Source organism: Lagopus muta, chromosome 10 (assembly GCF_023343835.1).
Source record: "Lagopus muta isolate bLagMut1 chromosome 10, bLagMut1 primary, whole genome shotgun sequence".
Lineage (NCBI taxonomy): Eukaryota > Metazoa > Chordata > Aves > Galliformes > Phasianidae > Lagopus > Lagopus muta.
This window is the reverse complement of record NC_064442.1, coordinates 851,969-921,873: the sequence shown is the minus strand read 5'-3', so window position 1 is coordinate 921,873 and position 69,905 is coordinate 851,969. Positions and strand designations below refer to the sequence as shown.

Sequence of the window (69,905 nt, the reverse complement as noted above, 5' to 3'; positions counted from 1 at the left end):
GGAGGCACATTGTCTGCGCGTCGCTCCCAGCTGTGCTTCAGTGGGACTGGGGGTGGAAGAAAGGACCCAAAGGGACCCAAAGCCCTCAAACCACCACGCTGCCTTGGGCTGCTGTGTCCTCTCCATTTCAGGGTCGCCCGCGGGTCCCAGGTTTGCCATCGGGATGGAGGGGGGGACCGTGGTTCCAAAGCGGCTGCGATGTCTGTGATAACTTATGCTGCTCTGGTCCCTAAGAGGATTGGGCAGATTAAATGAAATCATGAGACACGCTATGCAAATTACATCCCAAATCAGATTGTCTGTCGGGGATTAGGGTTAAAATATTGGAAGCTGCAAACTTTTTCCTTGCCTGGTCCAAAGGGTGCACCTACCAGATGAGGTGGGGGACACTGGATCTCCTTGGCACTTTCAGGGCTGATGTCTGACCATACAGAATGCACCCCTCTGATGCTTCAGCTGGACATTGTGGTTTCTGCACCTTTGCCACTTCTTGCTGATTTTCCCTAAATTTCCTGGGTAATCTCTAGCTTGTAGCTCCCACTCTGCTCGGGCTCTTAGCAGCTCCTCACACTTGGGACCAGGATGGAAATCTGTTCAGTCTCCAAAGCACTGCACCTGGAAATGGGTGCAGCAAAGCAAAGGGAAAGGAACGTGGCTTTGTTACGGAGCTGACAGAATCACAGAACGGTTGAGGTTGGAAGGGACCATTTGAGGTCATCCAGTCCAACCCCCACAGGGGCTGGAAAGGATATGGGGCAGCCCTGTGGGTGCTCACTGTGCAGAGAATGGTTCCCGTTTTGGAGCAGCCACTTCATCTGCGATTCAGGGCTGTTCCCATGAGGACTCCAGTAACAGAAATGCTGAGTCACATCCTGAAGCAGTGATGGAGCACCTGGTGGGAAGGCAGGACCAACCCAGAGCAGCTCAGGTGCATCCAATTCACCTGGGTGACAAGAAGGGGTGGAGCCAGGATCCACCCCTTCCCAGCCCTCATTTAAGTGTTGGCAGTGGAGGTGAGGGTGTTGTGCTGGAGATTCCTGCTTGTCTGAGGCCTTCTAAAGGTAAGACAACTTTTTTCCTTTGTTTTTGCATCTGCGGTTGCTTTGTTTGGGCTTGTTCTCATTTGGGACTTTGTCACCCTGTTGTTATTGCTGTGTTTTCCATCACATTACAGTATTGTATTATTGCTTCTTGGTGCATGCCCCAAAGCACCACTTGCTCCCCAGCACTGATGCTCTACCCTGTCAGCTCCCCACATCAGCCCCATCTGATGGGATTCTTTGAAGGCAGAGGGCATAGTAGGACATGGTAGGACACAGCAGGGTGGAGTGGGGCAGCCAGGGCATCCCCGCCACAGCCAGTGTCACAAGGCACTGCATGCAGTATGGGCTGCACCAGGCTCGGCCCCTTGGCTCAGCACTCAGTGTTTTCTTTTCAACTTTTCCAGCCTGCTTCAATTTGTTTTCTGTTAAAATCAGCTCTGGTGCCTGCGCAGTTTGTTGATCAAAGCGGAACGTGTTGGCTGATATTGAAATGCTTCCAAAAGCTGGGGGGAGGGGGTACACCGCTTCCCTGTAAACCCATTGGAAAAATGACCCGAGTGGGGGCTGGCTGGAGCTGGGCTGGAGGTGCTGCCCCTTGCTGAGACCCAGAGCCATCATCATCACAACCAATTAAATCTCTGCTGAGGCGTGCGTGCGCTCTGAGCTCGCCCCTTCTGTGCATTTCAGCCCTGTGTGCCTTCAATGCTGCATGAAGAAAGGAGGTTTGAAGGGGTGAGGAGACCGCATCTGAGCGGCTCAGCCATGGGATTAGGCAATGTTTGTGGCCACAGCTGAAGGCCTCTGAAGGCAGATGTAGGAGCTGGCACCACCTCGCTGCTTTATTTGGGTTTTTGATCCATTCCTGGAATGTAAATTAAAGCAGACGGAAAACATATGGGGTCAAATCCTGCTGCTGGGTTGGTGGGTGTCCATCCTCCTGGCTCTGGCTTCAAGGGGGGGTTGTGTGAGGTGGGGAGTGGGGCCAAGAGACCCCCAGTGAGCCCTCTAAGAGAGCAGGATCCTCCGTGTCCAGTGGTGCCAGAAGAGCTGGCTGGGCTTGGGATGAAATAGTGCAGGAATCGGGGCAGGGAGCTGCTTTGAACTCTGGAAAGCAAAGTCCTTGGCCCCTGTGGCCTCATAGGATCCAGGCTGTGACCTTTGCATCCTAAGAAACCTCAGCTGGATCCATGGAGGAGGAGGCTGTTGGGGCGGCCTTCCATAGCTGTAGTGACTTGGGCTGAGCAGAGTGGAACCAGAGAGCTGAGCTGTCTCTCCCCATTAGCACAGCTGCAGCATCCCGAGGGTGTGACATAAGAGATTGAAGTTGTCAGGAGAGCCACACACCTCCAGCATCCTCCAGAGCGTGTGTATGGAGCTGCCACTCAGTAAATAATACAGGATTGAGATGCAGGGAAGCGCTGTGCTCAGGTACTGAAGCGTGGTGCTCAGCAGCACCTGGCAGTCCTCCCAGATTTTCTGTGATGTCTGCAATCCAATCATCCCTCAGCCATGGGCTATTAATGCTTAGGAGGAGAAAATGTCTTTCTTTTTCCTCCCCAAACGGAGTGCTGGAGACCCAGATTGCTGCCCAATATCCTGGGCCAGGGAGGGGAAAGCATCTCTGGGACAGAGGAGCCCAGACTGGTGTTAATCTTTGGCAGAAGAGTCCCTGCACCACTTCCTTGCTTGGACCAAGCAGCAGCGTTGGGCTGGGGGTTACATTCAGTGCTCTGTGTTCCCCACTGCCAGGCTGTGATCTGCTGATGCTCTGTGTGGTAATTAATGCACTGCTAATGGGATTTCCAGGGCCTGGAGCTGAGGGGCAGTGGCTGCAGCATGGGAAGAGATGTGGGCTTTGCCCATGTTCCCCCAGCATTGCTCTGCACCCGATGCCATGATGCTGATAGCGATGGGCACCGCTTTTCCCCTTCTCCAAAACCCCACTGCCCCTCTACATGAATGCCTTCCCTCCTTTTTGGTCACCTAATTCAGCAGAGGGGATTAAAGCATAACTCCCTGAATGCAGGGACTGCAGCAAGCCATGGTTTCCCCCACGTTCCTGCTGGAGCACAGCATCTCTCCAGCCCCTCTCCCAATTACTCCCAGGGGCAGATCATGGCTTCTGGTACATCTTGCAGACTGAAGGGGGAAGGTTGAGAAGAATTTTTATTTTATTATCATGGATTAATCATCGTAAGGAGAGCACAAAGGGTAGGTCATAGTGACGGAGGTTTGAATTGAACTTCTAAACTTCGAGCCCCTAAACCTAATGAGATTAGAGTGTGTGTAGCTCAGTGCCAGGTTAAAAGGTCACAGTGGCTGCTGCCCCTATGGGAGCACCTGGTGCTGCCTTCCTGAGAGCTCCCAGGGGGATTGCAGAGGAGTGTGAGGTGCAGCTCAGAGCAGGCCCTGCTCCTACCTCGGTGTGGGGCTGTCATGGTGTTTGGCTCATGGCAGTGTTCTCAGAGCAGGGCTGGATGCAGGGGGGCCCCGTAGGAGGCAGAAAGTTTCTTTGGGGTGAAACGCATTGCAGCACAGGGCTGAGCTTTGGGTGAAGTCCTCTGTGTCCATCCAGCCCTCCCTGCATTGATGTTTAGGGTGCTTTACCGCCCCGATGAGCAGCACGGATGGAGACAGCAGCTCCGTCCAACTGTGTGTGCCCAACGCCTCCCAAAAAGCCCCCGACGACTCCATCTCTTCATTCGTTTCCATCATTCAGTGTGAAATCCTATCGCTTCCATCAGACAGAGCTGTGAAGAAGGAATTCTCATTCACCCGAGTGCCCAGCACCCCTGCCTTGCACAACCACACTGCTTGCCTGGAGGGTCGATGCCACCCTTCCTCCTAACACACAGGAAATGGGGCTCCTTTTCATTTCTCCTTTCCATTTTCGCTTTTCCTTTCCAAGGATGCACGCTGCTCCACCTACCCCCTGCAACCCGGGCTGCCCTGGGGGATTTACAGCCTCCATCCAGTTTTATTGTTGATACAGATCTTTATCTGCCCCGGGCTTATAGCTGACATTTAAATTACACTGCAAACAATGAATCAATATTTATGGATTACCAGTCCAATACATTCACCCGACGAGTTGTTATGGGATTTGGTCTCCCAGCAAACAGGACAATGAGGTCAAGGTCAAGGCTTTGTCTGATGAGAAATAGGCACAGACAGGAGCTGCCAGCCCGATATTGACTGCCTAATAGGAATGCATTTATGTTGGTCATTTAGCTGCACGTATTGAGCTCTTTGTTAATTTTCCCATTCTTGTCATTTTCCTGCTGATAATTGTTCATAATTTAAAGCCCTGAGCCCGGAGTGCTTCTCCTGCCCATAGCAACACAGGAGCAGTGGTGCCCATGAGGAGCAGTGTGCACGCTCATACTTGTGCTCACACTCTTGTGTAATCCTGGTGCATGTGACACTTGGTTTATCTGCTGCCTTGGAGCAGAAATGATGCTATTTGCTATCCTGTTTGCACTTCTGTGCCACTTGGCAACTTATAAACACTGATTTATGACATTTTGCGTGGCCATTGGAAAGCAGAGGGAGATTATTGCTTTGATGAGAGGGCTTCAATTTGCTAAACCCCAGCTCCTGGCTTTCCAGGGCTGCACAGCACTGCCAGCTGAGCACAAACAAGGTCAGTGAGCACTCACTGTTCCCACGCAGCGCCTCCAGACGTGTGCATGAGGAGGTGAGCAGCCAAGGTCATGAGGCAGGAAAATAAGAGCAGCTCCACTGGCTGGGAGCTGCTTCTGCATGCCACGGGGCTGCTCCCTGTGTTTTGTGTCTCAAGGCTGCTCCTCACGTGCCATGGTGCTGCTCCCTGCACTGTGCACCACGGGGTTGCTCCATGCATTGTGCATCTTGGGGCTGCTGCCTGCATGCTACGGGGCTGCTCCTCGCGTGCACTGCAGTGCTGCTCCCTGTGTTTTGCACCATAGGGTTGCTCCTTGCATAGTGCATCTTTCTGGGGCTCCTCCTTGCATCGTGCACCATGGAGTCACTCCCTGCTTTGTGCATCTTAAGAGGGCCGCTCCTTGCCTGCCACGGAGCTGCAGCCGGCAGCATGCATGCCGTGGGGGGTTGCATCAGTTCAGGGGGCACAAAGCTGCAGCAGAAGATCGGTTCCCCATGATATTAAATCAAAGCAGAGTGGCACAGTGTGACGTGCCGGCTTTGCCCCCTGGACCCCCCTCCTCCCCCCACGGTTGTGGGGCCGTGGCAATGCAGGAAGGGGGCTGTGCTGCTCGGGGCACGGCTTTTAAAGGCTGTGTCTTTTAAAGGCTGTTTATCCCTCTCGTTCGCCACCGGATGAGAAGTTGAAGGCCTAAATGAGTTTTGTCCTCTCCCATTCGTTTATTTACATTATAATAATCCCGCGTCTGCGAACTGTGTCCATTATTCTTTCCTTTTGGCAAGCCGAGGGCCCTTTGTTCCTCGCTAGTGCACAGAAGCGCAATATAGGTGAGGTGGAGGACCTTCTTAATCCTCCGACCTAACGAGCGCTCCCCGCAGACAGCGCAGTGCTGCGGGAGCAGCTCAGGGTCCGGGGCGTCCCTTCTGTCCCTCCGAGGGTCCTCATCTGACAACGACAGGCCAAAGGACTCGAAAGGACCCGAAAGGACCGCCGGGTCCCAGGGAGCGGCACCGGGAGAGGTCGGAGACTGAGGCCGCAGTGGGGAAAAAAGCCCTTCGAAGGGCTGCTATGAGCCCCAAATGAGGATGGAACTCAAACGACACGAAGGAATAATCCTTCGCTCGGCCCTGAAAGGATTATTCTAATTACTTTGATTATTAAAGATCAGACAGATTTGTTTTATTTTTTTTTCCTCTCCCCCCTCTTTCCCGGCGTGAGTAAAGCGACCCAGCAGCACAAATCCGCGCTGGGAACTGCGGAACGCCTTAAGTAAACAGCGGGAACAAACGGGGCAGTGTGACGGGCCGGGGGGGGGGGGGGGGTTGGGGGCGGCTCTTTGTGCCGCTCCGTGCGGGAACTGCGCCCTGAAATCAGAGCTCCGCGCTGCGCGGAGTCGGGGGGGGGGAGCGGGGGGGGCCGCGGCTGCGCTCCTTTCACATGCAAATGGAGTGGTTGTCTCCTTTATCTCGCGGCAGGATGGCGGTGTCAAGCTGGGCCCGGCTGAATAAAGCGGAGAATTTATGCTTTATTGAGATCTATTTTGTTCGCTCGGCCCAGCTCCGCGTGCGGGGGGAGCACAGATGGTCCCTCCCGACCGCTATTTATCAGCCCGGCAAAAGCTCCCTCCGCGTCATGCTCCGCAGCAATTCATTGAAGGGCTCTGTTTGTTTCTGCTGATGAGGACTGTTAATTTGCGCAGCAGTCTCATTAGGCCTAAACCACCAATTAATTTCTTTTGTTCTCATTAAATGCCTGATTCCGAAACATTGCAGCTCGGCGGCGGGTGCAGGGATGCAGCCGCTGAGGGCGGCCGTGCAGTGACTGCAGCAGGGCGGGTCCTTGCATGCAGGGCAGCTTGTTGCATAAAGCAAGTTGTTGCATGCAGAGCAGGCTGTTGCATGCATGTGCATGCCATTGCACGCGTGCAGGCAGCTGCGTGCTGTCCAGAGCATTGGATGTGTGCAAGGCCTTGCATTCTTGCAGCTCACTGTGTGCAGACCAAACCATTGCATCTGTTTCAGGTCGTTGCATGCATGCAGGTCATTTCATGAAGTCCAGGCCGTTGCATGTTTGCAGCTCACTGCATGCAGTCCAGGCCGTTGCAGGTATGCAAGCTGTTCAGTGCAGATCAGGCTACAGCACGTGTGCAAGTCCTTGCATGTGTACAAGCCATTGCATGCATGCAGACCAGGCCATTGCAGGTGTGCAGGTAGTTGCACACACAGCAGGTCATTAATTGCATGCACCCCACCAGCAGCTCTCTGCTCTGCCATTACCAACATGGGTGCCACACGGGGCTGCACTGCACGCTCTCCAAGCAGGCTGGCCCGAACAAAGCCCTCTGCAATCATTTCAGCATGTCACAAATGAGAGGTTGGTGTCTGTGCTCCATTATGGTTTTATCTGATGATGGGTGTGTGCGGGCCAAGAATATCTTGTGGCTTGTGTTGTGCTGCACAGCCACACAATGTGCAGCCGCTCTGAAGAGCCCTTGACTGTCTCTCAGCAATTTATGCCAGAAAGTGCAGCTTTTGTCTGTGGGCGCTGCAAGGGCAGCTCCTTCCCCTTGTCTGACATTTCTCCATTCAGGCTTGCTTTGGAGAATAAAGCACCCAAGTGGGGAGGAAGGGGGGGGGGGGGGAGGTTGAACAAAATGGTCTTTTCACAAAATAAAGAAAGAAAAAAACTGAAGAAAAAAATGGCACAAGGATGAGTTCCCCAAATGCCTGCTGCAATCACACTGCTTTGCTGCCGGAATTCCTTTCCTCTTGGTCCATAGGTACGTGTTTGGGCATCACTGCTCCTTCCAGGTGGGATCTAGAGGGTTGCAGCAGTGCTGAGCTCACCCTTCGCCTTCCCCTCCTTTCTCCCAGCGGCACTGACTGCACTTTGCTGCATAAATACTTTCTTCCCTTTCCAGCACTCACTTCTGTTCTTTTCCCGGCAGCTGGAAGAGCTGATGTGCAGAGATAAAACAGGAGAGGGGGGAACACAGCACTGCCCTGTCAGCCCATGAGCCCAGCAGTTGCCCTTTGTCTCACTGTGGCTGCAGACACTGATTTTACCCCTCATCCTCAGCCCTGCACTGGTTTACTGGATGCTGTTGCCACCAGCTTGGTGCCATCCTTAGGGGGGTGTGGAGGGTGGGATGGGGCTCTGGCCCAGCCTGCTGCCAGGGAAGGTCAGGTGATGGTTCAAAAGCATCCAGCCCCAGTTCAGCACTGTGTTTGTGGGGTTGGCCGGGACGTATGGTGTCAGCACAGCTGGGTAGTGAGCAAATAGGTGCTGGGGGAATCCAGCTGGGCTGGGGTGAGCAGTGCTGCAGCTCAGCACCCATCCCAGCACAACACCCATCACCGCTCAGCACCCGTTGCATCTCAGCACCCACTGATACATCTCAGCATTGCAGCACATTGCAACACAGTGACCATTGCATCCCAGCACCCAGCACAGCACACCGAGGATAGCACAGTGCCCATCACAGCTCAGCAATGGTGAGGCTGAAAGAAGGCTTTTTGCAGCAGGACAACCTTGGCTCGTACTGATCCTGAGCTCTTGCTAAAGCCAGGTGTTTGCAAATCAGCAGGTCTGGCTCAGGAAGTCCTAAAGCAGTCGGTGAAGGAGAACGGTTGGGCCGTTAATGTTGATTTTCAATAAGTCTTCAAACACCGAGGTGGTTCCAAAGGGCTGGGAGAAAGCTAATGTTGTGCTGGTATTTCCAAAGGGCAACCAAGATGACCCAGGTAATTACAGGGCTGTCAGCCTGACATCGATCCCGGGAGAAATAATGGAGCGGCTGATACGGGACTCAATTAATAGAGAGTTGGAGGAGTACAGTGCAATTGATGCCAATCAGAGTGGATTTACGGAAAGCAGCCCTTGTTCAGCTCCTGTGGTATCTCTGTGGTGAGATCACCAGTTCGATGCCACCAAATGCTTGTGCACGAGGCCCCAGCTCTGCACGATGCAAAATGTTGCACGGAGATGCAGGGCTGCTCCCACAGGGACAGCAGGGTCCCAGCCAGGTGCTTGGGTGCTGGCAGATGGAACACAGCCATCAGGGACCTGCAGGAGTGATGGACATCTTTGCTGGTGGCAGTGGGTGATACACAGGTGAAAGGGACGATGCACAAGGGCAGGGTGAGCCGTGGCTGCTGCTGGCATATAGAACATGGGGGGGGGATTTGGAAATGGGGATTTGGTGTATCGTCCTGGCAGTGGCCAGCATGTACTGCTGGGGAACCTTCATGTCGGGTCTGAAGCAGGTTATGAGGATGTCACCAATGATCTGAACTGTCCCTAAAAATTTACAGTCGGGACAAAATGCAAAGGGGGGGCGGGGGGGGGGGGGGGGGGGGGGTGGAAGGGGAATCTGTGAGTTTTCAGCTGAGCCTCTCCATCAATTAAAGAGATTTGCTTCTGAGGTTGGTCCGCAAAGCTGCACGCTGGAATTGTGTGCTCACAAAGGGAGGATCACAGGGATGTGTGTTGGGAGAGGAGTAGAGACAACGGTGTGTTGTGGGCAGCAGTGTGCAAAGCAGACCCAGGCAGCATGGCCAAACCCATGTTTGCTAAACCCAAAGCCTCACATCGGGCAGTAACTCCTTGAATGCACCACCGAAACCCAACGCTGCTGTTGCTTTCTGCCTGACTTGCATCAATGAGCAATGCCCACAGCGCTCTGCGTGCAGCCCATGCACTGCAGGGGAGGGAAGGCAGCCCTGCTCCTCCTTGCACCTTTCCATGTTTAATAACACACCTGCAGAGGTCAGACCCATAGCTCACATCATCCCAGCACCAGAGTGTTCCAAGGACGCATCCCCGCTGTGCTCTGCTCTAATTGGTGCCCATAAACACTGCATCCATCAGTGCTGTGAGCTCCCCCAGATAGGCTGCGCCGGGGGATAATATATTTATCTGCAAGGAAGGTATAAGGCCACAAGTCCAAAGCTACAAATCCTCACAAGTGAGTATTAATGGATTATGCCTCTGCAATCCATCGCTTGTTCTGGTTATACAACAAAAATTGGGATAATAAAACAGCTCTTAGTGTCAAAATGTAATTAAACCGCTTCGGCGTGCCTCGAGAACAGTGCAGCTGCTTTGTGCTGCCGTAAAGCGCTGTGAAACTGCAGGGCTGTTTGCTTGGGTGCCTCGCTGAGAGCTTCTGGATGTGGCAGGGGCTCACGTGGAGGGAAACTGCTCATAGATCTGCCCCAATGTGCCTGCAGTGGGAATGGGCTCCGGTGCAGCACTGAGGGATGCTCGTGAGGCGTCCATGCAGCGGGGCTGGGGACGCCCTGCCCATGGTAGGGATGCAGTCAGTGGGCAAAGGGGGGGGGGGACACAACTTGGTGGTGTTGGAGGTTTGGCCAACCTTCATGCTCCCATGATTCTAAGCCAATGGGGTGATGGCACTGTGTGGCTGCTGCAGGGCATTCAGTGCAGAATTTGGTAAAGGCCACAGCATCCTCAGGTGTGTGTGTGTGCATGTGTGTGCATATGTATGTGTGTGTGTGTGCACGTGCAGCCCAGCACACCCCAGCTTTATCACCCACCCATCTCCTCCCCCCGGCTGTTAGGGGCTTGGCTTTTATGTGTGACAATAAAAACGTTCATTGTGGCAAAACATCGGCCGGTCAAAAATGAGGCTGGTTAATTCCAGAGGATTGTTTCATCTCAGCTCAACAGTAATAATGAATCTCTTTTACAAGATGAATTGGTGAACAGCCAGCTTCCTCCAGGGCAATTCCTGTGTAGTGTTGATCCCGCTGGAATTTACCTTGGAAAGGAAAAAAAAAAGAAGAAGAAGAAAGAAAAGGTTTAAAACTATGAAATGCTCCTATTGCTAACAATGTGTTATTTAGCTCAGCCATCTACTGACTGTGTGCCGATGGGGCCAAGTCTTTTACAAAAGTGCTCACACAACACTTTTCTCCGAAGCCAGCAGCAGCCTACAAGAAATACGAGGTGCTCGCGAGCGAGTTATTATCCTCTTAGAGCCAAGAACACGATGGGCGCTCTCAGAATGCACTGAAAAATTAATGTGCTCTTGGCCTCTACCTCGGAAATGAAAAGGTCCCCACCGGAGCGCTGTGCAGTTGCTGTGCTCACTGCTCCGTGCCTGCTGAGTGTGGCTCCAACCCCCACGCTGCCTTTCCCACCACTGCCAACCAGTGCCAACCATTGCCAACCAGTCGCAATTAGTGTCAGCTAGTGCCAACCAGTGCCACTCAATGCCAACCAGTGCCAACTATTGCCAACCAGTGCCAACCATTGCCAACCAGTGCCACTCAATGCCAACCAGTACCAACCATTGCCAACCAGTTGCAATTAGTGTCAGCTAGTGCCAACCAGTGCCGCTCAATGCCAACCAGTGCCGCTCAATGCCAACCAGTGCCACTCAATGCCAACCAGTGCTGCTCAATGCCAACCAGTGCCACTCAATGCCAACCAGTGCCAACTATTGCCAACCAGTGCCACCCAATGCCAACCAGTACCAACCATTGCCAACCAGTTGCAATTAGTGTCAGCTAGTGCCAACCAGTGCCACTCAATGCCAACCAGTGCCGCTCAATGCCAACCAGTGCCACTCAGTGCCACTCAGTGCCAGCCAGTGCCGGCCAGTGCCAATTAGTGCCAACCAGTTGGCTTCCCATTGGGCCAAAGCTCTGCAGGGCTTTGTGTTGTGGTGGCGGTTTGTGTTGTTGTTGTCGTTGCCTTTTTTCATTGTTTTTCTTTCCACGAGGGATTAAAGCCAAATGAGTTTTTATCTCTTTCTGCCGTTTTCCACCGGGATTCAGTGAAGCGCCGGCGCCTGAGAACAGAAAACCGATAAACATCACAACGCAGCCACTCTGAGCGCTGCTTTATCTGTGCCATTTGAAGTGATGACACCCTTCAACCAGATAAACAAAGCAACGAGGAGGGGCATGTTGTTAGATGGAGTGTGTAACGAACAGAATACTCCCTGCCACATTACAGACAATGGTAATGCACAATCATTCATTATAACTCAATTACAGTAATTAAAACTGGTGGGATGTAGAGGCAGAACAGACGAAGGGAGTAGTGCCAACAGAATTTACACTCCGTGTCATCAGCTAGCGATAACAACAGCTGATGGTGTCCCAGAGCCTCCTCCTGCCATCTGTTCCCAGAGTCGGCAGTGGGGGATGGCGAGTGCCACAGCAATGCGGTGTGTGGGGGCACGTTGGGGTCCTGCTGGCTGCAATGTGTGCTCACCACGGGCACCCCAGCCTGTCCCCAGGGAGAGAGAAAGGGGCACCCCATCAAGAGGGCAGCACGGTGCAGATGGCACAGGCACCATCGTAGGGAGCACAGCCTGCAGTGGGCTGTTTGCACCTGGGGGGGGGGCATGGCACGGCACTGTGTGGCATGGTAGCACAGAGCACAGCTTGACATGGCACAGCATGGCATGGAACAGCCCTGGAAGGCACAATATGGCACAGTGTGGTTCATTACTGCATGAGACAGCGTAGCACGGCATGGCATGAGAAGGGCCCAGCATGGCACAGCACAGCACAGCACAGCACAGCACAGCACAGCACAGCACAGGAAAAGAGCGTGGCATGGCATGGCTCATCACAGCATGGGGTGGCACAGCACTGCACAGCATGGCATGGAACAGCCCTGAAAGGCACAGTATGGCACAGCATGACACAACTCCTCATGGCATGGGATAGCAGGCTATGATACGGCACGGTTTGTAATATGGCACCGCATGGAATGGAATGGAACAGCATGGGATGGCATGGAATGAGATAGGATGAAAGAGGATGGCGTGGTGTGGCACAGCACGGTTCATCATAGCGTGGGATGGCACTGCACGGCATTGAATAGGATGGGATAAAATGACATGGTATGGCACAGCACAGTGGAGGAAAACATGCTCGGCGTGGCACAGTTTGTCACAGCATGGGGTGGCACAGCACAGCATCACATTGCACAGGAAGGCACAACGCGGCATGGCACAACAACACAACTCATCCTGGCATGGGATAGCACAGGGTGGCACAGCTTGGAATGGGATGGAACAGCGTGGGATGGGCCAGCATGGCACGGCGTGGCACAGCTTGCCACAGAACAGCTTTGCTACACCTGCAGCAACACCCACTGCTGCCCTTCAGGGTCAACACACAGCATAGCAAGAGCCACGTTCCCATGGGGTGGCCGTTCCCAGCCACCTCCAGCCCCCCCAGGACAGGGCACACATGGGCACTCATCTGCACAGGGCTGTGACGCAGCGGGTGCCAGCCAGGGGTGCGGCTGGGCGGCAGCTGAGAGCCACCCCGCTTATTTCCTTCATTGTATTTTTGAAGGCAAGCTAACAACCTCTGCCCCAGCGCCAGGCCCTAAACACTGCAATTTGCTAATTATTGGTTACTCAAAGGGTAATTTCGCCTGACGGCTGCCCCAGAAAGCCAGGTTGGGGAGGAGGAGGAGCACCCAGACACACAGCCTGCGGGAAAAGCCGATCCCAGCAAATGCACGGAGGCTGGAGGGACCCACGGGACATGGGGCAGGGGACCAGCTCAGTGTGATGCTCTGCACGGAGCCACTCCTTGTGCATAGGAGCACTGCTCACAAAAGCAGGGAAAGCAGAGGCAACCCAAAAGGTGCTGCGTGCTGGGGCCTTGAGCATCCCACAGTGCCCACTGCACTGGCCTGGCACGTGGATCTGCCTGTAGGCAGAAGTCAGAGCAGCATCAGCAGTCAAGCACCAAAATATATAGATAAAGAGTCCTTATGAATTTATAATACTAAAAAAAAATTAGCGTGCGAGGCTGGAGATGCTTTAATTACAACATATGCACATCCAGCGCCTTGCTGATAACGCAAATGGAAATTGGAGAGGCCGCGCGTGGCTCCAGCACCTCCTCCATCAGCACTCTGGGAAGGTTGTAGTCAAACCCAATTAATTGCAAAGGGCAGCAGTGGGCTGGGATTGCTGCGAGCAGCGCTGGGTGCTGCCGGGCCGGGCAAAAGCCTCCAGCTCTGTGCGCTCCCAAATCTTACAACAAAAGATTTCTTGCAATTTTCATCTTTTAATGGTCCCCCGTGCCAGCCCCTCATTCCGCCCAGCTTCAAATCAGATTTAAATGCACTCATAACCATTTACTGCCGTACATTATCGAGAAGCCGAGCAGTTAGAGTGCAGCTCCGGCTTTTTATTTCTCCCTCGCAGCAGACTCTGTCATGTTCAATCCATCACAGGGAGAGCCCCGCAGGACGCTGCATATGTCCTGGTTCACAGGATGTGCTGGGGCTGTCGGGCACCGTGTTGGGAGGCAGAGGAACGTGCGATGTCGGCGCTGGGTGGGTTCAGAGTGCAGCGGTGGCACCGTCCCCAAGCATCACCTGGCAGTGGCACCACACCGATGTGTCACCCAACAGCAGAAGACAAAGCCCACGGTGGTGATTACATGGCGATGGCTCCAGGCTTGCTCGAGAAGGAAACAGCCAAGTTGGGGTCGCGGCTTCACTCAGCTCCCAGCAAAGCAGGCAATGCCACGCTGCGTCCTCAGGGAACGGCAGCGACCAAATCATCCAGCATGGGGACAACAGATGAGTTGACTGCTGGGGTCTGCATTCCACTGCACGGTTCGTTCTCCAGCAGAAATCCACGGGGCGGTGGGATCATCCTGCAGCACCCAGAGGCTGTGTCCTGGGGATGGGTCTGCCCAGAAGGGCCCCACACCCCACGCCCCCCATGCAGGATGGCTTCTTGCTACGCTCGTTGCTTTTACTAACAAGAAAGATGGTTTATAGACACTGTGCCTCCATTTGAGCTTCGTTACATTGACTTTTTATTCTTTTTTTTTTTCTCTCTCTCTCTCCTTTTGTACAAAAGCCAGTTGTAGTTATTAACAGCTGTACAGGTTCTGCTACATACTTTGGTGTCAAGTGGAGAGGTCCAACTCAGCGCCCCGCCGCCAGCTCTGCTACGCACAGTTCCTCAGGGGGGGTTAGAGGAAAACAAAGCACAAATGCAGGCAAAGCCTGGCCTGGAGGCACAGCCCAGGGGTGCTCCGAGCCCTTCCAGTGCCACACAGGGCAGAGGATGCTCTATAGGACTGCGAGTGCAGCCCAGCACAGCATGCAGAGCTGCAGGATAGGGCTGTGCAGTCCTTTAGCTCAGCCCGACCCCCCCTTCAAACCATTCCTCTGATGCAGTTTCAAAAAGCATTTTGCCCCTTTCCTCATTGGCTGATGAGCGCACAGATCGATCCCAGCTCCTTAATCTGGGCTCACACCGAGCAGCCACGCAGGGCAGCCACCCATCAGCCTGGGTTTCTTCCCTTGGGTTTTGCACAGAAAAAGGCAAAAAAGCTCAGAAGCACCAGGTTGAAGGGGAAAGGCCATTTCCCAGCACAGCTCCTCTCTCTGCCCCAGCACATCTCCCCAGCAGCCACAGCGGTGCCCACATCACCATCACCCTCCTCAGTCCTCCACTGGGTTACAACAGCGGGAGGGGGGAAAAAAAAAAAACAATTAAAAAATAATCCATAAAAAACGTAGTATCAAAATCCTCTTCCGTACGCTACAATACAGGGTGAGCGCTTCTGCTACACAAATACTTTTATTTCCCATTTTCTTGTTGTTTTTTTTTTTAAACCCTTTAGTACAAAATGCTGCAATGCAGGCCTGTGCGGGGATGGGTGTTGCTTCTTGGGGAACCTCCAGACCAGCAGACACGAGCCCATACAGCCACAGGACCCTGCCCAAGCCCCTTCCCCCCACCACACACAAACCCTACTTGTTAGTCAACTTTGCTTTAAAAAAACTGTATTTTAAAGGTTATCAATTCTAATTCTTTACTTTCATTTGAATACAAAACACATTAAGTTGCTATTATCTTTCGTGGCTCCCTGAGCTGAATTTTAACTATGCTTTCTTTGAAATCACTCCTCGTTGCTTTTATGTCCGAAGACCAAGAAGGGCTCGAGCGGATGATTCCCGGATCGTGGGCTTCCCCTTTTTCTTCAAACATACGAGCACAAAAAAAGGAAAAAAAAAATAAAAGAAAAATCCATATAAAAAACGTGATTGTGTCGCCGACGTCCGGCAGCAGCCAGGGATCCGGCCGAGCTGAGCACAGCCCCGACAGCGTCCGCACACACAACACCGAACAACGCACGGGGACCACAGGAGGAACGACTTCACCAGAGGACACTTTGCTCAGTCCGGTTACGCGCTGCACGTCCGGGTCGCATCCCAAATGGATGCAATGGGGAGGAGGAGGAGGAAGGGAAGGGGAGGAAAAAAAAAAAAATAATAATAATAAAAATTGCCACCACCAAAACCATCAGTGGAATACAATTACAGCAGACGAAAATACACACCTAGTGTACCGGGAGGGTCCCCCACCCTTCCCATGCTATGTACTAGTCCGGTATTTACAATTTTCACAAGTCTTAATGCGGGATGCACCAAAAGAAAAAAAAAATGTCACGTTAAAAAATAAGTCCTTTATAGTGCCACCAAAGCACAGATGGAAAGAACCAGGAAACCAAAAAAAAAAAAAAAAGATCAAAAAAATGGAAAAAAAAAATAAAAATAGCCCAAAACCCTAAAACCAAACCAAAAATTCGTTCAGGGCTTCGATGTGTGTGCCATGTTTGCAGACCTCCAAATAAATCCGTGTGGGTGCCGGGCGGGCACAGAGGTGCAGCTCCAGCCAGCGATCCCATCCCAGTGCTGCCCCGAGCGCTGCTCCAGCGCCGAGCCTGCGGCACCGCCACTGCGTCCCCTTAGTAGATGACCTCGTAGACTGTGGCCTTCTTGTCCCCAGAGCCCGTGACGATGTATTTGTCATCTGCTGAAATGTCGCAGCTTAAGACCGACGAGGATTCCTTGGACTGAAGGCAGAGGAATGGGGAGAAGAGATGGAAACAGGGAGGAAAAATGAGAGAAATAAAAAGGCAATGGATCAGTGTGGTTTCTTGATGGTGCTGTAAGAACCAGGCGGCCCCTGCGCCCCCAGCAAAGCAGCCCCTACCTGGAAGATGCTTGCCCCATAGGGCGTCCTCCATGCGTTGAGCAGGTTGTCCTTCCCCGTGCTCACAAACCATTTGCCTGCAGACGTGGGAACGGCATCAGCACCCAACACAGCCAGCAGAGCCAGGTGGCCAGACAGCTCCCTGCCCCAAGCTCACATCGCACACAGTTTGGGCATTTTTGGAGAATTGGAGCCATTGGAAAAGCAGGAGGTTTTCTGGAGGTACCCGGCCCTTTGCACACCCCTCACCCCACGTGGTTCCCACAGGCAGGCAGAGCAGCACTGCTGCACAGCAGTAACGCCGTGGCACTGCCACCACTCACCGCAGTAGGCGAACTTGAGGGAGAGGACGCAGCTCTCGTGCAGGTGCAGCTGGTACTTGTCAGGCTTGGTGTGGTGCAGCACTTCCACGTTGCTGCTCTCCATGCCCACTGCCAGCCACTCGCCCGTGGGGCAGTACCCCAGCGAAAAGATCTGGGGGCACAGAACAGGTTGGCACCTGCAAGCACGCATGGCCCCGCAGCATCCCAAGCCCTGACACCAGGATTTGACAGTGGGAGAGCCCAGCTGGGCAGGGGAGAAGAGGTGAGCGTCCACTGCCAGCTCTTCCTTCACCTCGGTGCAATTATACACAAAGCTGCACCTGGGCATGGACTCCAGCACAAACCCAGAGCCTGCAGCCCTCTGCTTGGTTTTAATGGGACAGCTGTGCCCACAGAGCTGACAGCAAGGTCAGTGAGTCTGAGAAGCAGCAGCCTGGCAGGCTGGAAAGGACGTGGCCCTGTCCTCCTAAACATCCCCTTGCCATTTCTGATGCTGAAACATGGGGAGCCAAGAGAAGGCAGCACAGCTGGCACATCCAGAATAGGAAACCTCAGGGAAGACAGCAAGGCTGACAGAGCTCCAAGTTGTGGCTGCTATGGGCTGGAAACCACAAGGACATCCAGCTTTGCGATGCCACGTGGTGCCCTATGCAAGCATTGCTTTCCTAGTAGCAGCCCAATCTTGCACCAAGCTTTGTTGAAAAAGCAACAAAAGTGGGGCTAAATCCAGAACCAGAGAGCCTTACTGCCTCAAACACTCCTGCATTGCACCCAAGGCACCTGGAACATGCACACACACAGCCAGGCAGCGGCGTGCAGGGCACCCATCCAGCAAGAAGAGCTCTATCACCACACTGAGCTCCTGCAACCTGGCCCACCGATGGACAGCCCCTCCATAAGGGCTGCACGAGGCCAGGACCTTCCTGAGGGCCCTGTGCCCACCTGGGAGGTGAAGTCGTGCTGCTGCAGCTGCCGCCCTTCCCGCAGGTCCCAGGAGCGCACGGTGTTGTCCAGTCCCCCTGTCCACAGCTTCGTACCATCGTGTGAGATGTCTATGCAGCTGGCACCGTCTGTGTGGCCTTGGAATTGCCTTCAAAGAAAAAAAGATAAAAAACAGAATAATAATTCACATCTAGAATGGCAAAACACATGGCGCACCCCACACAGGTAGCACCGGGGATGGATGCTACGAACACACTGCGCTCGGTGTTTGTCTGCTCATGGTTCTGCTCTGCTGCAGCATCACCACATGCACCAACACCCAGGTGGCCCCTCTGTGGCATTCCCCACCCCAAGCACGCTGGGAACCCCCCACTCACCTGACCAGGGTCTGGTTGTGCAGGTCCCACACGGCGATGTTGCCGTCGCTGCAGCAGGAGAAGCAGACTTTGGCGTCGGGGCTGATGGCCAATGCGTAGCAGGCGGGCGCCGAGGAGGTGAGCTCAGCCTTGATGCGGGGTGTGGGGGAGGCCAGGTCCCAAATGGTGAGCGTGCTGGCCTCCCCCCCAACGATCAGCGTGCGGCCGTCGGGAAGCAGCTTGCAGGAGCGGATGTAGTTATCCCTGTTCTGCAGCAGGAAGAGAGGTGGAGATGCTGTTAGTGCAAAGGGGGCCGGCGGAGAAAGCATGGGGATGGCTTGTGTCAAATACAGGGTGGCCAGCAGGACCAGGGAGGAACCTGGGGTTAGTCAGCCTAGAGAAGACTCAAGGGAGAGCTTACTGCTCCTTATAACAACCTCGAAGGAGGCTGCAGCGAGGCAGATTGGCCTCCTCTCTCTTCTCCCAAGCCAGAGAACAAGAGGACATGCCCTCAAGTTGCACCAGGGGAGGCTTAGTTTGGATATAAGGGAGAATTTCTTCATGACAATGGTCACAAAGGCTTAGAACTGGCTGCACAGAGAGGCAGCTGAGTCCCCATTCCTGGAGGCATTTAAACAGCACACAGACGTTGCACATAAGGGCCTGGTTTAGTGGTAGACCTGGTGGAGGTGGAACAGCCGTTCGACATGACAACATTAGGGCTTTTCCAACCCAGACAGAAGAAGGCTTGCTACAACAGCCTTACAAAGGCTCTCCATCACTCCTGGGGACCAGCAGCGACACAGCACAGCTCACACGCGCTGCAGGTCCTCCCACCCCGCGCCTTACCAGGCAGTCCAGCTGAGAGATGGGGCTCTTGCTGCCCGGCTGGCTGATGTCCCAGATCTTCACACAGCCCTTGCCACCTGTGTACACGTGCCGGGTGGGGTTGCTGATGGTGACGGCACAAACCACCTCGCCATGGCTCAGCGTGTTGATCTGCCGTGCGTGCCGGGGGATGCCGGGGCCAGCCAGGGCGTCGTGGGGAAAGGGGACTGGCTGCATCTGCCCGTCAGCGCTGACGTGAAACGAGTAAGCTCTGTCAAAGAGGAGGAAAAACACAGAGGTGAGCCCCTAAAACAGCCCTGCTGCAAACGCAGCGTGCAGCTGGCACTGAAGCCACCGTTGCTTGGCCAACCCCCAGCGGTGTGGGCAGTCCCCTCCCAGGTGAAACCCCACAGAAAACCAAGTGGTGCTTACGGCTTCCCTCCGGGGATGGATGCCAGGCTGGTGGGCAGGCCAGGGGCCCGCATGGGCGGGTGTGGGTCAAAGCCAACCTGTTGAAAGATGTGAGGACGAGATGGGCACGGCAACTGTCAGCATCCCATCCACGAGCCCCGCAACCCCACAACCCCCCATTTGTCCTCAATATTGCTGCTTAATAGCTTAAAACGATTCCCCCTCCTCCCACACACACACACACACACACACCAGAAAGGGGATGGATTTGGAAATGAAACCCCATTTTGGGCCTGCAAGAGTCAGCACCGGACTTGCTCACCCTCCCACATCACTCCCACATCCCTGGGACAGGCAGCCTGCGCCCCAGTGCAACTAAAATCCCAATCTCTGTATTAATTTCAAGCAGTTTAATTCCCATTTTGATCATTTTTTTTTTTCAATCTTGAGGTATACAAATAAGGACTTATCAGTATCAGTACTCAGGGGAAGGTGGTCATGCAGGGAGTTATGGGCAGAGCATAAGATATCCATCAACACCACGGGGCACACAGCATCCCAACAGCGTGCACCCCAACTTCTGCAACCCGCAACCTGAGCCAACCCAAACCATGGGGAGAGGAGTCCATTTCAACCCCAACACCAAGCAGTCTCTCCCCCCCCTTCCCCCCAAGCCCTCCCCGCGCCCACCGTAAGCGAGAAAAGGAGCTAAAAGTGCTACGTACAGCTCCAAAGCTCACCATTGGCGACCGGCCATAGGCAGCGGCGGCGGCGGCTGCAGCACTCATCTGCGGGGGGATGTTGTGCAGGCCAGCATAGGCACCAGGGCTGGTCAGAGAGCCGTTCATCTCGTGGTGCCCCATCATGGCAAACGGGGCTGCGTAGGAACCCGCGATGGAGATGGGTGTCCGCAGGGCTGAGGCTGTGGGAGGGTGAGGGATGCGGTCAGGGGATGTGGGTGATGGGTGCGCCACCCCGTTCATCCTATCCCCAGCACCCTGAGCGGGGTGAGGTCCCAGGAACCCCCCAGGAAGCTGTGGTACCCACCCAGAGGGTCCATGCCACTCGGCTTGCCGGGCATCGGCCTCAGCCCTGGGGTGCTGCTTGTCCCTGGGGTTGGGGCATCATTCCTCGGTGTGGGAGTGTTGGACTTGAGTCCAGGCGTTGACGATTTGTCATTCTGGATGCAGAAAAAAAAAAATCCAAAAAGAATAAAACATAAAGGATGAAGTTCAGCTGCCAGGGGGTTTCTGGAGAGCCTTGAGGCAGGGCACAGCATGGCACATACGTGGCCCAAGTCTTTAGTCTTGGAGGAAGGAGTGCTGCTGGAGGAGGCGACCGAGGCCGGGCTGTTGGGTGCATCCCCCTTCTTCAGCCCACGAGCTTTGTCCAGGCCGTTCTCAGGCGGGGAATGGGCCGGGCTGACCCGGGGGGTGGCAGGGTCCTGCAAGGCAGGAGAAAGCACTCGTACCCCAGCATCACCTGTGGGACCCCCGGAGCGGTGAAACCAAAACCACCCCTTGGCTCACCTCATTGGAGACATCAACGACGAGGTCATCGCTTTTGTCACCATCGCTGTCCTGAAAGACAGCATTAAGTTACAGCCCTGCAGAGCTGCAAGCCCTGGGGCTGCTCCCAAGGAGCTGAATCCCCCTACAGCACCCCCAGGGCACAGCGACAGCCTTGGCAAGATTTTGCCCAAAGCCAGCCTGCCCCCACCCGTGGCGCTCCCATGCTGCACTATGCAGGCACATATAGAGGCAGCTCGCAGCCCTGGGCTGTGAGGAACCCCCCATAGCTCACATATCGGCTCATGCTGTCCTTCTCCTCTGCTTTCCTCTTTTTGGAGTCGATGCTGTAGTCTGTGGAGCTCCGGTGCTTCTCGCTGGCTCTCAGACTTTCCGAGGGTGAAACTGAGTTATTCTGCAATAACAGTAAACGCATCTGAGTTGCATGCAAGAGGGAATGGGACTTCAGGGCACAGCCAACAGCTTTCTGCCCAGCACTGAGTCTTCAAAGCACCAATAGACTGCAAAACCCCAGCAGTGGAGCAAGATCCTTGGCCCAAACCACACATCCTCACTGAATGTCACCTCAAGACGGGCTGCTTATGGGCACCTGAGCCTGTTTGCTACCAAAGCAGAGAAAGGGAAGGAGCTGTTTGTTGTCGAAAAGAGAAAATCCTGCTAGGAAGCAGCAGGAAATAGAGCAGCTCCCTGGCAGCTGCTGCAACCCATGGAGGCTGCTGGTAAATACAGATGTGCCACCTACCCAACATGGTTACACCACCTGCCCCTTGAACCAATGCAGACACACCACTCATGCAACCAACACAGATGCATCCAGCACCAGACTGCAGCCCAACGGGGCTCTGCACGAGGATCTGAGCCTCAGGGAGCCTGCAGTCTTTGCAGAGCCATGACCTCCATCCCCAGTTTTTATTAGGGGAGCAAAGGGCAGAGCTGCCAGAGCTGCTTTATCTCAGCTTCAGTTAAGCCAAGCTCTGCCAAACCAAAGGGCATTCCAAACCGTTTGGAAAAGCACATCAATACACATCAATAGCCTTCTTCCTGCAGCCCAGCACTGCGGGCAGAGCTTTGTGCACCCATTGGGACACATCCAACACGCTGCCTTCCCCAGAACAGCCCCAGCATGGGGACAGAGCAAAAAATGGCAGCTGAGAGCTGTGCCAGAGCTGCAGCCCTGCAATGAGCCCCTCACAGCCACAGGGGCCACGGCCATCACCGCGTCTCATCGCAGAGCCCACAGCCCCTGCTAAGCAGCCGCCTTCCTGAGCCCCTCCGCCCGCCTTTCTTCCCCGTCTGAAAGGGAGAACTAAAGCAGTTCATGTTTCTCCTCGCTACCCAATAAGCAGCTTTGGATAACACCGGGGTCTTTCTTCTCAGGCAGTCATGCTGAAAAAACCTCGCAGCTACCAGAGAATCATGTCAAGCATTTAGAGGCATCGATCCATTCAGCCTTCTGCTGGCGCGCCGCCAAGAAACTAAATATTTTTTATTGCTCAGGCAAGGCTAGGAAAATATGAATGACTAACGCTGATTATCGCACGCATTAAAACCTCCGCGGGGAATACCCTGCGTTTCATTTTATAGATTGGGAACGCTCCCATCCTTCACAGCCCCCTCCCCACGTGGGCAGGTTAACGATGCCCAATTCCCCTCTCCTCATTCAATAGGGCTTCTCTCCCCCCCCCTGCTTTCTCAAAGCCCCCCCCCTCCTGCAATACGGGTGGGGGATATGGGCTGCATCCCCCCTCCCCCCCCTCAGCCCCACTACAAAAGAGGGAGGGCCGTGCTGGGGGCAAAGGGAAAAAATAAATTAAAGAATCCAATCAGTGCTGGAGGTGATGGCTGCCCTCGGCCGTGGTTATTTAGCTGGTTAGTTAACTGCTTGACCTTCCGAGTCCTACTTAACGTGGCATAATAGCCCCAACCAGCCCGGCAGATTAGATGACCCAAGATAATAGAAGAGTGATCAGGAATAAAATAGCTTTCTTAATCGCCGACGGATCTTTTTACCCGCGCTGACTCGGCTGCGCCCATTCACGGCGCTCACTCAGTCGCGACCTGAGCTCAGAGCAGAGCAGTGGGGGAGGTCTGACCCCACGCATCTGGCACTGGGGGGGGGACATCCCAGCATAGCCAGCGGGGGAATCTGGCCTGTTTCTCTCCTTTTTTCCCTAGGATCAGCCCCAAAGATACCCCTCGGGGCTCACACCCCTTGTTCAAAGGAGAGCTGAAACAAAACGGGCACTCAGAAGTGGAGCTGTTGGGATGGGGAGGAGGTGCTGCACTCACCGCGCTCGAGTCCCGCTCTGTTGGCAGCGGTTGGGGTCAGAGGGCACAGCCAAAGCAAAGGGAAGAGAGAAAAATCACAGTTAGAATGGGTGCTGGAGCAGGGAAGCACAGAGCCCCCGCCGCTGCCTGCTGCCTGCACCCACAGCACATCCGGGCTCTCCAGCATTTCCTCCACTCCCCCTCCCCTCCTCACCACCATTTCCCCCCTCCCCTGGTAGGACACACAGCACATGGAGGCGATGCACTGAATCACAGGGGATGGCACCGAGCTGAGGCCCTTCACCCACAAAGTCACCAACGTGGCAGTGGTGCCCACCCCCACAACTGTGGGATGTTTGCCCGTTGATACCCGGTATCCATGGGGACTGCTGGGTTATTCAGATCCGTGCAGAGGCATGCATGCCACTGGATAATTGCTACTGGCATTTTTTTCCTCCTTCTGCAGGGAGAACAGCCCGAACGCACCTGGTGCTGCAGGGGCACCATTGGGCAAAGGGGACCTTAATGGGAAGAGCCTGTATCTCCTTGTGCCAACACACAGGTGGCTTTGATGGAAACACTGAACCCACGCAGCATTTTCCCCTTCCACAAAAGGCCCGTTTAGCACTCACAAGAGAAAACAAGCTAGACTGCAACTATCAGGCGTCCATATAGAGCTGCTCGGGGTGACCCCAGCCTGGGAGCAGGCAAAACCAAGCTCTCACCTCTGTGGTCCAGGTCGTGGTGGTTCTTCTCATCCTTGACGGCCAGGTGTGCCTGGCTGCCCAACGCGCCGAGCGCCAGCAGCCCCGAACTGCTGCCGGTGACGGGTGGGATGCCAGGGGGCTGCAGGCCAGAGGGATGCGGTGGCAGCTGGACTGGGGGGCCATGGGCGGCGTGGGAGAGGTGCTGCGCCTGGAGCTGCTGCTGCTGCAATGAGAGCAGCGGTGAGCGGGGAGAGGGCACGGCCTCAGAGACAGCAGGGCTGCATCTCCAGCTGTGCTCACGCTCCGCTCGGCCGGCTGCAAGGAGAGCTGGGTTAGCAGGAGGGATTGGGGGGGGGGGGTTGGGGAACGGCCCCGCATGCCCTGCACACGTGTGTCAGTGCGGTGGTCATCCTTCACTCAAGGCAATCTGAATTGCTGTGGCAGGTTTGCACCGTTTGGCTTTTCAATGGAAATAAGCGTAAGCGTAAACGCTGCCCAGCATGTAGAAAATGGCTCTGCACAGAGCATCCAGCAGCTGACACCGCAGGCGACCCTTTCCCCAACCAGGCATCCAGGAGCCACGGGTACAACCCCATCCTCTGCAGCTGGAGGTGGGCATGGCGTGGGGAGAGGAAGGGAAAAAAGGAAGAGCATCCCTCATGCTGCTGTTTCAAGCACCAAGAAGACAAACTGAACTGGAGCCAGTGGGTCACAGGTAGCAGGCTGCCTTCGGTGCTAGTTTCCACAAGCTGAAGGCAGGAGACAGCCCTTATCCCACTGCCAGGGCTGTGCTGCACCATGTTGCCCAGGGAGCACAGGGCTCCCAACAACCCACTGCAGCGCAGTCTGGTGCAAACCACAGCAAGATACCAAAGAAACCCCACGTGCATGGTTCTATAAGGAGGAGGCAGTGTTTGCATCAAGGATATTTCCAGCACTGCTGGGGGATGCACCGCTGCATGCTCTGCAGGGCTGGGTGAGCCCAGTGCAGCCCCAAGAATGTAGCCCACAGCTCATAAAATGCAACAGGGAAATGCAAAGAATGGGGATCAGCCCGTGGGTGCCAAGAAAGGCCCATAAGGAGACTTCTGCACCTGCTGTGCCATCGCTGTGCATGGGGAAAGTTCACACCCAGCTCCTTGAGCACTGCTCTGTGCACGCTGCAAACGACCAGGACCTGCTGCAGTTCTGCATGGGACGCAGCTCTCTGGAAGGAAAGGGACTTCCTCCTGCACAGAGGCAACCTCTCAGGTCCCACCCAGCTCCTGGCTCCAGGAGCAGCCCCATAAGGCAGCGGTGCTGATGAGGATGGAGCAGGGTGTGATCCACCCACCCCTGCCCACCTCCTGCACCCTGGTGGGGGGCACTGGGGAGATCCACCCAGGACGTGACCCGGAGTCAGACAGCAGCAAGCAGTTGCAGTTTCAGGGGGAGGAAGAGATGCATGATCCGCAAACACAGCTCCTTCCAGGCAGTGCAAAGGTCTCAGCTGTGGCAGAAGCCAGATCCAGAAGGCAATTAGACATCCACAGTGCTGGTAGAGAAAAAGCATAAGCTGCTTGGTCCTCTCCAACGCAGCTTTTTATTTTTTTGGCTTCTGCTGCATGGCGCTGCTCCATCCATGGTGCAGAGGGGGGAGCATCCTCAGGACCCAATGCCCAGAGCCATCCCCAGCGCTCCCAGCACTGCCAGATTGTGCCAACATCCCAGAATCAATCCTCCCCTTCTCCGGGCAGGAGGAACAGGGCTTTCTCCAATCCCAACCTCACGGTCCTTCCACCCATTTCAGCAAGGCTGAGGCCACGGTACTTGTGCATTCCCTTGGAGAGCAGCCCTGGTGGCTTTCCAGCACTGAGATCCAACGCTTCCTCCTAGGTGGGTACAAGCAGGGACAGGCTGACCAAATCCACGGAGCAGCAGCAGCATCCCAATGGGACAGCAGGCAGATTCCATGCAGCATCAAGGCTCACAGCCCTGCTACAGCCAAACTCAGGTGGGGCACAACAAGGATGGCTCAGCCCTTTGAGCCTTTCCCTCCAACAAAGCAGAAAAACACCGGTTCTCCCTTTTTAATTAAGCTAGTGGCAAACACATCCATCCTGCGGTTTGCTGAGCTGCCTGGGATCAGCAGAGGTGTGGAAATGAGCACCAAGGCACGACGTCCTGTGATGGATCCAAAGAACACAGATAGGGCATTTTCCTCCCCTGCAGAGGCAGGAGCAGCACGGAGCTGGCGGCTCAGATCCCTCCTGGAGGACGCAGAACGGGGAAATCCTGCACAGCAGAGCAGTGGGATGCAGCAGGCCTCGGCGATGCTCCTCAGTTGAGAAGTGCCACCCTTCTCCAGCTTCCTTTCACCCCCAGAAAAGGTGGTTTTCAAACCCCGCATCAACGGGGATTTCCCAACAGCCCCCCGGGCACAGCTGCAGGAGCTCCATCACCAAAAAAGCCATCCCCAAGGCTGCAGCCCCATAGCTGGAGCTACACTGCACAGGGGTGCCTGGTGCCAGGGGTGGAGGGCTGCAAGCCCCAGCTCTGCTTGACAAAGCACCACAGGAGTCGCAGGGATGCAGGGCGATAGCAGTCCTGCTGCTTCCAGGTCGAAGCTGCTTCTTCCAGCACTGCCCCAACATAAAGGGCAGACGCAGACCAGCGCTCCGTGCTTGGACATCCCACCTGCAGCCAGCGCTCAACGTCGCCTTTAAATCTTCAGACACCACCCTGCAGCACAGTGCTGCAACGGTGCTGCAAACCCAGCGCAGGCAGGCGGCCAAATTCTGCTCCCAGAGCATCTGAGGATCAGATCCCAGCCCACACCAGGAGCCGCGATGGATGCACGGCGCGGAGACGTTCGCGCTTCCCTCCTGGGGTCTCTCGGCGTGCACCAGGCAAATATGGGTAAGATATGAAGAGGTTACGGTTGATGAGAAAGGCTGGCAAGGAGTATCTCATACGTAGAGTGTTTTTAATTGGATTATGTACATCATGCTTCATGCCTTTGTTAACCGATTTAATGGTTCACCACTTAAGTTCACCACTTGCGTTAAATTTAGTAAAGTAGTCTAATCATTTCCAGAGCTATAACCAAATCAAGGGCTCAATTTCACAGAAGCCTGAAGCAGAGGAACTGTGAGACAATGGCCTAGATGCATAAAATTAACAGTTCTTGACCTCGAAAGGGGCGAAAAAAAGGTTTGAACGATTTGATGCATTTTCTTTTTGTTGCACGCATCAATTTGGTTTTCGGCACCTGCAGCAGGGCAGCAGGGCAGACTGGCAGTACACCTGCAGCACCCCCAGCACTGGGCTCCCCATAGCCCTGCCTGGACATTCACATCACCAGGATCACGATTACACCAACAGAACCCGACTGTGTGGGACGGGATGCCCATCGCCATGCCCAGTCCCACCATGGGATGCCTGTTGCTGGGGGATGCTCTGGGCACACAGGGCCCAGCTCAGCTGCAACGCTCTCTTCCTCGCTGCCCCCAATTCCTGCCTCGTGCAGCTTTGTCAGGCAAAACGATTACATGGCTGGCTGCTTAACAACGGGGTGACACTCGTGTTAGTGCTGATCCAAGGAAGCAATTACCTTGAAAATGGGGGTCGCGAGCCCCGCTCATTTACCTTAATTGAATTCCAATATCTGCCTCTAGCTGCCTTGACTCCATGCTACGGCTTCGAGCAGTGAACCAAAGCAAAGCCTCCCACCCACAGCCACTCAGAGCACCCATTAAAATGGAATGATGCCTACAGAGCCCCTGGGTTCTGCAGGGTGCACAGAGCTGCGCTTCCACCGCAGCAGCAAGGAGCCAGGTTCTCCCTCCACAGCCACCCAACAGCGCAGGTTAAATGCTAACAGGTGAAGAAGCCTCCTTGTACAGGGAGAAAAGAAGTGCAAATCACTGCTGCAAAAAACAAATAAATGATCAGTGATTTTGAAAACAGACACCCAGTGCCAAAGAGCTCCCAAGGCGGGATGCCCACCAGGGATCTGCTATCCACAGTAAGCAGATCCAGCATGGGTGGCTTGCTGCACGGCCAAGGACACCGTTACACCACTCACAGAGATATGCAAACAGATTAGTCTTAAAACCCCTCGAGATCCACGTAACGCTCAAGTGGGTAAAGGTCAATGCATGGAACAGCTCTGCCACGCGTGCACCACATTTCACATCAACAGTACAGCAGAGGCAAACCCGGGCTGGGGGGCTGCGGGGAGTGGGAACCCGGCACAGTCCCAGCCTGGGGATGTGGATGTTTGGTGCTGGGGGCTCCCGGTGCTGCACCAGTGCTGGGGATAATTGGGGAGCGGAGCCACAGCATCGCTCAGTGCCAGATCAGGGACTGGGGGACGGTCGGATTCGGGGTGCTGCCCCTCCCTGACGCCGCCCGAGCGCAGGGTTGCCTCTGGTTATGGTAAATGATAGGAATAAAAGGGGTATACACACGGTGAGAGGCAGATTGGGAAGTCCACGTACCCCGATGATAGCATTCAACTCCGTCATTGTCACTTGCTTGGCACGTTCAACAGCCTGTGCAACTTGCTGTTGGTGCTGCAGGGACAGAGGCAGGCGTGTGGGTCAGAGCATGCGGGCACCGAGCCGGGACCCCCCCCCACCCCAAGCCCCATCACCCCTACGGGTTTTGCCCATGGGAAACGAGCCCAGGGACATCTTACCTCTTGTGACAGAAAAGGCATAATCTGTGCTAAAATGGTATTCAGCCTTTTAGCAATTTCTGTCTGAAAAAAGGGAAGAAGAAAAAGCAACGGTTAGCAGAAAGCAGCCTCCTGCAATAAGCAATCATGTGCACACCCCCCATAACCCCATCTACACCAAGGGAAACTGCAGCTCCCAAAAGAGGCAGTGAAAGCACACCTACGTGCACAGGGCAGGGGCTGCTCTTTCACTTTCTGGTGTTTTGGGTCCTTTCCTATCACAGGACCAAGCGTCCCCAGCAGCCTCACACCAGCCTGAGTTTGGGAAGGAGGACCACGAAGGTCGGGATGGACTGGCAACGTGCAGATGCTTGCTGGGCACTTGCAAAGCTCCATCCCCAGCACTGCTCCGCAAGGGACTGCTGCAGGAGAAACCCCTGCACACACAAAGCACCGAGTGCCTGGTCAGCACTGAGCCACAGCCAGAGCCACGTGGAGCCTCTGGTTTGCTCTGATCTCATCAGGATCCTTCCCCAGCCCAGACCGATGCCAGAGTTGCTTTTGCCCTCCTTACATCACCCTCCAGAAATTTAACCCGTAACCATTTACACCTGTCAGCCTGACCACACTATTTAGGAGTTTAATAATAACAGCCCCGTGCTGTCAAACTGTGGTTTCTGCAACGTCTCCATTAACCCAGAATAACATTTTCGTCTGGTTAAAAACCCAGGCATGGACTTGGGGTGAGGCAGCACCACGTGCTTCAGCCTCAGGGGTGCAACTCCTGCAGGGTCAGGGTGCCCAGACCACGGCTGAGGCCCTACAGAGAGCACCTCCAGGCAGAACCCTCTGGGGGGCAGCTCCCCCAGACCCATGGCAGTCCCCTGTCCCCACCCTGCTGCTGCTGTTAGAACATCCACTACTCCAACCCAAGCAATTCTTAAGCAGCTATAAGGGTTCAGCCCACAGCGGCAGGCAGGAGCACCATCACATGGCTGCAAACCCTTCCCATCAGCAGAGGCATGTCTCTCCCACTGCGGTGCCTCTTCCTTTAGATTTCAGAGGGGAAAACTCTAATTCTGCATTTTGGGAGGGGGGGGGAAAAAAACCAGCCAACTCAATAGCTCGACGTTGCTTTGAGGAACCAGGCAGAAGCAGGGGGATAACCATGCAGCACAGACAGCCCCAGGGCCCTGCAGCCGGCACCCAGGCAGCGCCTGTTTAGGCTTCAAAGCAGCCACAGTATTTCTGGCCACTAGCTTTGCAGAAAGCATCGCTGCTCGGGTTTCACCTGCTGCTTTTCTTAGCCCTCGAGGGGGTCAAGGGAATTTGCTGGCACTCTGCTTCGAGGCAGAGGCATCTCTGAGCTGTTCCATTTGCTCCAGGTGCATTAGCTGCAGCCGGGGCCATAATGGACCTGAATGCACAGACACAGCGTGCCCTGCACTTAGGATGCTCCCAGCACAGAATGGCTCCATCCAAAAAGGTAATGCTGCAAAACCCCTCCAAGCCCTTCAGTGCACCACAGCCCCACCAGTGCCTGCGCTGCCCGCTGTTCTGCCATAGAGACACCTTAATGGCTGCTTTGGCATCCATACATCGATCAGATCGTGTATAAACTGTGCCTCCATTAAATATTTACGCCTTCTGCTGATGCCTGGCGGGTCGGGACGCAGTGAGCTCTCAGTGCTGCACAGCTCCTCCAGCACCACAGGGAGCAGCTGCTGAGGGCTTTGTGCTGGTGAGCTCCAGAACAAACCCAACCTTTAGCCACAGCCATTTGGGTGCAAATGGCAGAACCTCACACCCAGCACGATGCAGAGGTCGGGGAGGAGGTGTTGGGTGCTCTCTGGGTACCACCAACCCACCCCCACTTCAGCAATCCATACCGAGAGCTCTCTCTGCTCTCTTGTCCCATCTTACCCCAATTTCCAGCCAAGATTTGGCGCAAAGCTTCACCTCCTGCAAAGCCACTTCCCACAGGGGATCCAAGAAGCAAGCTGGTGCTTCTGGCTAAGATACAATGCTTGCAGCCGTGGATTTCCCCATTCACACGAGATCCAATAACCTCCAAATACCCACTCTGCACACGTGAAGCCCCACTCATCTCCGTGAGACGTTTAATCAGTGGCAGAAAGGGCGGCCCTGGAGCTGGGGAGGGTTTCACCCCCAGCACTGCCCTGCGCCGGGGCCCATTCACCACTGGGCAGCTCCAACCATGAAAATTCCCCATTCCCAGCACGGGGTTGCCATGGCGACCGCAGGCACCGCATCCCGCATCCCTGCCTCGGCAGCACCGCGGCACCAAGCGCCTGCTGCACCCGCAGCCGTGGGGGAGAGCAGGGACCGAACCCAGGGAGGGGGCAGGGCGGGGGCACTCAGCAGGATGCTCCAAGGACCTACGCAGGCTGGGACGCACGAGGCAGCCCCAGGCAAGGGCGAGGAGTCGGACCCGAAATCCCGACTAATCCCCATCCCATCCCTGCCAGGGCTGCGCCTCGCTGCAGGGAGCGCGGCCGGCTGGCACAACAGAGCGCACATGGATGCCGGCTGTAAATCAAGCACCGACCCCCATGCCCTGAGGGCAGAGAGCGGGCAGGCGCCGGCTGCAGGCACGGTGCTAAATAGCTGTGCCCCTCCGCCCCTCTCCCCTCCCCCAAACCTGGGCAGGGCACAGGGAGGTGAAATAACGCCGGAGGGCACAGGGAGCGGGGCTGAGAGGAGCTGCCCAAAGGTCCGAGTGGAAACGGGACGCCCCAAGGAGCGAGCCACCCCCAGTGCCATCTGAGAAAGGATTTTGGGGTCGCGTCAGACCAAATCTCAACCAACTCCAGCATCAGGTGGGACAACAGCAGAGCCACGAGGCTGGGCGCATGGCACAGCTGGCCCGGCCCTTTTCGCCTTGGAGGCGGCACCGGAGTGCTCTTTAAAAGCGCGATTTCGGTTTTCCAGCGCCATCCCAAACCCCAGCACAACAGGACGGACAGCACCTCACATCCCACCGCGGCTCCCAGGCAAAAGAACCACCACCCACCAACGCTCCTGGGGGAGCCCGGCGTCACCCTCACCCCAAACCCACCCAGCTCCTCACGAAGACGCCCTGCCCCACACACCGCCCCAAACCCGCACAGGGCAGAAGGCCGGGCTCAGCCCCACCTCCCGCACGGCACCAGCAGCGTCTGTTGAAGCCGGGAGATTGTCTCCGTAAGCACATGGAAATCAGGCCCTTGAGCAGCGTGGTTCTCACTCCGGCACACAATTATGGGCACTTTCAGCTGTCTACCACTATTTCAAGTGCTCTCTCCAACCGGGCTGTCAATGGCATGTTGAAAGCTATTTGTGGCTGCTATCGTTATTAGCAAAGTGGAGAGCGGCGCTGATGAGAATTAAATTCGGGGAGGGGGCGCGGAGGGCAGAGCCCCCCCAACACGGCGGCCCGCCCTACCAGCTCCATCCGCTGCTCCCAGCGCAGGGTGCACGGGGCTCTTGGAATATTCCATAGGAGAAAGCAAAGGGGAAGCGTGGCTCAGGGATGCTCCGAAGCATCGAGGGCTCAGCCTCAAAACACAGCACTCCAACACCCTGCCAGCAGGTCCCCTTCCCAGCACACGCTTCTCTCGAGGAAGCACTGCACCCTCTGATCGCAGAGCTCCGGAACGAGGGGTCCCCCGGGGGGGCATCGAGGAACCCAAACGGAGCTCTGCCGCTCAAAGCAGAGCCCCCCAGCAGCGCCGCACCGCCGTCACTTCCCGACTATTCCCCACATACGGAGTTGCTTATGGAAGTCCCGTTATTATTACTTTTTTTTTTTTCTTTCTTTCTCCTTCCTTCGAAAGACACGAAACGGAGCAGAAAGGAAAAAGAAAAAAAAGCCACCACCGCAGCCGGGGCGAGGACGAAGCGCTTAATATTCAGCGCCGAAGAGATAATCTGTTATATAAGCCCCCAGCCAGACAATCCCCTTTTGCTTAAAGATGAAGTATCCATCAATGTTTGTCTCGAGCAGATGTAATCACACGCAGTCAAGTCTGGAGGGCAGGACACCGCATGAATAATTCAGGCACTTCAGTCTACTTGATTGTGTGCAGATAAACACAAGTCAACCGCTAAGCGGGTCAGCCGGGGCTGGGGGCAGCGCAGCCAGGGGGCTGCTGGGGGTCCCTGCAAAGGGAGGGGAGAGCGGGGGTGCTCTGGTGCTGAGCCCCCAGCCCCACTTTGCCACTGGGTTCCCCCCGGCACCATTAGGGCGCACAGTGATGCCGCAGCACGGAGCGCAGCGGAGCAGCCCAACCCGGCCATGCAACCCCCCCCACCCCAATCAGCTCTCGCATGCAATCAACCCCCGGTGCAAAACATCCGGGAAATAACAACCGCTTCCAGCGCTGCCATCGGCAGAAAAGCTCCGTGCTTCCCCGCCTTATTTCGTGCTCTATTTCAACACCTCCGTGCGCTCGCACAGGGCGAAGCCAAGACAGCCAGGAGAGAGCAAGCAACCCGAGACAGAGCACGGCAGGGGCTGGGCGCGCACCTGCTGGGATCAGCCGCAGGGAAGGCAATATTTAATAAAGAACAAACACCAAATACATTAATTAATCAACAAAAAGCAACCCTGAGCCAACGCCACCCGAGCGGCGGTCGCGGCCGTTGCCCTTTTGCAGCAGGGAACACAGCCGTGCACAGCTCAGCTTTTGCCAACGCTGCTCCGGTGCTACTGCCGAGCAGAGCGCTGCCGAGCTGCACTGCTGCCGTGCCTGCACTGCTGCCCAGCCCTGCTCTGAGTGCATCACCAGAACCGCGTCCGCCCGCCAGCGGCAGCGCCGGTAATCGGCTCTCATTGCAATAATAACTTTATTCCTTTAAGTTTCACCATCGTGTGCCCACGGCCCCGAGGCTCTTTAGCTGTAATCTTATCAAGGCGGCACACCGCACCCCGCGCCGCTTTCCCTATGGGGCAAACGCTACGGCGAGGAGAACCCCAAATCCACCGACGCAGCACCAAACATCGCTCGGTTTCCTCGGCACCGAGCGATGCACCGCCTTTGGTGCGCCCTGCAGCTCAGAGCAGGGCTGCAACCTCGGAGCAGCAGCCCCGGGATGAGCACGCAGAGCCCCGGCTGCACGCATCTCCTCTGCACGAGGTCGCTTCCCCGCAACGCTCCTTGCAAAACGCAGCCTTGTTTCCCAATGCACGCGGATCCCACCGCCCCAAACCTCGCACGGCTGCCGACCCACTGCTGCCATCAGGGCCCGTTCTGTCACTTATAAGCAGCCCAAGCAGCCCCCCCACCGGCGCTCACCTGTTTGTGCATCTCGATGTTCAGCCCGTAGGACATTTCGTAGTACTGGCAGGAGGGGAAAAGAAAGGGAAAACAACAAAGGCGGCATGAATTGGGACTGCCCGAACATCAGGGGCCGTTTGCACGGGGTTGGAGCCGCATGCAACCGGGAGGGGGGAGGGGGGGGTCGGCCCCCTGCTCCCAAGAAACAAAGTGGGGCCGGGGGGAGGATCGAGGCGCTGTGGGGAGAGCCAATTACTGCAGGTCCTGAGTGGCTGCGGGGGCAGACAATTGCTGGAGGGTCCCAATTGCTCGGGGGGGTTCCCCGTATCGCTTAGTAGGGGAGAGGTGCCAGAGTTGCTGGGGGTCCCAACCTTTTCAGGGGGTCCCATTGCTAAAGGGGGGTCCCCGAGTTGCTGGGGGGGGGTGGGAAAGGGGAGCAACTGCTTAGAGGAAGGGGTTCCAATTGCTAAGGGAGTGTCCCAACCGTTTGAAGGCGGGGAGTCCCCAAATCGTTCTGAAACGGAGTGGGGGGGGGGGGGTGTCCCTAAATGGCTCCGAGGATGAGACGGGGGGGGTGGGCAGGGGTGTCCCCAACAGGACGACAGCCACAGCTTTGCGCTTTTCCGGGGGGAGGATCCCCTCAGAGCCCCCCCCCCCCCCCCCCCAAGAGGAAGGCACTGCTGGGGGGGGGAGAGGAACACAACGAGGCATTCCGGTCCCGGTGCCAACACCCCCTTCCCCCCATCGCGTACCCCCCCCCCCAGGCGCTCCCACCGGCCCCATCCCCACTCCCACCTCCTCGGCCGTGTCTCCCCCCCCTCTCCCCCCCCCCCCCCCCCCCCCGCTTACCATCACGTAATGGCGCTGCATCTCGGTCTTCTCGTTGGCCAGCTTGTCGTACTCCACTTTCAGGCTGCGAAACGCAGAGCGATGAGAGGCTGTGAGAGGGGGGGGGCGGGGGGGGAAGGTCCAAGCCCCGATGTCGTCGTCCCCCCCCCGAATATTTTCTCGTGTGTCCCCCCCCGCTGTACCTGTGGTACTGCGCCTGCAGGAACTGAAACTCGTCCTTGATCCGATCGCACGATTCGGCCACGGTGAATTTGAAGCCCGGTTGGCCCGGCTGGTGGGGGGCCTGGGGGGGGGCACAGCGCTCAGCGGGGGGGTACAAGGGAGGGGCAGGGGGAGAACGGGGGGAGGGGGGGGCTGGGACTCACCGGGTGCCGACCCTGCGGGTACATGGCCGGGGGGGGCCGGCGGCGGAACAAAGAGCGGAGGGGGGAAGGGGGGGGTCCGGGGAGGGGGGGGGGGGAAGAGGACGGCGCGTCGCCCCCCCCCCGCCCACCCGGAAGGAGTTCGGGACGGGAGGAGCGGAGACGGCGGGGGGGGGGGGGGAAGAGGGAGGGGGGGGAAGAAAGAAAGGAATAAAAAAAAATAACAGAAACCACAGAAAGGAGGGAAAAGGAAAAGGAAGAAGTGAGGATAACAAAAGGAGAGGAATGAAAGGGCGGGCGGCGGAAATTCCGAGGAGTGAAAAACGAGAGAAACAAAATAAAAAAAAAATAAAAAAAAAATAAAAAAAAATCCGCCCGAAAAGGAAAAAAGCCGATTAAAAAAAAAATTAATAATAAAAAAAAAACCAAACCCGAAAGATACAAAGGAAAATAATTAAAAAAGAAAAACCCGAATAATTAAGTTAAAAAAAAAATAAGCGAAAAATAAATGACAAAGCCAAGAGCCGCCCGCGCCCGACCCGCGCTCCCGGCGGCGCCGCTCCCAACAACGCTACGGCGCCGCGGCCGCTCCCAACAAAGCGCTGCGCGCTGCCCCGCGCCGGGGGGGGCTCCCGAAGCTCCCGAGGCTCCCGAATGCGGAGCGCGGCGCAGGGGGGGGGCGGCCGCGTCCATGCGCCGCGGCCCCGGCGGCCGCCCCCGGTTCAGGCGCGTCCCGGAGGAGCTGCGCGGGGCATGGCGGGGCGCTGCGCGGCTCCGTGCGCTGCCGGGTGCGGGGCCGAGCGGCGGTGCGGCGCGCGCTGCTCTCCGCGGCTCCGTCACGCGGCGCCCCGCGCACTGTGCGCCCGGAGCACGCGGCCCCGCGCCGCCGCCACAGCGCTCCGCGCCCCCCCCCCCCATCCCCCCGCCCTCCCCCGAAAGCGGGCGGAGCTACGCGCGGCCCCGCCGCTCCGGTCCAATGGTGGCCCGCCGGACCCACGTGGGGCGCGCGCGGATTGGGCGCCCGTTGCGGCGACGTCACAATGGCGGCTTGTGTCTGGGAGCGCGGGATGCGCCGCCCGTGCGCCGCGCGCCGCCGTCGCGCCCGTCGGCGCGGCCCAATGAGGCGGCGCGGAGCCCCGCGTGGTGCGCGCGCCCCGTCCAGCGGCGCCCCGCCGGGCTGGGCCTCGGTTCCGATTCGGTTCGCTTTCATTCGTTGAAGCCTTTCGGCCGCTTCCTCCCCCACCCGCCCTTCTGTCATGGTCGGGGCCGCGGGGGGGGGGGGGCGCAAAATGGCTCCCGGCCCCCCCCCCCCCATCCTCATCCCCGCGCGGCCCCACGTGGGATACGGCCCCGCCCGCCCCGCCGCCTCCAACCAATGAGCGCGCGGCGCCGCGCTCTCCCGCCGCTCCATTGGTTCCGAGCGGCGCGCCGTCGATCAAAGCCACGTGGGAGCGGCAGCCGGGCGGTGGCTGCGACGGGGGGGGGGGGGCGACAAAGGGAAGGGGGGGGGGGGGAGGGGTTTGATTTAGGGTGGAAAAGGGCAATTTGAGGGATTTTTTTTTGTCCCTCCGCGTTCACGAGGCGCAGCGATTGAAACAACGAACGGGCAAGACAAAAAAGAAGGAAAAATAATGACGAGCTCCGCTGATCACAACAGCGATCACCGCCCCCCCCCCCGTGTACACACGGCGCTGCCGCCCCTCCACGAAGCACAGCGCGGTTCGAACCTCCCCCCCCCCCCCCCGGCAGTTCGGCTCCGCGCAAATAGCGCGCAAAGCCCGCGCAGGGGGGCGCTGGGGGGGGGGGGTTGGGGGTCCGCCGTCCCCATCGGCCGCGCTCCGCCCTACAGCCAAACGCCGCTCTCTGATTGGTCAGCGCCGTGCGGGCCCCACGTGGGGACAGGCGGTGGGGGGGGGGGGGGGGGGGGGGAGGTGGCGGTAAATCGCGGAGCGGAGCGGAGAGAAGCGGAGCGGGACGCGCTGAGCTGTGAATGGGGCGGGAGGGGGGGATTGGGGTCGGGATTGGGGTTTTTTAATCTATGTTCCTTCCGTTTTAAAATTCTCTTTCGATCTTTTTCTTTTTTCTTTTTTTTCAGGCTGTGTTTATCCATTTTTATTTATTGTTGTTATTATTATGATTGTCATCGCCCTCGTTATTATCATTATTATCATTATTATCATTATCACAATTGCCCCGTTCAGCATTATCCTGACTCTTTATCCAGTGTCTCTGGCAGCGCTGCCAGGCAGGGCTCTTTGTGCCAGGGCTCAGCATACAGCCCCCATAGAATCATCAGATCATAGGATCGTAGGATCACAGAATGGCCTGGGTTGCACAGGACCACAGTGCTCATCTCATTCCAACCCCCTGCTATGTGCAGGGTCACCAACCAGCAGCCCAGGCTGCCCAGAGCCACATCCAGCCTGGCCCTGAATGCCTCCAGGGATGGGGCATCCACAGCCTCCTTGGGCCCCCTGCATTGCTGTGGCCCCAGCTCCCACCCCCAGCACTGTGCACCCCAATCGCACTCACCCCCAGCACTCCAAAATCCCACTTCCCAGCACTGCACACCCTGAGCACCCCCCGCTCTCAGCACCTGGTGCCATCAGCACTCTGAACTCCCGGCACCCTCAGCTCCCAGCACCTCCGTCTCTCAATGCTGTGCACCCTGAGCTCCCAGCAGCATGGACCTCCAGTACAAAGAGCACCCAGAACTGTGCATCCCCAGCTCCATCACTGCTCTCTCTGAGCACCCAGCACCATGCACCCCCCTAACCTGATGTCCCAGCACTGCTCCCATGGAGATCTCAGCACCCTGAGCTCCTTCACACCCTGAGTTCTCAGCACCCAGTGCTTCCAGACCCCCATTCCTCAGGGGGTGCAGACATCCACTGCAGCTCTCTTCGTTGCTGCACTTTGGCCTCAGCGCCCACTCCAGACTCTGCATAGATGTGTTCACTTTGCACAGCAGGGGAAGGCCCAGGCAATGAGGGGACACGGGGCTGCTGGCAATGGGCCCCCCCAGCTGAGCATCCCTGCGCAGTGACACGCATCCCAGCCACCCCATGCTGCCCTGCTCTGCAAAGCAGTGCAAAGCACAGAGTGGCTGCAGCCGTGCTCCTGGAACCACACCATACAAGGCCACGTAGAGCACTCCATTCTGCTCTGGAAATTCAGTTTCACTGCTGCAAATGGAACACAACGCTGAGTGTCCCTCCCCTGGCCATACTTGACGGATAAATGCTGATTTTTATGTCATAGTTGCCCTGAAGAGGTGCTCACTGTCTGCCCGCTGCCATCCTGGCTACGCTGCTGAGCAGAGCTCAGGCCCAGGTGCTGCTTTTGGGTGGGCTGGGGATGAGGATGAGGGCTCTGGGGCCGCTCAGAGCTGCCCCACACACAGCACTGACACCCCACAGCTCCTTATTGGAGTGCAGCAGTTGGGGACCATAGGGCTGAGCAGCCGGAGATGAGACACGTGTGGAACTTTGTGCCCTATGGGGCAATGCAGGATGGGACTCCCCAAAGACCCAAAAGCTCTTGGCTGAGATGTGCCATGGTACCAGGCTGTCCCTGGCTGTGGCTACGGCACCTGGAGAGGCTTTGGCTCCCCCCAGCCCCCTCTGCTTAGGGCCAAAGCTGAGCGTTGTGACACCATCCTGTCCTGGCAGCAGTGCTGCCTCTTAGGGGAAACTGCTCTTCCCCTTTGCAGCCGGACTCTGCGGGGAAGCTGCAGCCCCAATTCCCAGCACCAGGCTGGTGTGGCTGCACACACCCTGCTGCGGGGTCTGGTGTGGGGACATGAGAAATGAGGGTAAGAAGGAGAGCAGTGTGGCCAGGAAGGCTGTGCCCCACCTCTCTGCAGGGAAACGCATCCAAACCTGACAGGAAAATGGGTCCCAACCAACATGCATTGGGGTTTCCGTACTTTTTGCCTCCCTCTTCACTTCTGCACACCCCATTAATCCTGCTGGACAATTCCAAAGGCTTCTGTACTGCTCCACCTGCCCACACCGATTTGCCATTAGGATGCAGGGAAAGCAGCAGAGGAAAGGAGCGAGGTGCCCACGCACAGCCCAGCAGCACTGCCCTCATCCCCCTCTCATTTCTGTCCCTTACAGAGCAGATGGATCCACCAACACCAAGGCAATGTGCTGCTTTGTCACTGCAGCACAGCGTGTTTGCACTGTGGGTGACACTCTGCCCTCTGTGCTGGGCTGGACCCTGCTACCAAATTTCCTCTAGCTTTCAAGTTTATCTAAACAGGGATTTCAGAGCAGGGAAAGCAGTGAGATGCATGCTAACAAGGAGGAGAGCCGGAGGGGGCGGGGGCGGGAGGCTATCAGCAGGTTTGTTTTGCTTGGGGGGATGCTTGGCTTTATCTGCTCTTGGCAGCGAGGTTCTGCAGGACGGGCTCCATTCTGCTCCTGCATCACCCTGCAGCCACAGGGCCACATCCGTGGGGTGGAGGTGGGGAAATCGGTGCCATGGGGAAATCACAGCACTTCAGCCATTCACATTGGGGCGCCCTGAGCAGAGCCACGCAGCAGCACCACAGCCGTGAGTCCCCCTGTGTCCTCTTCGGAGCAAATCCTTTAAGCTGTGACTTTCTTTCTCTTCTCCACAGCAATGAAGACTAAAAGAAGCAGCAAGGGAAGGACGTGGGGTTTCCTACAGGGAGCGTGCAGGAGTCTGGGCAGAGCTGTGCCCGCTGCCCTGCTGAGGTCACACATCCCCACGGCCCCACGTGCAGCTCCAGCACCAAGAGCCACAGGGACCTGGTGCAGCCCTGTGCACGGCAATGAACCACGGCCTCACAGCAGCAGCACTTGTGTTGCTTCCACCATGGGAGAAAAACTCCCATGGACCTCACCACGCTCCTCAGGATGCTTTTGGGCAGTGCCTGTGCCGCCCTGCAGGGTCTTCCTCCCCATTTCCCCACCTTTGGGACAGGAGGGGTGAGGTGGGCAAAGGTATGGCCATGGTAGGGACAGCGTTGGCTTTGCATGGGAAGGTCCTAGATGGGCTCCCATGGGTCAGGAATGGCGCCAGGAGGGGACAGAAGGCACTGCTGGGTGCTGCTGGGCACTGCTGGTCAATGAGCACCCCCAGAGCAGCGCCCATGGGCTCTCAGCACTCCCAGCCCCCACCTGCCCTCCCCTCCTGGGGTGAGCAGCTCAGCCCCAGCTTTTGCTGGATCCTGTCTAATTATAGATATTATATCGCAAATGGCTTTTGGGCCTGCTAATGGTATTACTGGTGTTATTCTTCTACTTGTTAATTATAACCAATTTGTTTGGGATGCCTTCCCAGTTTTCTTCTGTAATTGCTCTCCCCGTTCCCTGATGACTGTGACTCAGCAGAAACCCGGCAGTTTCGCTCAGGGATGAGATTACTCTTCATCTCTGCTGCCAAGAGGGCTGCAGACACACGGTTGCTGCTGTGGGCTGGGCTGGGGGGCCTGGGGGCAGCCTGGGGCTGCCTAGCTCTGTGCTCTGCTCTGCTCTGCTCTGCAGCCTTGCTTTGCAACCCAGTTGTGCAACCTCGCTCCGCAGCCCTGTTCTGGAGCGCGGTTCCACAGCCTTGCTCTACAGCCTTAATTTGCAACTCAGTTCTGCAGCCTTGCTCTGCGTCCCCCATCCCAGTGCCGCAGCCGTGCTCACAGCCTCGCTCTGTATCCCTGCTCCACAGCTTTGCTCTTCAGCCTTGCTTTGAAGCCATGTTGTGCAGCCCTTCTTTGCGATCTTGCCTCACAGTCTTGTTCTGGAGTCCCGTTCTGCAGCCCTTCTCTGGAGCCCTGTTCCACTGCCTCACTCTGCAGCCTTCCTTTGCAACCCCTGTAGTGCAGCCCTGTTGTGCAACCTTGTTCTGCAGCCCTGTTCCACATCCCTGTTTTGCAGCTTCAGTCCGCATCCCTGTCCCACAACCTTGCTCTGCAGTCTTGCTCCACATCCCCATTTTGCATCCCCATTCCGCAGCCCCTCTCTGCACCCCACATTGCAGCAGGGCAGAATGCAGCTCTCAGGCCCGGGGATGCCCTTGGGGGACACCGTCCTCAGACCCCAAGGACAGCCCCAGACCCCAGGATGTTCCTTGGGGCATCCCCAGCAAACGCCCAGGTTTGCTGATCTCAGGAAGCTGTTGGGATACACAGGGAACAGGGCACCCTGCCTGCACTGGGAGAAAGTGCTGTGCACAGCTGTCCCGCAGCAGCTCTGCAGCCCAGCAGCACTGTAGCACCTTTACTTGTGGTCACCGAGAGCCAGGGGCAGAGAACCCATGTGCCACCAAAGCAGTGCTGCCAGCAGAGTCCTTGCCTGCAGGATCCCCGCACCCAGCACTGCTGCAGCTCCTCGTGGGCCCTGCGCAGCTCGGGGTATTAATGAAATTTATGAGTCAGAGCGAGCGAAAGAAACTGTTTTCAGCTGACTTCACTCACCACTTCCTCCCCGCTGCTCGGCTCTGCTGGCAGCCCACTTATCTTCCCCTGGAGCGCTGCCCACCTCCTCGGCCCCGATACGCCCCTATCGCCGCGCCCCGAGCGCTCAGCACCGGCGCTGAGTTTGCTCACTCACTCACTCGAGCACTCTCAAGATGTTCTCTGTGGCTAATCAAATGTCAAAACAAGCTGCCCCTGTGATTTGGAGAGCTTTTAAACAGGAAGACATTTACCACTGATACAGGAGAGCTGCGCGCGTTGTCTGGGGCCGAGCCCAGGACGGGTTGCAGCGATAGCGGTGTTGGTTGCAGCTGCTGAAGTGATGTGCAGGGTGGGAGCTGCTCTGTGGTCTCTCTTTGGAACAATAATGACTATTTAAGATAATGGCAGAGATCCCAAAGCCATCACTGCTGCTGCTGCTGTGGGGACGCGAGGCACGGGGACATGGATACGTGAGAGCATGGGGATGTGGGGACATGGGGATGTGGTTCTTCCTGCTGCTGAGGATCGGGGATTGCAGCAGCTCTGCCTCCACATGCAATGCTGGCCCTGAGCAGCTCTGTGATGATAAGAACGGTTCATTTCCTCCTCTCCTCCATCATCAGAGAAGAACGAGCCACGTCCCAGGTGAGCAGCAGGGACAGGGCTGTCCCTCGCAGTGGCTGTGGCTGTGCTCTGGGTAGAGCTGCCAGCACTGCCCAGTGACCACAAAACCAAAACCACCTTTTGGTCACCAAAACAGCAGTCGGTGGGCACCAGTGCACGTCCCAGTCTGCAGTGTATGGAGGTCAGAGCCCCACAGGAGGGCTGCCCACAGGACCCCCATCCCACACAGCACCGCCCAGCCCTGCAGTGCATGGGGAGCAGTGATGGGGTTGGGATGCCCCAGCACACTGGCAGTGCTTCAGCATTGTTTGTGCCCCATGTGAGCACCAGCTGGAGTGCGGGGCTGAGACAAAGGCTGTGCCAAGCACTGGCAACCCACAGCACCGGGCACTCAGCACAAAGAGCTCCGTGCTGCCCACAGGCAAGTGTGACAACTTGGAGGGAAGGGGGAGATGGAGACCGTGGGATCACAGCATTGGTGCACACAGATGGCTCACCCCAAAGTGAGCAGAGGGGACCCAAATCCATAGGGCACAGGGGCAGCAGCACCCTTTGCCCTGCAAACCATCGCCTCTCCCAGCTGAGCACGTGCTGCTGCACTCACCCTGTTTCCTGCTTTCCTTCCAGTGCCTGACCAACAATAACAACAACAACCCCACAGCTTCCTGACGGCTTCTCAGAGGAGAGGTGCTTCTGTTGCTCAAGCTGTTGCCAGTCTGGAAATGAAGCATCTCACTCAGGATAAGCGTTCAGTCAGACACACAGCCCGGCAAGTGCAGATTGGGGCAGCCCCACACCAACGGCAGCCATAGGGGCACAGAACCCTGAGGGCTGGGAGGGGGTCTTGGGCGTGGGGCGCTGTATGGAGTGATGGAGGGGAGTGCAGTGACCCCACAGAGCCTGTCTGAACTTCAGCCTCATCACCTTCTGCCCTCCTGCCTCAAAATCTGCCCAACCTTCAGCTTTAAGGCTTCGCTCTGGGGTCTCAATTAAGCCCTCACCCATTAGCACCGGAGGGGTGAGGGCAGCAGCGGGTGCCCCAGCGCAGGGAAGGGCTCTGGGAGCAGACAGGCACAGGCTTTGTTCCAGCCCGAGACAAGGAGAATGCTGTTGGTTTGCTTTGAGACAAATGAATGGATTTCACTGTTTGACCAACACTCATGAGAATGCCAGTCAGCGCGGGTTTGGCAGGAGGGCTGACACTTGTCAGCTTTGGTTTATAACCGGAGAAAAGCAGCCAGCTCTCCGGAGGAGAATGACGTGCGCGCGTCGCTGTGCGTGTTTGTTCTCGGAAGAATGTGTGGCAACAGCACATCAAGCAAATAGTCGGGACTGCGGCACCGCAGAGCGCTTTGTCAGCTCGCCGGGAAGTTTGAGAAGGGCTTCGCACTGCGTGCAGACAGCCGGGCACTGCCTGGGGCCGGGCAGGGGCGCAGCGTGGGGTTGTGACGAACAGAAGCCCCTCTGTGCCACCCCTGTGGCAGCAGCACGGCTCAGCGTCCCCTGCTGCCGTCATTGCCCTCACTGGGAGCTGATGGAGCCCCGTGCTGGGGGGCACGCAGGGATCAGTGCTGGGGAGCAAATGGACCCCCCTGTCACCAGCGTGCGCTCTGACCCGGGGAAGATCCAGCCCCACCGGTGGCCAAGTGCCTCTATTTAAAGACGTCCCCTCGGCCACATTTCCTGTGCTAAAGCCGGAGGCGAGCACACAAGCCACACGTGTGCAAGTGGCTTTGGTTTGGTTTCTAAGGGCTCTCCCATCTGTGCACTGCTGGGGTTCCTGCGCCCCGCACAGCCGGCAGCTCGCCCTGCAGCATTCTCACAGGGAGCGCTGGCAATGCCGTGGGACAGCAATGTCACTCGGGCTGGGGATCGCTCTCCCTTTGGCCCAGGGAAACTGAGGCAGGGCAGTGCTCAGCCCCATCCCTGCCCCGAGACAGGGGAATGCTCAGGGCTCGGCTGTGGGACGCGGGACCACACACATCCATTGGGAGAAATCCCGAGCCGTGGCACATCCAGCACAGAGCGATGCTGCAGCAGGAGCCGAGCCGTGAGCCTGAAAACGGCCCAGACTGAAACGACCAAAGTGCTCCAAATGAATCACTGCCAGCAGTGCAGTAAATCAGCCCCTCTCTCCAAGGGCAGGGACTGCCTTTCACAGCTCTTCGGGAGCCGTTCTGGTGAACATCACAGCTGCAGGAGGAAAGAGGCTCAGCCCTGCCTGCCTGCTCCAGACCCAACTCCCTCCCACCCCACTCCAAGCATCTGTTTGGCCCCAAATAGCAGCATCTCCAAAATGTGTTCTGATGGGGAAGGAAATGCCTGGAGCTGGAGCTCCCTGTGCCTCTTTTTCCCCCTCCCCATCCCTTGCAGCCCTCACCAGACTGTGGGGATGCAGCCCTGAGCTCCGTGTCCCCACTCAGAGTGAGGAACAGCAGCTCCTGGGCTCCATGTGGTCCATGATCTCCCAAACTCGGGGTGAATCTCCGCTGCAGGAGCAGATTTCAGCCCCAGCCCTGCTCTGGCTTCTCCCCTGCTGTGTCCCCCCACCATTTATCCCCTGTGTGTGGCAGAGGTGGCTGCTCTGGTGGCTGCCGTCACAGCAGTGTTCTGCTGGAAGGGATCTGCTCCTGAAAATAGCTCCGTATCATTACTTACATCTAATTGAAGGTGTTTTGAATGCAGCTTCCACAACACACAAACCCAATGGGAAATGACATACCATCAAATGAATGCCCCCAAACCATGATAAATGGCTGGTTGGATGATGAATGCTTTTATTTCTTGCGTTAGCAGAGAACAACGCTGTTGACCCAGCACTTATCTGCACTACCTATGAAAGGTCACCGAGATGAATGGGATGCACCCCTCGCTCTCCTGCATCCAGGTGTGTGCTGTCTCCAAACGTCCCATGCAGTGTCTGCAGGGGGGGCTGGGGATGATGCTGAGTGCATGGGTCCCCTGTCCTGCATCCCCACCACTGCTGGAATCCCAGGGAGCTCCCTGCTGCTGGCAGGAGTGCTGGCAGAGTGATGGGTTGCACAGGGCTTGTGATGGGTTGGACATGAGAGGGGGCTTTTTGCTCCGCTGTCCGTCTCATTCAATCATTACAAGACACTGCTCCAATAGCTCCACAATGTCCACTTTTCGTGTGGCTGAACTGCACCTGGAAACAGCACAGATCCTCCGCCAGGCTCAAAGCACTCTGCTCTGATACCCTGTGTGTAATTAGAGATGATTGCAGCCAGCACTCCAAGCAGCCCAGGGGGTGCAGAGCATGGAGCTGAGCCACAGCCACGGCCCCCCGTCACCATGGGATGGAGCCGGCCGCATCCTGCAGCGTCCCAGCAAGGTGCTGTGTGCGGGGAGTAAAGTCTCCTGCTTAGTGGCAGGAAAATGCAAATGCTGTTGGAACAAGTTATTAATTGTTAAACAGCGTTATTTAGAGGTAATCATCGCTGGAACAACTTGTACTGTAAAAATGAGGCCAAGAGTTCTCCGGTCATAGACTCCGGAAGGGGAAAATGTGCCTTTGGATGGGCTGGGTGTAATGAACGCTATTAGCAGAGACGTGGGAATGGGGGGAAAAAGAGGAAGTGAGTGAAGAGAGAGAGGAGAGGTAACAGGGAATGGCTGCAGTGCTGCACTTCCCCACGTGCCTCCCATGGATGGGCGCTGCGTGTATCGTGACAGTGAAACTGGGGCAGGAATTGGGGTCTGGGGATGGAAGATGGGATGCTGGGGATGAAAAAAAGTGATCTTGCCATGGGAAGGCCAATTCTGAAGACTCAGCCACGTGCCGGGTGCTGCCCTAGCAAATGGCACCAAGGGCTGAGCATGGGCACCTCTGCATGGGGACAGGGGTTCCCCAGCTGGTTGTTGTACTGGGATCCAGCACCCTGTCCTCGTGTCACACTGAGCCCCGGTGACCCCGCAGTGCTCTGCAGCTGTTTGCAGGCAGGCCAGGCCTGCAGGCTCTGTCACAGTGAGTTGCCCCGCAGGCAGGGTGAGCCGGCTGCACTCAGCTCCAGCAGTTTGCCAAGGCTGGCACCCAGCTCAGCAGCTCCGAGCCATGGGAAATCCCAGCAGGGAGGTTGGGGAAAAGGGCCCAGTGCTGGGCAATGGAGCAGTGCTGCAGACCACCATCACCAAGGACCAGTGCCCAGAGCCACGCCATGAAGCCGAGAGATGTGCCAATCCAAGTCTCCCATCTCCTGCTGGCAACAGCCTTTGGCATGAGCTGTGCCCTCCCCGTACCTCCATGGAGCTGCAGGAGCAAGGAGGAGAACAAGGCAGGGGTTAACCCAGAAGGGAAGCCCAGCTGTGTCACGGCTGGGAGAGCCAAATCACGTTTAAACGTCATTAGCTCTGCAACAGAGATGAACCCAGTCCCCAGATCACAGAGCCTGGGGTCAGCCCCACTCCCAGAGTAGGACAAAGGTGAGGCAGGACCCAGCTCTGTGTGGGTCTGTTTTCCCTGGGCCCCAGCAGGAACGCAACAGTGGAACCCAGGGTTCCCCCATCACTGCTCCAGCCCCGCTCACTGTTTCTTGCTCTGACTCAGGGCAGTCTGAGAGGCGCCTGCTGGAAAGCCCCAGGGCTCTCACTGCCATGTGCATGTGAATGGGGGGAAATGTCTGCAAAAGGGGGGGAGATCCCACACCCTGCACCGTTTTCGGGGTTCTGAACCACACTGGGATGCTGTTGGGGCAGCCAGCCCTGAGCTGTACCCATGCTCCCCACAGAACCGGAGCAGAAATCCTCTGTGCTTTGGAACCAGAAGAAACCCTGAACCACAGCCTGGCTGAGTCAGGGGGGATTTACAGGTGTGCAAATAGCCCGGTGGCTCCTTGTCCCATGGCCTGGGATGGGCACAGAGGGGAATGCAGGGACTTCATGCTGCAAACATCACCCCTGCACCCTCAGCTCACCGTGAGGACATGCACGCAGAGGGGGACCCTCGCCCTATGGGTCACTAAGACTCTATGGGGCTGTGATGCTCCACCAGGCCTTGCTTTCCCTTGTCATTGGAAAGCCCTCAGCTGCCACCCCACTATCTGCAGGGGTCGGGTCGCATCGCTGCAGCAGCACCCCAGAGCTCAGCACCAAAGGGACCTGGGGCTCAGGGTGCCCACTGTGAGTCCACCCATCAGAGGCACCACCCCTGTCCCCGTGGCAGTGCCACCCATTGCCCAGCACCCCCCTGAAGCTGGATGGGAGGTTTCTGTTAATCAGCTACCAACTATTAAGCTGTTGGCCAAAGCGCTCTCCTGCTCCTTTAGCAAGGAATTAGGCCTCTATAAAATCAAACAGCATGAATCTTAAAGATTTACACGGTGCTTTTTAAGCAGTTTTCAGTATATTTCAATAGTTAATAAAACTAAATGCTGCTTTGTGTAAAAGGTAATAGATTACAATCGGGTGTGTTTTACTAGCACTCAGTGTGTTCGTCTAACACCTCATACGTTAGAGCTGGAATCTATGAAAAGCACTTTGTGGAGATTAAAAGCAGATTTATCACAGATGTGCCTCAACATTATGCTTGGCCTGAACCATTAGACTCCTGCAGTTTAAAGGTTAGGCTTTAATGACTTCAAGGAAGTCGGGTACCTTTTAAAGGTTTAAATAAGCAGCTCAGATACCGATGCCGTTTACCAAACAAGGAGGACTGGTTAGGAGCCGCTCCGAGGATGCCTGAGTTACCACTTCAAGGCCTGCTCCTTAAACCACTTTGAAGCAGACACGGTAGTTTAACCCTCATGCAAATTAACAAAACGCTATTTGCGAGATGAAAGTGCTTCCTTGAAAACCTCGGCGGCAGAGCAGCCCCCTCCATCTGCGCTCCCTGGGCTGCGCCGTGCCCGTGCGCCCAGCGCCGTGTGCCCCATGCACAGCTCAGTGCTCGGCAGCTCCTGCAGGCACGGCAGCTGCTGGCTCCTTGCTGCTGGGGGCGGTGGTGGTGGCAGCTCCCTGTGCAGCCCTGGTGACGTCCCATAGGGATGCTCTCCTGTCCCCACGCCCAGCTCCAGCCCCAGGTGCCGCACCTCGGGGTCTCCAGGGCCGTGCTCAATTCCTGGTGACCTGTGGGTATCGCAGCAGGGCTCATCTCCTGGGAAATCAGATACTGCTGATGCCTTCTGCAGAGCTGTGATGGTGGTGGAACACACCGCAGTGCAGCTCGGCCTGGGAGCAGTGCAACCTGGTGGCACCAGTGCCTTGTGCACGGCTGGAGCAGCCCCCAGCCCCCAGCCTCAATGTTTGGTGTGTCCCATGCCCTGAGACAGAGCTGCCACCACTCTGTGACGTCACTCACAGCAGCAGGTCAGTGACTTTTCATCCTTGCTCCCACGGAGTGACTCAGCTCGCCCTTCACTTTGCTCCCGGATGCTCCCCACCTCAGTCTGTGCCATGTGGGTGCCCCTATGCTGTCCCCTCATCTCCACTTCTGCTTTCCCCTGCCTGTATTCTGTGCACTGAAACCTTCCCCAGAGAGCAACGCAACCACTGCACGTTGCAAAGCAAAGCCTCACTGAAATGCAGTGATCCTCAGTACCACCTGCAGCTCCATGGCATGGCCACGCAGAACCCCTTGCACAGATCTTGCTGTGTCCAGCAGCACTGAGATGCCCCCCCTATGAACACGCCACGGTGCACAGCTGGTCCTCTCTGCTCACTGCTAGCAGTGGGGAGATGGCTGCAGAGACTTATCTTGGCCAGCCCTAAAACAACCCAGTTATTGATCTTAATAAATACTTTATGTCCTAACAAGGTGTAGATTGTCATTCTTCCTGTCTGGAGGGCGATGACTCTAATTAAACACTTGTAGATACGCTTAAAGTTTAACTCCAGTGACGCTAAGCTGGCACTCAAGGCCATGGGAGCACGGTGTGTTAATGAGGTGCTTGCACGTACACCATGGGGGCAGGATTGGTGCCACACGCCCAGCCTGCTCTGCCTTGGGCTGGGACACAGACTGTGTGCCAGAGCTGAGCGCTGGGCACCTGTACGCCTTTAGTGGCTCTGTGTTCTTTTTTCCTTTTTTTTTGCAGTTTTCTGCTGGGAACTGGTTTGTACTGCTTGAATTAGCACTGCTATCACCATGTATTGTATGGATGTTTGAATAAACCACCACAGTGCCATCCACTGCGTGGCAGAGCCATGTGGGCCAAGGAGAAAGCATGTCGTGGGGTTTAGGGAGCAGGTGAGTTTGCTCTGTTCTCATCCCCCCACTCTGCATCCACTGCACAACCCTGTGCCATCCTCTTGGTGCTCCTGCATCCCTGGGGCGTGCTGGGTTACCATGATGATGATGCTGACGATGATGGTAGACTCATAGAGTTGGAAGGGACATTTAGAAACCATCCAGTCCAAGTCATCACTGGGAACATCAGCATCTCCACCAGGTTGCTCAAAGCCCCATGTGGCCTGGATGTACTCTCAGATCTTTCAAAATGCAGCACGTGGGGGCACAGGGGGCACAGAGGAAGCCAATGATGAGCTCGAGCATTGGTGAAGAGCACCACGACCATGCCATCCTCCCTTCCCAAAGCAGGAGAAGTGTGTTGCTGTCTTTGGATTTTGACTTCCACGTCCTTTCTTGCACGGCTACAGAGCAAACCCCGAGCTCTGCACATCATTTAACACCGAGACACCCAACAGGTTGTGCAAACCCAAATGGGAGCGGCTGCGTTGAGCGGTGAGCAGATTTGGGCCATCGTAAGGCTTTCATGGAGAAACCTCAAACCGCCCCAGAAGCGAAGCCTCTCCTTCAAGCAGCTGTCGACACACTGCATTTGAACAATGGTGGTCATTTGTCTGCTATGTTTGCCCTTTTCATCTTCCTCATTTTCAAAGTGGTGTTGCAGAACTGCAGGGTGAGGGCTCTCCGCTGTGGCCGTAGCTCGCAGCCCGGCCCACGGTCAGCTCAGGGTGCTCCTGGCTGATGCAAATGGAAACTGCCCGGCCCGTGGTTGCAGCCTGCACTGAGCTCTCTGCTCTTTGATGGGGATCTTTGAAGTCACCCTGAGATGCTGCAATTAGCAAGAAATAACACGCAACGTAACAAGCTTCTCATTTGAAACTCTTCCCAACCAGAATTAACCAGCTGCTGAAGGTTTTCCATTTTGCAATGAGTGCCTGGATTGCAATTATGAAACATTAACCTTCTCTAATGCCGCAGCTTCAGACAGTGAAAGAAACCATGAGACTTCTCCAGAAACTGTAAGCAGCACCCTCTAAAGAGCAGCTCTTCCAAATATCAGTGGGTTATTTGATGGCAGCATGCACACATGCCACCAAAGCAAAGCCTCCAGCTGTAGGATGCTTCTTATCACGCTGCACACCATGAGAAAGGCTCATGCCTTGTGGGGAGATGGTCAGCAGCAAGCAGAAATAGGGCTTACAGTGTAACTGGGCATCCTCTACCTGTGAGGAGCTGGGAAACAGAACCAAGAGTGCAATTACAGTTTTGGTTGGTCATCTCTGAGGGTTCATCTCAGTGGTGCAGGTATGGAGGTGCTGGTGGTGTTTGGGATGCTGGTGTTGGGGTGATGCTGGTGTTGGGGTGATGCTGCTGTGAACACACTGAGTTGGTCACGTTGTTAGCTGACGTTGCCCATGGGGTTGAGGTGTGAACCATACCCAGCGCTAAGGGCAGGGGGTTGTCCACTCTTGGGATGGAGTCTGTGGGAGCAGGGGCTGCCCCTATAGCCCCTCTGCACCCCAGCCCAGGAGCTGCACACCCTGATCTCCCCATGAGCTTCTGCTCTGGGGAAGCGGCACTGTGCCAGAGCGGCGATGTCGCGTTGACTGTGGGTCCAAACGTCCCCCAGGGGGTTCTGGCAACGGCGGTGCCACAGCGCTGGGAAACGGCGCTTTCACTCAGCAGCGTGGGTGTGAATTTGCATTGGTCCATCATTAGGCGGTAGCTCATATTTAAGGCAATAAAGGTGCTTAATTTCATAGGGAAAACTTAATGGAGCACTTAGTTCCCATGCACTGCTTCTCTGACATTTTACAGTCTTTGAAAGCATGGCTTACTAAGGGGCAGGAGCTTCATCCCCGCGTCCTCCTGACCCCCTCAGGAAACAAACCAAAGGCTTTTGGAAAAAAGAGCAGGTGTTGTGGAAAAGTCAGAAGATGCAAATTCTTCCTTCTCATTAATTACTGTATTTATTCCATGATTCCACCTGTTCGCATGACGTCCTTCCCTCCCCGAGACTTCTCACAGCAGATTAAAGTGCCCTTTTATCATCATTCTGAAAGGCGTTTCATAAGGGAACATTAGTTCTCCTACATTATTCTTGCATGTTATAAAAAGTGTCTTTTTAAAATATTAGACAGCAATCGAGATTAATTTAAACCACATCAAACATGCATGGCTGGCTGGCTGGAGCACTCATCCCTCCGCCACCCGCTGCTCCAGGCACTGCGGCTCCGGCTGCAGCCAGCACTGAGCTTTGGCACCGTCCTGTCCCTGCTCCCACCGTGGGCACAGCTCTGCTGGGAAAGTGACCCTAGGACAAGTGGGATCTGAGCCTCAGAGGGACACCGGCCAGGCGCCGAGCGTGGGGATGCTGGTGGGTGCTGGGGTCCAAGTGGTGCCATAGTTGGGTGCTGGTTGGTGCCAGGGTCCCGACAGTGCAGCAGCTGGATGAAGGGAAGGAAAGATTGGTCCTTCGTGTTGTCCTCACCCCAGGAAGGATGGACTCATCAATGGCCTCAGGACTTGCAGCCCGTCTCCACTGCAGTAGATGCTCGGACCTTGCTGGCGCGTTGGGTCAGCACATGGGAACCACCTGCATGGTAATGGAAAACCCCAAGCAACTCCGTTTCCTTCCAGCCACAGAAACTTGTCATCCTCACTCATTTTCAGCCCAAACCATTTCCACGGGAACACAAAGTTTACAATGCCTTTAAATATAAATTGGGCCTCCTTTATCACCCCAGCATGCAGATCTACGGGCACTGGGAGTGGCGGCACTTTATCCACGCATCAGAGAGCGGCCATCTCCGTCGCTGCCCCAGGCCTGGGCTCGGCTGCCTCACTCAGCATTCCAGACACATCCTCCTGGTGGAGGACCTATCAGCCAGATACCTGAAAACACATTTTCAACTCCAGCGAGCAATTGACTTTCAAAGCTTGTGATGCTTGTCAGTGTGTCTCCTAGGGCAACAAACAAACTCCGGAGAGCAGAGCGAGCCCTGCCTCCTGCAGAAGGAAAAGAGCACGGAGGTAGAAGAAGATTCTGGTTGCATTTTAAAGCTATTTATGGGCTGTGCAGTATTTGGAGGAAGGAAAAAAAAGCAAGAAGTTGAGTCTGTTTTGCTGAGTGACAGCTTGTTCATAGAGTCATACAATCATAGAATGGCCTGGGTTGCAAAGGACCACAGTGCTCATCCAGTTCCAACCCCCTGCTATGTGCAGGGTCACCAATCACCAGACCAGGCTGCCCAGAGCCACATCCAGCCTGGCCTTGAATGCCACAACCTCCCTGGGCACCCTCTGTTGGACCAGCACCTTGCTGCCCACGGTGCCTGCGGGTCACAGGGAGGTGTGGGGACCAGTACTTGGGTAGGGGTAGGGGGGGACATGGGGACCAACAGCTGCATTTGCTCCTGTAGCCAAAATCTTCCCTAAAGCAGCACCTCAATCCTTAGGGTTGGGCATGCCCACATCCTGCAAACCCAAGACATTTGGGTTCCCAGCTTGGCTAATGGCCCAGCACCAGGGTGCTGGTCCTGTACCTAAGGAAAGGATGGAGAGGGCAGGGGAGCTGCTGCTGCTCCAAGCTGCCAATGCTCCCAAACCCTCACAGGACCCCTCCTCAACCTCTCCTTCTCCACGACACGTTAGAAACATCTTATTCCCATCATCAGCCACAGGACGAGCGCCGCTGTTTGGTTCGATCGTTAAGACATCAAACAGACACCTCGAGGAGCTGCGCTCAGCACCCGCCTCCCCGATTAGGAGCTCCCTCCCCGTGCCCAGCCGTGCAGGGAGGAGCAGCTCCCACGCTCCCCACGCCGTGGCTGTGATCTCCCATGTCTAATGACGCCCATTTATATGTCAGCGTTGGGAGAAGATTCATCTCCAGGTGACACGCATTCTCAGCCAAGTTCCTGTGATTATGGAAATCTTTATTACCAGGCTAGCCAGGCATGAATCAGATGGAAACTCCACGGTGCTGGGGGGATGAGCTGAGTATCTGATAGATTTGGCAGGATGAATGCGTTATATGGAGCCCTTGGTCAACACGGGATGGGGATGCAGAGGGGTCCCAGCCCTGGGGCAGTGGGTTTCCCTCTGGGGCTGGGACCCCTCTGCATCCCCACGGTGAGTCACTGGGGTCAATGGATGCTGTTGAAATTCTGCATTGAAGCGCTGAACTCACAAGGTTATTATTAAAAAAAATAATAATAACAAAAACACACACGGAGGGAAAATGAACAATTGGAAGGAAAAAAAGGCAAGGTTTGCCTTTGCGATGCTGCCGGGAAGTGCTGACAAAGCTGCTCCTGACAAAGCCCCAGCGGGAGGGGGGAACTGTCTCTTTGCTCTGCCTGTCTCCCGCTGAACAAGGATCACTTTTAATGGGCTGAATACATACAACATACAGCTGACAACAAAGATGTTAGACTAACCTAACAAGAGAGCGAAACAGAAACAGCACACAGTGAGTAATTAGAATCTAATTAATTTGCATTTCACAAGAGACTCGGAGATGTCAGAGGGAAAAAAAAAGAAAAAAAAAAGTAAATTCCTAGAGATTAAAGGGCTCATGGAGGGTGAGAGGAGGCACAGGGAGCGGGAGAGCCCGAAACGCAGCGACCCGCAGAGCTGGCCAGGATGTGCAGAATTAAATGGGAGCAGGTGTGAAAATGACAGGGCTGGGAGCAAAAGTGTCAGTGGGTCAGCAAAACGGAGATGAAAATATCCAAACAGCAGCTTGTGCTGCCCGACCCCCCCCCCCCCCCAGCTCTGCACTATTCTCCCCTCCTGCTGCTCTATGGCTCTGCAAGAGAACAAGAAGTGGAGAAGAGGATTTGGTGTGGGGAGCGCCCAGAGCTGGGAGCCAACCCCATGCTGAGCCCCAGCATCACCGGTGGCTCTCGGCGCTAGGGCAGCTCCTTCCCAAAATTAGTGCTTGCAATCTTTATGTTCAACACCCTATTTCTTAACAGTGGCTGTTCCCGTGAGGCAAGCGATCCCAGATCTACATAACATCAAGGGGGAGATTTACGGCTTGTTTCCATAATGATGACACCAAGCAGGAGATTATGCTGTCAGAGATGCCGGTGCAGCCACACAAGATCTAGGGAAGAAAAAGAACTGTCATCCCACGGTGCAATGTGGTCATCATCACTGCAATGGGCATCCCTAAGCCCAGGTCCTCCCAGTGCTGATGGGTGGGATGGGTGGTGGGGAAGCACCCTCACCTGCATTCAACACCAGCAACTCAGTCTTCCCTTCCTTTCCCATTCAGCCTTGTGTTTGCAGTAAGAAACCGATGCCACAAACACGCCAAGGGGGTATTTATTTTTCTTGAAAGCAAAATAACAGAACGGAACATCAGAAGGGAGGCATTTATCTCAGCCGGCTCCTTTCTTTTGTTGAGAATCAAAGTGGTGATTATTTGAGCAGGTTGCTTCCTGACAGCCCACCACAGTGGCAGAAAGTGTGCTGCAAGCATCGCACCAGCGAGTGGAAGGCTGGGATTTGGGGCAGCAGTGCTCCGGACACACTGCTCCCATTGCCCACACCCCAGTAATGCCCCTCGTTTCTGGGCACAGCACTGTAGCACAGCTTGGGATGCTGATGTCCGCCCCCTGCCATGATCCCAAGCAAAGCATCTCCCAAAATACAGCTCCCTATGTGCAGTTCCATCCTTTGTATCCTCCTCAGGAAAAAGCCTTCCAAGTGAAGCCAGTGCCTTTCAGAAGACAAACAAACACACTGCTCCATCTGAAGTCACCAGGCAGCCAGTCACCACTGGGGCGGCGGGATCCAGCCCATAATTTGCAGTGTGAGCACTCGAGCAGCATTGCCGCAATACGATGAGGTCATGAGTCACCCGACCACTGAAACCATGCAGCCAACCCTGCACAGTGCATGGCTGGGAGCCTGGGGATGTTCTTTCTTCCCTGCACTGCCTGGAGAGCAGGGGTTGGGGTGGAGGGAGCAGATGCGTCCTCTGCCCCGACGATGATGGGGAGATGCAGCTCCAGCATTAAAATCCCAGGAGCAATTGGATCCCAGCAAAGCGTGGTGAGAACACTGCCTGCAAGTGGCTTCCTAAAAACCTCATAAAGCTGCAAATGCACAGCCTGAGAGGGGAAGAGGCGAGGGATGTGCCGTGCCATGTGCATGCCCCTGCAAAGCCCCAACCCCAGATTTTCCTCCAAAGATACTCTGGAGAAGACAGCAGAGGAATCCCACTGCTGCCAGCCCAATCACGGCCCCATCCTTCAGGGATGGTTGCAAACAAAACAAAGGAGATGGAAGATGAATGCTGCATTACCTTGGCAGCCACGAGTTAGGCTGTGATACATCTCTACCTCTGGGATACGTGACAGATATTATTCATTGTTCCCTTCTCACTTGTCACCGCGCAATCAGGGCTGGGAACCAAGGGAAGTTCACAACTTTCCACTGCGACTCGCCTGCAGATCTGTCAGTTGACTGAAGACCCAAATTACACAGTTGCAGAGCCCAATGAACTGCTAAAACCTGCACGCCTTGCTGCCGAGATTAGAGATCCGCCGTGGTAATTATGTTAATGTTGATGTGTAGACGGATAACTGGCAGCAAGGAGTTGCTCTGAAACGTCTATTTATAGTGCCGGGGAAAAAAAAATAAACCTCGCCATCTCCAGGCAAACATATGGGCGACCAAAGCAGACAAATTAAGTGGGAGAAGAGAGAGAAAGAAGGAACAGGAACCGGAGCCAGGCGGTGCCACAGAGCCGCTGCCCGCGGTCAGATGCACACTGAGGGGATGGCGGCACTTCGGTGGCACCCCATGCATTTGTGGTCCAAGGGTGAGACGGTGGCACTTCAGTGGAGTTCTGAGCATTTGTGCCACCACTCCAGGCCTGCTGTTCACCAGGAGCCGTGGTTGTGCCTCCATGCCTCCCCCTCCCCACGGCTGTGTGTTACGCGCTTCCAGAACGCGATGCTCCCGTGCAGCACTGACGATGCTGTGCTCTCCGGCTCTCAGCAGGACGTGGGATTTAAATTTTGAGCTGTGTGCTAAATTACATGGGCCGTCAGTCAACTCCTTGCGATGTTTTGAGTAGACAGATTTATACAAACACTCAACACTCAGCAGACCCAGCACGGTATCTTTCACACCAGTGAGGAGGAAATAAATCAAGCCTTCCCTCCCCCCTCCCTCACCATGCCAAAATTTCTTCCTGATGCCTTTCGAACAGGATCACAAAAGTACGTACTTACCGTGGAAACAACTGAAACTCCCTGAGAACCCAGGGAACACACAGCCTGTCCAATCCAGGCATGGGGAACGAGCCTGTTGCCTCCAAACCCCCATAGGAAACACTGGGATAACCCCAGCAGCGGGGGCAGAGCTCAGTGTGCCGAGTGCTTTGGGAGCAGAAGGACCACAGCAGAGGCTCTTATTCCTGAAGATAATGCTTCCCACTCCTCACCCCCTTATTTATTTTTTAAAGCTGATGGCCTTTTAAGTTCCTGGTCGCAGGCTGGCCCAGCACGCTCTTGCAGGCACAGTGCTACAGCATGCCATTAGAAAAACAAAGTGCTTTCTCCACTTGATAGCTGGCCTTTTATTTTTGGAACTGATACATGCAATCACAGTAGCATGGCCCCAGCAATTAGGAAGAAAAGTACTTTTCTTTTCCAAGCCCAATTACCCATCCTGTAATTGACATAATTATTATCTTTCTGTTTCCTAATAATATTTATTGAACACTATGAATTCCTATTCTCAGCAAAGCTGCTCCCAGAGCACAGCAATTTCCAAGTCCTGGCAGGGTCAGAGCTGGAGGAGGATCAGTGCAGGTTGTTCCCAGCACGGAGGGGGCTGCACCCAGACTGCAAACCTCCCCCTCCTGCTACCAGCTGGGTAAACATACAACAAGATACGTGAATTTCATAGTCCTCTATGTAATGAACAGAGGTCCAGTGACCTAAAGGTCTCAAGGCAAGTTGGGGAGTAGAGAGAATAGTTAATATGCCTGTTTTCATTACAGACAGGACTAATTTAGAGCACACCCAGACCCCTGCCCACATCTCCTGCTCCTTTTACAAGTTACAGTAAACACCTACCAGAAAAATCAAGCCCTGAAGAGGCTCAACCACAAGCACACCAGGGACAAACCAAAGCCCACAGGGGCTCGTGCCCTCAGCTGGAGCTTTGCCCTCAGCACCACCCACCTCTACAACCACCATCCCCAGCCACATCCAGCAGCTGAGGCACTCCTCCAGCCCTCTGACTCCAAAACACATCACCCCAACCACAGCTTCTCCTGCCTGATCCAGATTATTTATGGCACTGATCTCCTAATTGTCCCAGCGATCTGATAGGTGGAGACAGGGAAAGGGTGGGTCGGACCAGCTCTTGGCAGAGCACAGCTGTGCTGGCCACCAGGTGCTCCTTTTCAGCATCCCCCCAGCTGGAACCCACAAGCATTGGGTGCTCCCTCCTTCAGTGTGTGGGGATGCTTTGGGAGAGCAAGGGGACTATGAACAGCCTTGAATTCATTGTTGGGTTAAATGGCAACTTCTCATAGAGATGGCTAAGATCTACCTGGTACGTGAAGCAACCTCTTCCATTATCCCCTCAACAGACTGCTGGCAGGAAGAATTGAACAAGCCAACTTTGGTCGGGATGGAAAAGAGCCTAAGGGGGAAGTGGTGGGGTCACCATCCCTGGGGGTGTTCCAGAACTGTGGAGATGGTTGGTGGGGAGGGTTGGGGGTCTGAGAGGACTTTTCTGACCTTAATGATTCTATGATGAACATGGGAAAAATAAAGCCTTCATTTTCTCCTCAGCTTCCTTTTAGTCCTACTGTTCTGCTCGCACCAACACCAACCTTGGGCCATCCAAGTGGCTCTGGCTGCTCTCCCTGGTAGAAAAGCCACATCCATGTGAGGAGCAGCCTCACGTTTCCTGCTGCAGCTTCCCTTGAAGTCACAGGGAATTGTGGCCAGGAAAAGCACAGAGCATCCATGGTGGGGATGAAGGTGTCTGGGGGGCTCAGCGCTGGGGTCGGCATAGGATGGCACCGCGTTGTGTCCCCAGCGCTGCGCTGCGGTGCTGCCCCACGCAGACAAAGCACTCACTGTATCGCAGTCTGATTCCCTTCATCCAGGGGATAAAATTAGAAAATCAACCTAATTCCCAGGAGCCTTGTTAAATCAATACGACATCCATCAGGCAGGCGAGGCACAATGCAAGGCTGAGATAAAATTAGAACGAGACCCCCGGGTGGGTTGGTATCAGCTCTGCATTTCAGAATTGGCAGGAGCTTTTGCATAATTTATCAATTACAAACAATTTAATTCATCCAGAAGAACGGCTCGCAGGGTAGCTTTGGGTGAGCTAAATGGCACTGAGGCTGAGCGGCTTCGGGAACCACCTGCAATGGGGCACAAGGCACGGAACCAAGCTGGGATGGGGCTGCATGGGCCTTAGGATGCCGGTGCCAGCATGGAGCTGCCTGTGCTGCTGGCAATGAGACAAATGGGACACAAAGTGAGAAAGGCTGAGGATGGGATTTGATGCGTCCCACCCCCAGCCCGGAGCCAAGAGCTGTGAATGCTATCATTCTGTCCCAGCAAGGGAAACACCAAAGGTTAAGGGCAGGTTATTTGAGAGAACAAAAGTGATAAAAATCAAAAGCATTTCTTCTGCTGACTCCGAGCCTTCAGAAGGTTATGAAGCGCTTCCTTCCTGCAGCCCTCCTTTGTTCCACTGCCTACTGCCCGGCTGTGCTGCCCAGCGCGGCTCTCATAGCAAACAATGGCAGTTTGTTTGGGAGAGGGGAGGTGGGAGATCAGGGAGGGGTGACAGCCCCCTCTGGAAGTGACTCCTTCCCTCTATGCTTCTCCCCCTCCCCTCTCCCCCCCACCATCCTGCTCTCTTGTTTCATCGCCGGCTCGCGCAGTTATTAAAGCCAAGAAGTTAAGTGGTGCGTAATTATGGCATTGTAGTTGCTAATTATAATCCCACAATGAAATCAGTGCTTTGCAACGAAGGCCGCAAAGACCCAGTGGTTAGCAGCAGGCCTGTTCCTCACTCCTCCAAACTGCTACTGGCAGCAAGGAGGACTTGCAAGGAGGATTCAGATGGGGTGAGGCACACAGCAGCACCCTCCTCCCATCAGTGCATCCCAGTGGGGCTCCATGGGGCACTCCGTGGGGGTGGTACTACCTTACAGTGCATAGCCCAGCACTCCTGGTGCCGCCGTTCCACCATTCCCAGCATGGCAGGCCGTGTTCCCTCTCCCCACACAGCTGCCTGGATCCATCCCTATCCGTTACCATCGTTCTCTGTAGCAGCCTAATAACACTCCACGCTTTATATCCTAGGTGCTTGATTTATTAGGTAATTTGTTTCTTCTCCATAGTGCTGGCCCGCTTGTCATCCGTGTAATGGGATGATGGAAGGGCACGCTGCAGACACCAGGCATTAAAAGCTAGGCAAATATGACCCATCTAAACTTGACGTCCAAAAATCGATTCACAGCAATTTTTGTGCTTCTGGCTTGCCTGAGGGGGGGGAGAGGAGGCAAAAATTACAGTGATTCACACAGGGCTGCCCTCCATAAGGAGATGGGAGGGAGGAGGGTGCTGGGATGCTGCAGGTGGGCACTGTGGGCAGCGGCTCAGCCCAACCCTGATGTTTCTATATCTCATTTCTATCCAGCCCCCAGGGTCCTTGGGAGAGCCCTCCTGTAGGCACAGCCCAGGGGTGGTGGCTCTCCTGGTGCCACTGACCTCCCCGCATCGTGCTAGGAGGAGCTCAGTGCCCTCATCCCACAGCTGGGATTCAATGTTCAGCTTTAGGATGGGGATGCAGGAGGGATCTGCAGCTCCTTCATCAGGATGTTTTCCCTTGCTCAGAGCAGAGCTGTGTAACCTCAGCCACCTCCAAAGTGTCTGCCGTGGGCTGCCTAGGAGTAAATGGGGCGCTCATTAAAGCCCAGGCAAGGAACCACAGTGTGTTCTAATTCACACTGTCATTTATATTTATTAATGTAATTAACCTGCTCAGGTAGCTGTGCTGGCAAGTAGTGTGAATCAGTGGACCAAGGAGAGAACCCAGGGCCAGGCGTGGGCAGTGTGCCTGGGCTGGCTCCATCGAGGCTGTGAGCACCACTTGCCCCACAGCAAAGCACTGGGGCAGCAGAAGACCCTGCTGGGGCTCACATGTCCTTAGGGAAGAACGGGGCCACAGGGGTGGCCCAAAGGAGGATGTTGCCTATGGCTGTAATGCAAATCCCATTGCAATACTGCAAGTCCTGCTGCAATACTGTAAATCCTAAGGAGCTGAAGAACATGCAGAGCCCCTGAGTTGTGTGGTGCATGGGATCCACCAGCACCTCCTGGTTCCCAGCCATGTCCCTGCTCCTGGGCGTGGGTCTCAGTGCTGTGCTCAGCCCAGAAGTGAGAGAGGTGGTGGCACAGAGCTGTGCTGCGGCGCTGCTCGTGGGCTGCCTGGGGCAGGAGAGCAGGGATTGCAGCAGTCTCAGCCAGGGCAGCTGGAGATGCAAAGGCAGATGGGGAACTTCAGGCACTGCAGGGCCATGAGCTGCACCCAGCATCTCCCACACTGATAACCATCAGCTGTTGAGGGTGTGGACGACATTAGCAACTCAAAGGGATTAGGAGAGATGTGCACTGGATAAGGGCATGTGCTCACCCGGAGCTGGCCTCGGCGCTGGCAGGTGGGTTGGTTTTTGGGGTCGGTTTGCTGATATGGATTATCCTGCAGCACTCGGTGAGGCACCAGGAGTGGCCATGAACTGGTGTTCTCATCTCCCACGGCCAAGGCATCACCACAGCATTGCCGCAGTATCACCCCAACACTCACAGCGTTGCTGCAGCATCGCCGAAGCACCTGCAGCTTCACCACAGCATTGCCACAGCATCACCATGACACTGCCACTGCATCACTGCAGCACCCACAGCACCACCGTAGCGCAGGGGCCACCCCATCCATCCCCAACCTCTGCCAGAGACCCCCAGGTTTGGAGCTCCAAGAACAAGGGCAAGAGCAGCCTGGCATGCATGGAGAAAAATAAAACACAATTAAGGAAGCCAACCAGAACACCAAGTTAATGAGCAGGCTGGAAGCCATCATCCAGAACCTGTTTTGGCACAGGGTGCCGCCCCGTCGTGCCAGCCCGGAGCTCGGGGGGGAGGCAGCTGCTGCCCCTGGGCACTGTGAGTCTGGAGCAGCGCTGGTTTGGTGAGGGGCTGGAAAGTGCAGGAGCGGTCACCTCTGATTTCAGCACTTTCTACTTTTTCTTTCTTGTATTTTTTTTTTTCTTCTTTTTTTTTCTCCTCCGTGTTATTATCTTCGTTAGGCTCTGCTTTGGCTGCAGGGCCCCTCCGAGAGAATGGAGTGCGGCGTGGGTGTTACCGGCTGCTGGCGCTCCCCGGCTCCGTGAAGCAACGCCAATTACTAATTTCATGGAGATAAGCCCTTCTGAAGGAGGGGGGGGAAAAGAATTCTCCCAGCTTTGAAATCCAAAAGGCGCCTTCATTTCTGCATTCCGTGAAAGCTCACAGGGCTGCGGCGACGGCTCCCATCCATCCGCACACCGGAGGGACAGAGCAGCACCCAGGGGGCATCACCTGGAGGTACAGGGGAACACGGTGCAGCTGTGCCCCCACCCACGTGTAACCCCACAGCCGGCCCCTTCCCCCCGCCGCTCCCACAGCCCCGCAGCACCCAGGCCATGAGCACGGAGCAGAATGGCGGCGCGCAGAATGAAGCTGGGTGTAGTTTGCATTTTTATTGCTCTAGCCTCAGATTCCAGCCTACAGAAAAGGTTTCAAAAAGGATTAGATGCCATAAAACCTTTAATAATCCTCCCACATCTTACGTTTAATTATTGTTTTTACACATGCGGAGCCAACACGCCTGTAGCAAGCAATCACGTCTCGCATGCCACTCCTCCTGCATTTCTTCTCCCCTGCGTGGCTCCGGGTTTCCACAGCTCCACCACCCAGCAGGACCCATCCTGGGGACTCGCAGTTCCTCCATCCCATAACCACAGCCCTGTAGATGTGCATCGCATCCCGCAGGCAGCAGCAGCTCCGGGCAGTTTGGCAGATGTGGATATGGGGGCAGAGCAGGGGGATTTGGGGGGCGCTCGCAGAGGAGATGCTGAAATGACTCTTGGGTGGGGATTAAAAAAAATACCCTTGTCTCCAGTTCTAACCCGCTTGCTTGGGAGGAACACGTTGTCGCTCATGTGCTGCCATCAGAATGGTTACTGGAAGGGAAAATCAGATCTTTTCATCGTTCGTTCATCTCAACAGCTTTTCTGAAGCCAACCAGGGCTGGGGAGGATTCAGCTGTAGGAAGAGTTTAAGAGTAGAGCGCATCCTGGTCACATTTTGGTACCATTTCAGAGGTTCCATTATCCCACAGAGCACTTAAAAGCAGCCCCACAGCCTCCCCAACTCCAGGCTCCCACTGACACCAATGCCAGGGCCATAATGACATGAGGACCTAGGGACTTGGGATGTCCCCATGGTGTGTCCCCCGCTCTGCACCATGTGCCAGGCAAGGGAAGAACAGCTCTGGTTGGGGTGGGGAGCTCTAGGGCTGTGCTGGGCCTAAACAGGCTCTTTGTGAATGACTTCATTATTATTATGATTACTTATTACCTAAGTGCTGCTTCCCCATTGCCCGTGGCGTGGCCTTGCTAGGGGGTGATTTTCACCCCGTTATTTCTGGGCTGGGGGAACCAAGGCCAGATTGGCTCTCCTGTTCCCACATTCAATCCCAGGCACATTTGGAGGCAAAGCCTCATTTTTGGAGGCATGTTTCCCCACTGTGACTCCAGGGACCCCCATCTCCCTGTGCCGAGCACGCTCAGGGCTGGGTGCTGGCAGCCAGCACTGCTGCTACCCCACGGAGCAGCATTTGTGCGTGGGCTCATCCCAGCCCCGCTGTGACTCATTTCTGATGAAGATGATTATCTTTTTGTTCAGCAGAAAGCCAGCAGTGGGACGGGCTGGCACCCACAGGGCTGCTCTCCCCTGCATCGAGGCAAAGATGTGCAGCATCAGCAGAGGTGGCCGTGGCCTCGCTGGGAGGAAGCGCTCCCTGAGCACCGTGCACAAGGAGTTAAGGGGCTCAGCCTGGCTGAAGGAAGCCTCCCTCAGCAGGGAAGGAAAGGACAGAACAATTCCTCATTTATTTTGGTCACAGGCAGTGTCCCATTAAAATCTTGCTGCCCGAGCTGTGCGCACATGGCAAAAACCAGAGCACCCGGCTCCCAGCGAGACAAAGGCAGCCTGTGCTCCGGAGATGTTTTATTCATGTGCAGCCTTGGAGCACAAACAAGCCCCACCATTCCAGCTTGCCTTTGTGAGATGGGAATGGCAGTGAGGGAACGGAGCTGCACCCAGAATTGCAGCTTCTTCTCCAGTCTGGACGGCTGCTTCTGCTCATTCCCCCACACCACGCAGGAGCTGCATGCTTTGCTTGCCATCCTTGCATTTCATGAGGGCACGGGGACAGTGCTTGGCTTCCAGCAGGGAGGAAAGGCCCCTGCAAACAAAGAAATAATGGAGGAGTCGGCCTTCGCCTTCCCCTGATTGGCTCTAATTGAATATTAATACCATCTTGATCTTATTTTAATGCTCCATTTAATCTGAATGTTTGTCTTATTTTTGTTCCCGGCAGAGGATTATGCACACACGTGACATTGGGCCACTGCTACCACGTGTGGAGCATGAGAGCCATTTCCAAATGGAAATAATTCCAAAGGGAAAAAACTCCAAATGGAAACACCTCCCAGTGGAAATACCTCCCAGTGGAAACACCTCCAAGTGCAGCTATCGGGACCATTGGGAGTGAAGTTCATGCATGAAGTTCAAGCTCTTTGTTTCGGGGCGTGGAGAGCAGCACCTCATGTCCAGACACGTGCCTGAGAGGCAGAGATTGCACATCTCCAGGATGTGAATCCACCTCTGCTGTGACGGAGGTGTAGGTGGGGCGACGCCTCCCAGTGCTGCTCTGGGTGGGCTGGGGGGGGGGTTGGGAGCCAGGAAGGTCCCATCCCAATGGGGTGGGTTCCTCTCTGAGTTATACTGAGAGCACCGTTAGTTAAAGCACTCTTCCTGATGGCCATCCCGCTCACCAAGAGGCAGCTGGGTGGGTGGTTCTGCCCCTGGCAGCAGGGATGCAGGGACAGCACAGGGCAGGTGTCCCTCCGTAATTCATAGCGTTCTCTGCATGGAAAAAAAACCCTGGGAAGCAGCAAGGCAAAGTGGCAAGAGTTGAAGTGCCACGGGTCTCTGTTCCCATCCCCAGCCCAGGGCCTTAGGGTAGCCACAACAGGTGCTCCCATCCCCGTGCCACTTAGCTTTCCTGCCCAATCCCTCCTTTTTCAGAACTCACAACACATTTGGTAACACTGAGGTAATGGGCCAGGGTTTAATCCCTCCCAAAATCACAATAACCCCACAGATGGATGCACCAGTCCAGGAACGCATTAGTATGGGAGAGCACAGCAAGTGGTGCTGCTGCCAGAAATACCAGAGGAATTAGCAAATTGGGTTGCAGCTCTCGAGTGAAACCATTTATTTGGGATGGACTGTTCCTTCTTGTAATCCTCTGTCATCAGCACTCGCTGCGAAAATTTAACTGTGTCAGACTAAGCCGGCGTGGTAAGCCTCAGCGCTAGCTCTGTGGGTACAGAGACTCATTGGTTGCCCAACGCTATTTGCAAGTCAAGTGCATTTCTTTCTTTGTGCTGTAATTGCTGAAGACTGCAAATGCCTTACTAAGCAGATCGAGGCGGCGGGGCCGGCTGGTGCCAGGGGGCTGAGCCTCGGCTGTGACTCTCACTAACCCCATCCATTAGCCTCCATCCTCCTGCAGGATGTGGGGCCGGGGGCACACAGCCTGCTGCTCGTTGGAAAGACATTGACATGGGCAGTGCTTGGAGTGTGGAAAGCTTATGGTGACACATAAAGCAGAGGTGAACATTCCTAATGGCTTTTCCAGTGCTCTACAAAGGTAACTTTGAAAATAAAAGAGATAACTTTAAAAAAGTGCTGCAGCTGAGCCCGCACTCCTGCCCCCCACTGAACTCCCTGCCCCTTACTGGGGAAAACACTGGTGGAGAAGAAAGCTTAGGAGGAAGACGTAGCAGTTCCCAGGTGTGCGAAGCTTTGGGCTCCAAACCTGAGAGCATCGAGAGTTCAGCTGGGGTTATGTCAGACCTGGTGACACAGAAAGCTCTTCCCTCCAGCGCTTGAGCTTGCGTGCCAACCACTGCTGTGGCTGCTGAACTGTGTTGCACCCCGGCCTCATCCCCAGGACATCACACATCTCCTCCTCCAACCACTTCTGGATGCGCAGCTCTTTGGAAATCTGCTGCCCTCTCTTTGGGCTTTTGATGTACCCCGGGAGGAGGGTGCGTGGTAAGGTAAGCATTGCTTCACTGCTGTTTGTGCAACCCCGCTGCAGATCCCTTATTATTCACGATGATATCTTGCCACTTGATATGCATAATAGCTCAGAGGTACCGTTGACTACATTTTTCCAGCGCTTTGATGTGCTAGCGATAACTTGTTTCTGTTTCGCAGCCATTAAGCTAGGTGGAAATCATTACACTACATTAAGTGTGGGGTTTGTTCTTTAATCAGTGTTGTTCTGGTTCCAGACTCGGTGTTGCAATCTGTCATATACAGAAAATATCCTCTTAACTCAGGTAACAAGTTTGGAGGAAGCCAGCAGAGCTGAGCAGGGTTTCGCCGAGGTCAGGAGCTGAGGGCACAGTGCTCCCAGTGCCTCGAGCATCCCTGGCTGTGGTTGCTCCTTTTTCAGGAGCAGGCGCCAGTGCCTCCAGGACAGACCCTGTGGATCCATCACACACAACATCTGTTTGACATTTTAATGTCATGTTTGTGAAAGCAGCTAAATGGGAAACTTTGAAGGTAAGGCTTGAATTTTTTAGGGTGCAAGGAGAGGTTGACCCGAGCACGTAGGTTCTGGGAAAGAGGGGAGGAGCACCCAGAAGGGAGAAGCCCTGCAGTTGGCGCCGCAGGGCACCAGTGCTGCTCTGTGCAGAGCCCCTGGAAAGCCTGCACAGTTTGCAAACCAGCACCGTATTTGCTTTGCAAAACCTCTAACCACCCCTCCCCAGAGTATAGGACAGAGACAAGTGGGAAGGGGAATATCACAGCCCATTAAGCCCTCGGTGCTGGGATGGGGAGGGGTGGGTGACCCCACCACGGATGGGGCCACACCGCTCACATTGGCCCCTGCTCTCACTCAGTGGCTTTGGCACTGGTGTCTCAGTTTCGTTTCCTGCTTTCTTGCAGCCTCGGCATGTTTAGCTTGGCCTCCTGCATTCTGTGACATGAAAGCCTTGGCTATAAATACATCGTCCCGTCTCCGAAGCCTTTGTCGTGTTTTCCTGCTTCATCCTCCCGGGGAATGTCGGGTGAGGGAGTGCAAGGTCCCGCTCCCAACTGCAGCTGCTGGAATCCTTGCGCTCTGAGATGCTCCCCACGGCCCCCGCCTTGCTCCACTGATCATAGAAACACAGAGTTACTAAGGTAGGAAAAAACCTCTGAGATTCCCCCAGCCCGAGGCCAACCCATCACACCGTGTCCTTCAGTGCCACATCTCCACATTCCATGAGCACCTCCACAGATGGTGACCCCCCTTCCCGGGCAGCCCATGCTGGTACATCACCGCTCTTTCTGAGAGGACATTTTTGGATGCTCCCATGCCAGCCCAGGCAGCAATGAGTGCCCACGCCGGGGCAGGCACGCCTCGTGGGTAGTAAACATGTGTACAGTAGCTGCCCATAATTACAGCCCTCATTCAGCTGAGCATCGCCGCTCAGAAGGCATCTAAGCATGTGCTCAGAGGTAATTACACGCCTGAAGATCTTCCCGACTAGGCGCGGATTTCAGGCTGCGTTCGATATCTCCTGCCTTAGCTGTGATTCAGCAGCACTGTGCTCTGCCTCTCTGTGGTTCCAACGACTCAAATCATCATGAGGTGACCACAGGGCCTGGCACTGCGATCCAAGCATTCTGCACTTCTCTCCGCTTTGTAGCTAGGAAAACGAGTCTGCTTTTGAATCTTGTTGCTGATTCATAGCCCTTCCCTCCATGCAAGACGGCAAATTAAAGGCTGATTAGGAACCGGCTCTGCAGAGACCTCATGAAATGGCTTCTCTGACACTTAGGGGGAAAAAGAGACAGAGAGAGAAAACACTTGGTTAGAAACTGCCTCGATACAAGAAGGCGAAGCCGCACCGGGCCCTGTGTGCAGTCAGTTTTTCCGTCCCATTTGCATAGCAGCTCTGGTTTCACGCAGCCGGCGTCGCCCGCTCTGCTCTGCGTGTGAACGGAGCCCACGGCCGCTCTACGCCGTGCCCACGGCTCAGCTCCCTGCAGCGCTGCGTCCCACAGCCGTGCACTGCCACGCTGCGGGGTCAGACACGGCCACCAGCTGCAAAGCAGGCGGTAAATGATAAGGAAGCCGGCTTGGAACAAAGTGCCCCCAGGCCACCTTCCGCTTTTACTATTATTTCTTTAACAAATCAGAGCAGGCGTTGTCAAGAGAAGAGAATCTCGAAACAAGCGGCTTGGGGTTTTGCTGCTGAAGTTCCCCAGGGAAACACTCCTGGAGCCAAAAGGCACAGCAGAGGCGGCTGGGCGGCGCAGGCAGGCAGTGCTCTGTGCCATCCCCTCGTGTTCCACACCATGAAGTCTTCGAGGGTTTTTTTCAGCTGAGTTCCTGCTGCACAGCACACGTGGCAGTGTGCCTCGGTCTATAGCATGGGAAGGGCAAGCAGCTCATCAGAAGCACGCAGCTCATTAGAGGGGCCAGTTCTCCATCACGTAACCATGAAGTACTACAGGATGCAAGGAGTGGGGTCCTGGGGCAGGAGCCAGCAGGTGGGCGGATGCAGGTCCCGAGTCCATCAGCAGCCATGGCTCCTCCATGCACTCACACCCTCTCTGCCCTGCTATGCTGTGGGGTGCAAGTCACCTCCCAGAGTTAAGGATGCACCATTCCTGCATCCAAACCCAAAACTGAAGCAATGTGCTGGCGTGGCCGCTGCTCTCAGGGAAAGCAAATTGGCTCAGAGGAGCAGAACGGGCAGCGGGCAGCACCTGCAGGGCACCCAGCCCTGCCCTTCCCCTGCCACCAGCTGACTGTGTGACCTGTGCTACCTGGTGCGAGCCTCAGCGCTGCGGATAGAGTTATCATCAGCATCTATTAGCGACAACAAACAATATCTGCTTCATTCATTGTTGTAGGCTGGATTATTAGCTCTGGAAAAACAGCTCCCGGAACACCCAGGGAGCCAGCCGAGATTCATCTGTGTCTAATTAGCAGTGGCTTCCTTCTTTGTTTGTTCAGTTAAAATTAACTCTCTTCCTGGAAAAAAAATAAATAACAAAAAAAAAAAAAAAAGAAAAGGAAAAAAAAGAAAAAGGAAAAAACACACACAAAAAGCTGACGCTGCCTGGGGCTCTGGGCCGGGCAGATTGGGGGCATGGCTATGGGTGACCCAGGGGCTGAGGCAAGACGGGGCTTTCCCAAACCCACCATGCAAACCCAGGGATTTTTGCATTTGCTTTCACGTCTCCTTGACCCCAAGGACTGGTTAATGTATTTTGTAAGACTGCATCTGTTCTTCGTCAGCCTCAGCGTTTGTGTTCAGTTGCCAAAGGCACTCAGATAGATGTAGAAAAGAAGCCAAAAAAGAACCCCAGATCCCAAAGCCCAAACGTTTCTTGTTAATCACAAAGAACCAAAAATAACTCAAAGCTGCGGTCGTGGAGCTGTGCAACACCTGCAGTGCCAGGACCTTCACGGAGGAAACCAAAGCTGCCCTGAGCCAAACCAGGGAATACGTGGCACCCAAGTGCTGGGCTTGGTGTGCTAAGGGCTAACAAGCAGTGTCGTGACAGCTCTGGGGAGGCACAGAGCATCCCTGCAGAGCAGCAGGTGCTGGGCTGGTGCACACCCTCTGCTTGCTATCACTTCATCCCAGCACGGGTAAAGCATCCTTACACCAGGGGACCGTGGAGATGCTGAGCGCTGGGGATAAATGTTGCTTAAGCACTTTATGGCACCTGCGAGAGTCGCTTTGCCTGGGGAAAAAGTCACCCAGTGAGCACTGCTGGCAGCAGGCAGAGGGAGGGAGGTGGTTCTGCAATGGGCTGGAAAAGGGCTGTGCTCTGCTCAGGGCTGGGAGCAATTTGGGTCATAGGGGGCTGCATGGGGCAGGAGAGCCCCGCTGTGAGCATGGGGGGACAGAGCTCAGCAGAGAGCTGAAATAAAGCATTTCTCCTTCTGTGCTGGTTGGGAAAGCAGAAGTTCCGGGCTGAATGGGCCGTGCTGCGCTGCTTGGCCGTGTTATTTAGCTGTGCTGGAAATG

General features: G+C 55.6%; 1 protein-coding gene and 1 long non-coding RNA gene across 10 annotated transcripts; both read right to left on the bottom strand.

Annotated features, from left to right (window-relative positions):
* Positions 1-15,710: 15,710 nt before the first annotated feature.
* Positions 15,711-35,293, bottom strand: TLE3 (TLE family member 3, transcriptional corepressor). Of its 9 annotated transcripts, none has more exons than XM_048956069.1 (20): positions 35,226-35,293; positions 35,043-35,143; positions 34,861-34,924; positions 34,030-34,074; positions 28,754-28,816; positions 28,524-28,628; positions 24,091-24,295; positions 23,387-23,403; positions 21,372-21,491; positions 21,098-21,148; positions 20,857-21,012; positions 20,616-20,748; positions 20,294-20,490; positions 19,590-19,666; positions 19,179-19,428; positions 18,351-18,598; positions 17,974-18,121; positions 17,032-17,182; positions 16,709-16,785; positions 15,711-16,568 (listed from the first exon to the last, which is right to left on the bottom strand). In XM_048956069.1, exons 1-20 carry the CDS (start codon positions 35,247-35,249, stop codon positions 16,461-16,463), a joined length of 2,340 nt encoding a protein of 779 aa, XP_048812026.1. In that variant the 5' UTR covers positions 35,250-35,293; the 3' UTR covers positions 15,711-16,460. The 9 variants fall into 9 exon arrangements, with proteins under 9 accessions (XP_048812026.1, XP_048812028.1, XP_048812027.1 ...); XM_048956071.1 differs by having other exon boundaries at positions 20,309-20,490; XM_048956070.1 differs by having other exon boundaries at positions 24,091-24,292.
* Positions 35,294-54,272: 18,979 nt separating this feature from the next.
* On the bottom strand, positions 54,273-57,740 carry LOC125698227 (uncharacterized). Its single transcript, XR_007379126.1, has 3 exons — positions 56,722-57,740; positions 54,706-54,810; positions 54,273-54,581 (listed from the first exon to the last, which is right to left on the bottom strand). It is a non-coding gene; the product is annotated as an uncharacterized LOC125698227 (long non-coding RNA).
* Between the last annotated feature and the right edge of the window lie 12,165 nt (positions 57,741-69,905).

What these genes read in the sequence shown, in the direction of transcription:
- TLE3 (XM_048956067.1), bottom strand. Translation starts at nt 35,249, where the DNA reads ATGTACCCGCAGGGTCGGCACCCG. An exon ending in ACATCGAGATGCACAAACAG is followed by an intron (nt 28,817 to 34,029) that starts GTGAGCGCCGGT and finishes CCCTTTTTTCAG; the next exon opens with ACAGAAATTGCTAAAAGGCT. An exon ending in TGCCTTTTCTGTCACAAGAG is followed by an intron (nt 28,629 to 28,753) that starts GTAAGATGTCCC and finishes CTGTCCCTGCAG; the next exon opens with CACCAACAGCAAGTTGCACA.